The sequence below is a fragment of the Oncorhynchus masou genome, chromosome 25 (genome assembly GCF_036934945.1).
Source record: "Oncorhynchus masou masou isolate Uvic2021 chromosome 25, UVic_Omas_1.1, whole genome shotgun sequence".
NCBI classification, from domain to species: domain Eukaryota; kingdom Metazoa; phylum Chordata; class Actinopteri; order Salmoniformes; family Salmonidae; genus Oncorhynchus; species Oncorhynchus masou.
The window spans coordinates 19016357-19069956 of record NC_088236.1 but is presented as its reverse complement, the minus strand read 5'-3'; the positions used below and the strand labels follow the sequence as shown (position 1 = coordinate 19069956).

Below are 53600 nucleotides of genomic sequence, written 5' to 3'. Positions count from 1 at the left end.
ATCCTCTTCCGACGTTGTCAATGGAACAAAAAGAACGTAGTATAGTGCAGGATGCACCTGCCAGGCAGACTCCGACAGGATAGGACAAGGTGGAAGCAAACGAGACGACAGCTTGCTTCTGGCATGAAAAACACAAACAAGAATCTGACACCGAAAGTAGCAGGAACAGAGAGAGAAATAGAGACCTAATCAGAGGTGAAAGAGAGAGCAGGTGGGGAAAGGGTGAATGAGCTAGTTAGAGGGAGATGTGGAACAGCTGAAGAAGGAGAGACAGAGAAGGTAACCTAATAAGACCAGCAGAGAGAGACAGAGTGAAGAGAAAGGACAGGAACAGACATAATAAGACATGACAGTACCCCCCACTCACCGAGCGCTCCTGGCGCACTCGAGGAGGAAACCACAGCGGCAACTGGAGGAAATCATCGATCAGCGAACGGTCCAGCACGTCCCGAGAGGGAACCCAACTCCTCTCCTCAGGACCGTACCCCTCCCAATCCACTAGGTACTGATGACCACGGCCCCGAGGCGCATGTCCAAATCTTCGAACCCTGTAAGATAAGGTGCGCCTCGACAAGGATGGGGGGGAGGACGAGCGCGCGAAGAACGGGCTTAACACAGGAGACATGGAAGACCGGGGTGAACGCGACGAAGATAGCGCTGGAGAAGAAGTCGCACTGCGACAGGATTAAATGACTTGAGAAATACGAAACGGACCAATGAACCGCGGGGCCAACTTGCGAGAAGCTGTCTTAAGGGGAAGGTTCTGAGTGGAGAGCCATACTCTCTGACCGCAACAATATCTAGGACTCTTGGTCCTACGCTTATTAGCGGCCCTCACAGTCTGCGTCCTATTACGGCAGTGCCGACCTGACCCCTTCCAGGTGCGCTCGCAACGCTGGACAAAAGCCTGAGCGGAGGGGACGCAGGACTCGGCGAGCTGAGATGAGAACAGCGGAGGCTGGTACCCGGGCTACTCTGAAAAGGAGATAGACCGGTAGCAGACGAAGGAGAGCGAGTTGTGGGCGTACTCTGCCCAGGGAGCTGTTCTGACCAAGACGCAGGGTTACGAAAGAAAGACTGCGTAAATGCGACCAACAGTCTGATTGGCCCGTTCGCGACCGTTAGGACTGGGGATGAAAGCCGGACGAGAGACTGACGGAAGCCCCAATCAAAACGGCAAAACTCCTCCAAAATTGAGACGTGAACTGCGGGCCTCTGTCTGAAACGACGTCTGACGGAAGGCCATGAATTCGGAAAACATTCTCGATAATGATCTGAGCCGTCTCCTTAAGCAGAAGGGAGCTTAGCGAGAGGAATGAAATGAGCCGCCTTAGAGAATCTATCGACAACCGTAAGAATAACTGTCTTCCCGCTGATGAAGGCAGTCCGGTGATAAAATCTAAAGCGATGTGAGACCACGGTCGAGAGGGAATGGGAAGCGGTCTGAGACGGCCGGCAGGAGGAGAGTTCCCAGATTTAGTCTGCGCCGCAGACCGAACAAGCGACGACAAATCGACGCGCGTCACGTTCGAGTAGGCCACCAGAAACGCTGGCGAATGGAAGCGAGCGTACCCGAACGCCGGGGTGGCCGGCTAACTTGGCAGAGTGGGCCCACTGAAGAACGGCCGGACGAGTAGGAACGGGAACGAACAGAAGGTTCCTAGGACAAGCTCGCGGCGACGGAGTGTGAGCGAGTGCTTGCTTTACCTGCCTCTCAATTCCCCAGACAGTCAACCCGACAACACGCCCTCAGGGAGAATCCCCTCGGGGTCGGTGGAGACCTCAGAAGAACTGAAGAGACGAGATAAAGCATCAGGTTTGGTGTTTTTGAGCCCGGACGATAAAAATAACAAACTCGAAACGAGCGAAAAACAGAGCCCAACGAGCCTGACGCGCATTAAGTCGTTTGGCTGAACGGATGTACTCAAGGTTCCTATGGTCAGTCCAAACGACAAAAGGAACGGTCGCCCCCTCCAACCACTGTCGCCATTCGCCTAGGGCTAAGCGGATGGCGAGCAGTTCGCGATTACCAACATCATAATTACTTTCTGACGGCGATAAGCGATGAGAGAAAAACGCGCAAGGATGGACCTTGCCGTCAGAGAGCGCTGAGAAAAGAATGGCTCCCACGCCCACCTCTGACGCGTCAACCTCAACAACAAACTGTCTAGAGATGTCAGGTGTAACAAGAATAGGTGCGGATGTAAAACGATTCTTAAGAAGATCAAAAGCTCCCTGAGGCGGAAACGGACCACTTAAAGCACGTCTTAACATACCTTAAGGGCTGTGAGGGGAGCTGCCACCTGACCGAAATTACGGATGAAACGACGATAGAAATTCGAAGCCAAGAAAGCGCTGCAGCTCGACGCGTGACTTAGGAACGGGCCAATCAATGACAGCCTGGACCTTAGCGGGATCCATCTTAATGCCCTCAGCGGAAATAACGGAACCGAGAAAAGGAACAGAGGCGGCATGAAAAGTGCACTTCTCAGCCTTCACATAAAGACAGTTCTCCAAAGGCGCTGGAGGACGCGTCGCACGTGCTGAACATGAATCGGGAGACGGTGAAAAAATCAGGATATCGTCCATGTAAACGAAAACAAAAATGTTCAGCATGTCTCTCAGGACGTCGTTAACTAGTGCCTGAAAGACAGCTGAGCGTTAACGAGGCCGAAAAGGAAGAACCCGGTATTCAAAGTGCCTAACGGAGTGTTAAACGCCGTCTTCCACTCGTCCCCCCCTGATGCGCACGAGATGGTAGGCGTTACGAAGGTCCAATTTGGGGAAAAACCTGGCTCCCTGCAGGATCTCGAAGGCTGAAGACATAAGAGGAAGCGGATAACGATTCTTAACTGTTATGTCATTCAGCCCTCGATAATCCACGCATGGGCGCAGGGACCCGTCCTTCTTCTGAACAAAAAAACCCCGCTCCGGCGGGAGAGGAGGAGGAGACTATGGTACCGGCGTCGAGCGATACAGACAAATAATCCTCGAGAGCCTTACGTTCGGGAGCCGACAGAGAGTATAATCTACCCCTGGGGGAGTAGTTCCCGGAAGGAGATCAATACTACAGTCATACGACCGGTGTGGAGGGAGAGAAGTGGCCTTGGAACGACTGAACACCGTGCGCAGATCGTGATACTCCTCCGGCACCCCTGTCAAATCACCAGGCTCCTCCTGTGAAGAAGAGACAGAGGAAAACAGGAGGGATAGCAGACATTAAACAGGTCACATGACAAGAAACATTCCAGGATAGGATAGTATTACTAGACCAATTAATAGAAGGGTTATGGCGCACTAGCCAGGGATGACCCAAAACAACAGGTGTAAAAGGTGAACGAAAAATTAAAAAGAAATGGTTTCGCTATGATTACCAGAGACAGTGAGGGTTAAAGGCAGCGTCTCACGCTGAATCTTGGAGAGAACTACCATCTAAAGCGAACAAGGCCGTGGGCTCCCCTAACTGTCTGAGAGGAATGTCATGTTCCCGAGCCCAGGTCTCGTCCCATAAAACAGCCCTCCGCCCCAGAGTCTATCAAGGCACTGCAGGAAGCAGATGAACCGGGCCAGCGGAGATGGACCGGAAAGGTAGTGCAGGATCTTGAAGGAGAGACCTGAGTAGTTGCGCTCACCAGTAGCCCTCCTCTTACTGATGAGCTCTGGCTTTTACTGGGCATGAGGTGACAAAATGACCAGCGGAGCCGCAGTAGAGACAGAGGCGGTTGGTGATTCTCCGTCCCTTCTCCTTGGCCGAGATGCGGATACCCCCCAGCTGCATAGGCTCAGCATCCGAGCCGGCGGAGGAGGGTGGCAGTGATGCGGCAGGTGGCAGTGATGTGGAGAGGGGAGCAACGGAGAACGCGAACTCCTTTCCACGAGCTCGGCGACGAAGATCAAACCGTCGCTCTATGCGAATAGCGAGAGCTATTAAGGAGTCCAGACTGGAAGGAACCTCCCGGGAGAGGATCTCATCCTTAACCTCGGCGAGGAGACCCTCCAGAAAACGAGCGAGCAAAGCCGGCTCGTTCCAGTCACTAGAGGCAGCGAGAGTGCGAAACTCAATAGAATAATCCGTTATGGATCGATTCCCCTGACATAGGGAAGACAGGGCCCTGGAAGCCTCCTCCCCAAAAACAGAACGGTCAAAAACCCGTATCATCTCCTCCTTAAAGTCCTGATACTGGTTAATACACTCAGCCCTCGCCTCCCAGATTGCCGTGCCCCACTCACGCCTCCGTCCGGTAAGGAGAGAAATGACGTAGGCGATGCGGGCTGTGCTCTTTAATGAAAAAACAGGAACTGCATAGATCCTCCTCCGACGTTGACAATAGAACAAAAGAACGTAGTAGAGTGCAGGATGCACCTGCCAGGCAGACTCCGACAGGATAGGACAAGGTGGAAGCAAACGAGACGATGGCTTGCTTCTGGCATGAAAAACACAAACAAGAATCTGACACCGAAAGTAGCAGGAACAGAGAGAGAGGTGAAAGAGAGAGCAGGTGGGGAAAGGGTGAATGAGCTAGTTAGAGGAGATGTGGAACAGCTGAAGAAGGAGAGACAGAGAAGGTAACCTAATAAGACCAGCAGAGAGAGACAGAGTGAAGAGAAAGGACAGGAACAGACATAATAAGACATGACAAGAGCACACATATTTTTATTTATTTCACCTTTATTTAACCAGGTAGGCAAGTTGAGAACAAGTTCTCATTTACAATTGCGACCTGGCCAAGATAAAGCAAAGCAGTTCGACACATACAACGACACAGAGTTACACATGGAGTAAAACAAACATACAGTCAATAAGACAGTATAAACAAGTCTATATACGATGTGAGCAAATGAGGTGAGATAAGGGAGGTAAAGGCAAAAAAAGGCCATGGTGGCAAAGTAAATACAATATAGCAAGTAAAACACTGGAATGGTAGATTTGCAATGGAAGAATGTGCAAAGTAGAAATCAAAATAATGGGGTGCAAAGGAGCAAAATAATTTAATTAATTAAATACAGTAGGGAAAGAGGTAGTTGTTTGGGCTAAATTATAGGTGGGCTATGTACAGGTGCAGTAATCTGTGAGCTGCTCTGACAGTTGGTGCTTAAAGCTAGTGAGGGAGATAAGTGTTTCCAGTTTCAGAGATTTTTGTAGTTCGTTCCAGTCATTGGCAGCAGAGAACTGGAAGGAGAGGCGGCCAAAGAAAGAATTGGTTTTGGGAGTGACTAGAGAGATATACCTGCTGGAGCGTGTGCTACAGGTGGGAGATGCTATGGTGACCAGCGAGCTGAGATAAGGGGGGACTTTACCTAGCAGGGTCTTGTAGATGACATGGAGCCAGTGGGTTTGGTGACGAGTATGAAGCGAGGGCCAGCCAACGAGAGCGTACAGGTCGCAATGGTGGGTAGTATATGGGGCTTTGGTGACAACACGGATTGCACTGTGATAGACTGCATCCAATTTGTTGAGTAGGGTATTGGAGGCTATTTTGTAAATGACATCGCCAAAGTCGAGGATTGTTTGGCAGTATGAGTGAAGGATGCTTTGTTGCAAAATAGGAAGCCAATTCTAGATTTAACTTTGGATTGGAGATGTTTGATATGGGTCTGGAAGGAGAGTTTATAGTCTAACCAGACACCTAGGTATTTGTAGTTGTCCACGTATTCTAAGTCAGAGCCGTTCAGAGTAGTGATGTTGGACAGGCGTGTAGGTGCAGGTAGCGATCGGTTGAAGAACATGCATTTAGGCCACGGAAGGAGAGTTGTATGGCATTGAAGCTTGCCTGGAGGGTTGTTAACACAGTGTCCAAAGAAGGGCCAGAAGTATACAGAATGGTGTCGTCTGCGTAGAGGTGGATCAGAGACTCACCAGCAGCAAGAGTGACCCCATTGATGTATACAGAGAAGAGAGTCGGTCCAAGAATTGAACCCTGTGGCACCCCCATAGAGACTGCCAAAGGTCCGGACAGCAGACCCTCCGATTTGACACACTGAACTCTATCAGAGAAGTAGTTGGTGAACCAGGCGAGGCAATCATTTGAGAAACCAAGGCTGTCGAGTCTGCCGATGAGGATGTGGTGATTGACAGAGTCGAAAGCCTTGGCCAGATCAATGAATACGGCTGCACAGTAATGTTTCTTATCGATGCCGGTTAAGATATCATTTAGGACCTTGAGCGTGGCTGAGGTGCACCCATGACCAGCTCTGAAACCAGATTGCATAGCAGAGAAGGTATGGTGAGATTCGAAATGGTCGGTAATCTGTTTGTTGACTTGGCTTTCGAAGACCTTAGAAAGGCATGGTAGGATAGATATAGGTCTGTAGCAGTTTGGGTCAAGAGTGTCCCCCCCTTTGAAGAGGGGGATGACCGCAGCTGCTTTCCAATCTTTGGGAATCTCAGATGACATGAAAGAGAGGTTGAACAGGCTAGTAATAGGGGTGGCAACAATTTCGGCAGATAATTTTAGAAAGAAAGGGTCCAGATTGTCTAGCCCGGCTGATTTGTAGGGGTCCAGATTTTGCAGCTCTTTCAGAACATATGGCCTCAATGATGAGATTGTTATAGACAAAAGAGCAAGATTATTTTTAGTTGTCAAACGGCAACCACGCATTGATGATCAAGTCACCAGAATAAAACCCTCAATATTTATTGGAAAGGAGCATCAACTTCATCACCTTGCGCTTTCACCACCTTGATAAATTCATAATTATTTATTTAATCTGTAGCCTAATAAACTGCATGTTTTCTAGACGAGTCGTAGTGGGAGGCACAACATGTGATCGTGTGACTCTAAATTTAGTTCGATATGAGGGATATTATGTCAATATCTGCGCAAAAAAAACGTTTCCACTGACATTTCTCACATAATTAAATTTACCGACACATAAAGATCCCACTATGTCTAGAGTATTATGTTTTGTTGACATTTGGAAAGTTCACAGGAACATTTTCTGTTTCCATCAGGCCTGTCATTTTTATCTGAGGTGTACTTTAGGTTACTACTCCTACTGCTGGCACAATGTTATCAAAATGGTACATGTGCATTATTTAAAGTCATTAAGCTATCATATACACTGAATGGAATATTAATAAAGTGTTGGTCGCATGTTTCATGAGCTGAAATAAAACATCACAGAAATAATAAATTATGCACGAAAAGCTTATTTCTCTCAAATTGTGTGAGAAACAAGATAATCCATCCACTGACAGGTGTGGCATATCAAGAAGCTGATTAAAGAGCATGATCATTACACAGGTGCACCATGTGCTGGGGACAATAAAAGGCCACTCTAAAATTTGCAGTTTTTTCACACAACACAATGCCACAGATGTCTCATGTAGTTTTGAGGGAGTGTGCAATTGGCATGCTGAGTGCAGGAATGTCCACCAGAGCGATTGCCAGAGAATTTAATGTTAATTTCTCTACCATAAGCCGTGTCGTTTTACAGAATTTGGCAGTATGTCCAAACATACTCACAACCGCAGACCAAGTGTAACCACGCCAGCCCAGGACCTCCACATCTGGCTTCTTTACCTGCAGGATCCTCTGAGAACAGCCACCCGGACAGCTGATGACATTTTGGGTTTGCACAACCGAAGAATTTCTGCACAAACTGTCAGAAACTGTCTCAGGGAAGCTCATCTGCGTGCTCATCATCCTCACCAGGATCTTGAACAGTCTGTAACCAACTTTGGTGGGAAAACGCTTACCATCGATTGCCATTGGAACACTGGAGAAGTGTGCTCTTCGCAGATGAATCCCGGTTTCAACCTTCCCGGGCAGGTGGCAGACAGCGTGTATGGTGTCGTGAGGGAGAGCGGTTTGCTAATGTCAGCATTGTGAACAGAGTAGTGGTGGGGTTATGGTATGGGCAGGCATAAGCTACGGAAAAGGAACACAATTGCACTTTATCAATGGAAATTTGAATGCACAGAGATACCGTGATGAGATCTTGAGGCCCATATTGTCATGCCATTCATCTGCCGCCATCACCTCATATTTTAGCATGATAATGCACGGTCCCATGTCGCAAGGATCGGTACACAATTCCTGGAAGCTGAAAATGTTCCAGTTCTTCCATGGCCTGCCTACTCCCCATACTCCAATTCCCGCTAATATCCAGCAACTTCACACAGCCATTGAAGAAGAGTGGAACAACATTCCACAGGCCACTATCAACAGCCTGATCAACTGAGATTTAGATGGTCACACCAGATACTAACTTGTTTTCGTATCTGTGACCAACAGATGCATATCTGTATAGTCATGTAAATCCATAGATTAAGGCCTAGTGAATTTATTTCAATTGACTGATTTCCTTATATGAACTGTAACTCAGTAAAATCTTAGACATTTTTGCATGTTGCGTTTATATTTTTTGTTCACTATAAATTGATTTAGAATGAGAGATGTACCCAAATAAAAATATAGAAAAATAAAGTTCATTTTTTCCAAAATGTCCTGCCCAAATGCCACCGTAATTGAAGAATGACCCAGTGTGAATATCCTAATTAGCTAACCATGTTGGAAAAAGCATACCTCATGCTGTGCATTCTGTGTCCAATTTATAATGGTTATTCATTTCCCAAACTATTTCACTGAGACTGTTGCCCAACAGCTTGCATTAACAAGCCAAAAGTAATTTGTGTTTTCTAGACAGCTGGGTTTCAAATGAAATATTGTCAAGGTCTCTTACACAAATCAACTGGATGCCTGTGATGGCACGATGTTCTGCCTGGAATGACTCCCAAATGACTCAGAGAGAGAAAGGGAGAGAGAGAGAGAGAGAGAGAGAGAGAGAGAGAGAGAGAGAGAGAGAGAGAGAGAGAGAGAGAGAGAGAGAGAGAGAGTTCTCTGTGAGCTATAAAGAACAGATCATGTGTGTTGGTGCTGACTGATATTATCCTTTAGACCTAGATTAATGAGGAAGGTTCCGGTGTGCATGCGTGTGTGTGTGTTACTCTTCTTCATCCTATCGCCACCCATCCATATGTTTTCCTTTCATCTAAATATAATAAATCTTACCAAATCAATACAATCAAGAACCCATCTCATACACATGAGAACCCTGGGGCACTGAATACACTGACAATATACTGTACCCTTCATGCTGTAAAGACAGAGATACACTGTGACACATTGATGCCTACAGTCACAGCCAAACAACACTATCCAGGAGAAAAGTGAGCTACACTCCAGTCTGGATGAACACAGTCACACGTCAGTGTGCACTGCAGCAGATCAATGTTTAAGACGGTCACACCAACACCTGCACCATGAAAAATGGCAAACGTTGATTCACCGCCTATTGTTGCACAGCCAACGGGACTGCGGACTGAAAAGTAGAACAATTTAGCAAATGGCTACATTTGACCAAAGACTTATGGGTCATGATCAAAAGTAGCACACTACATAGGGAATATGGTGCCATTTGGGACAGCTGTACCGCTGTAGATGGGACCAGGAGCTGGGTTGGAGTTAGTGAGACTGACACTGTGCTACAATAGCCTTCCTCCTTTTTTCACCAGCCCATCCATGTCCAGACAGCAATCACAGCAAACCAGACACTCAAATTACTATTGACTTCTGGAGTCAATTGTCTGGCCCTTTTTGGTGACAGGCAAAGGTTTCCCTGATTTTTCAAAACCTGCATCTCCAATAATATTTTGTTCAGGGTAGACTTTAACATGGCCGCCTGTCAGCATGCTCCTTTGGAACGCTTGGAACATGTGTAATTTGAGGGTATTGTGAAAAATCCATAATCTGAAAAAGTTCAATATGATTTTATGATTTTCATGTCTCTGAGCTCACATGCTCGACATTGTACTGTTGAGAATGCAATCAGAACTCCATTTCACGTTTTACATTTGATCGAGCTATTTCAGTCAGGAAATATGCCAGGCCTGGGATTTTAAAGTAGTTTTCACAAAGTGTTGTATCATAAAGATCCTTAGAACAGTGAGAGGCTATTGAGACAAAGTTGGTCATTAGAGTTGGTCTGACGGGCTGTGTGTGTGTGTGTGTGTGTGTGTGTGTGTGTGTGTGTGTGTGTGTGTGTGTGTGTGTGTGTGTGTGTGTGTGTGTGTGTGTGTGTGTGTGTGTGTGTGTGTGTGTGTGTGTGTGTGTGTGTGTGTGTGTGTGCGTGCGTGCGTGTATGTCTGTCTCTGTTTATGTATGTCTGTGTCTCAGTGCAGGGGTTGTTGGGGCGTGGGGGGGGACGACAACACTACAGCACTACATACAGGTGCAGGACAGTCAGGTCAGACATGGACCATACCTCTCAGTCTCGGTTACTGGAGCGGTTGCCTCTTGTTCCCTTTTCCTCCTCTTTCTCTCAGCAATGCCCCGGAATGCCCTGCTGGGATGTCACAGTGTTAACGGGGTCAGAGGTGAGGGGCTGGGGTGTGAGTGCAGGGTTATAGAGCGTTAGTGAGACGGGATCCACGTCACAGAGGGTTAACCACTACAGTGTTGCAACAAGTCAGCGGCTAGTGGGTTACAGCCAGCAGAACAGGTAAGTGTTGTACACCACACACAAACATGGTGCACACTGCAGACTGACACACACTGCAGACTGACACACACTGCAGACTGACACACACTGCAGACTGACACACACTGCAAACTGACACACACTGCAAACTGACACACACTGCAAACTGACACACACTGCATATTGACACACACTGCAAACATACACACACTGCAAACTGACACACACTGCAAACTGACACACTCTGCAAACTGACACACACTGCAAACTGACACACACTGCAAACTGACACACACTGCATATTGACACACACTGCAAACATACACACACTGCAAACTGACACACACTGCAAACTGACACACTCTGCAAACTGACACACACTGCAAACTGACACACACTGCAAACTGACACACACTGCCATCTGACACACACTGCCATCTGACACACACTGCCATCTGACACACACTGCAAACTGACACACACAAGGATACTATCAAGCCACCAATCAGCCACCAAGAGGAGCAGAACTTAGACAGAAACAGGGCCACAAAGGTCAAGTACACAGGGAACTATCCATTGCACCAATTGTGTGTGTGCATGTGAGTGTTTGAGTGATTGAGTGATTGAGAGTGTGGGTGTTTCCCTCTGAAATGGATATATGCTGTGACAGGGTGCCAAAAGAAGTAACCATCATGCCTGACAGCATTTATCAGAGTCCTATCCATGTCCTATCCATGGCTCAAACATTATCAGTCAGACAGATGATGAGAGCTGCGTGTGTGTGTGTGTGTGTGTGTGTGTGTGTGTGTGTGTGTGTGTGTGTGTGTGTGTGTGTGTGTGTGTGTGTGTGTGTGTGTGTGTGTGTGTGTGTGTGTGTGTGTGTGTGTGTGTGTGTGTGTGTGTGTGTGTGTGTTTGTGTGTATAAGCTAGACTGTTGTATGCTGTGGTATAAAATAATAATCACTATTAAGACGATACAATAGATTACTTTACAACCAGGTCTAAACTAGATCTATGAATACTGAACAACTCCCATGTATAATCTATTCACTCTCAGTGCATCCCAAATGACACTCTATTCCATTTGTATTGCACTACCTTTGACCAGGGTAGTGCACTATAAAGGAAATAGGGTGCCATTTGGGATGAAGCCTTTTCTTCTATCTACACAGGGACCACTAAAATGATTAGTAGTATAATTACTTCATCTTGGAACTACCTACAATGTGGATTTTTGATTACACCTACTGTATGTATAATACAATATTGCGTAACTTACTGTACCTACAGTACATTACTGTAGGCAATTCACTGTTCCTTCTGAAAGGTCGTCCTTTTGTTGCACTGAATGAACTCAGATAGAAGAGAATGATGTGTGTGTGTGTGTGTGCGTATATATATATATATATAGTATATATATATATATATATATATATATATATATATATATATATATATATATATATATATATATATATATATAGAGGTATGACCCTGGCTGTGTCTGGTACAGAGCAAGAGAACACTATGCTACCATCCCATCTGACTCACTGTTCTATATAACTCTGTCTGTCATATATTCTGCCTTGTTGGATCGATATATTAATACAATATAAGACTGGCTATACTGTAAGACAAACCGGTTCAATTGAAAATCTTTATTAATGGACGATAAAGATGTTTTTTAAAGCCATCTAGTGATAAATCAATCTATGCTTATTTACAATTTAGACCCATTATGTTGAACATGTTTATTCATTGGAGATTTTGATACTCAGTAATGTTTTATTCATTGGAGATTTGGATACTCAGTAATGTTTTTCCATAACTTCAAACACTCAGCCAGGTAAGGGGGTTAATAGGGGTTAATGAGGACACTTGAGACAGGAGGTAGTAGCACAGGAAGAGATAGATTGCCAAGAGTCAAAAGGAGAGTAAATTGTCTGAGGCGCACAGGGAAGGAGAAAAAAATTGTCACTCACGATATTCTGTAGACGCAGGAGTTGGTGCAGGCAGGAGTTGGTGCAGGCCGTGTGGAGAGGGAAGGGAAGAGAGGACAAAAAAGTTAGACACTTCAGTAATAAATATTGGACTTGACAGACAGATATACTGTACACTTGGGAGGGTTAGCTGTTAATCATATGATATTCCAGTCAAGGACACTGTACGAATCCCAAATGGCGCCCTATTCCCTACATTGTACACTACTTTTTACCGGTCAACAGAGTACACTATATGTGGAATATAACACAGGAGGGCCTGTGACACCAGGTGTGGATCCAAGAGGAGTGAGTACTAAGTAAGAGGAGAGGTGACACAGAGGAACGGAGTGACAGAGACATATAGAGAGATAAGGAAACAAAGACATTGACAGATGTGCTCAAAGAGGGAGCGAGAGAGGGTGGGATCCTGAGAGATGTCTGGAGAGGAGAGGATAGATGAGTGGAGCGAGGGAGCAGAGAGAGAGAGAGAGAGCGTGGGATCCAGAGAGACGTCCGGAGAGGAGAAAATAGATGAGCGGAGCGAGGAAGCAGGGAGAACAACAGAGGCGCGCTGGGAGGGCAGAATGGGGGCCATAATTACTAGTTCAACCAGACATGTGATAATTAAGCAGTCAGCGGTGAAAGTGTGTGTGTGTGTGTGTGTGTGTGTGTGTGTGTGTGTGTGTGTGTGTGTGTGTGTGTGTGTGTGTGTGTGTGTGTGTGTGTGTGTGTGTGTGTGTGTGTGTGTGTGTGTGCGTTGAGAATGGGGTTGCAAAGCTACCTGAACTTACCAAAGTTACTAGAGTCTTTAGTACTAATTAACAGGTAATCTATTTTAACTTTAGTCATGTATACTCAAATAACTTAACTTAAAAAATATATTTTCATATATAGTACATTTGTTTTATATCTGTGTCATATTGTCCATGCGTTTCTAGTGGATAGACCATACGGTTCAAGAGAAAATATCTTATTTAATGAAAAAAGTATGTAATCAAAAATGGCATTATATACAATTAACTCTGCGACTGTTCCAACTATTTACTTTTTTCACAATTGCCACAAGTTTGGTGCCAAAACATTTTCAGGAAAAACATATTGACATAGTAAAATAAATAAAAGTGTTAAAAAATATATAAAGGATATTTAATGCTTGAAACCCTGTTAACCTCATATGGGGCAGCAGGTAGCCTAGTGGTTAAAGTGTCGAATCCCAGAGCTGACAAGGTGAAAATCTTATGTTCTACCACTGTTCCTAGGCCGTCAATTAGAGTTTTTTGACTTGCTTAGTTAAATAAAATATTGAACACCAATTGTATTCACTATGTTGACGGTCAATATTTAGGATAATGTTTTGCAGCTTTGTCATCTAATATATTACATAAAATGTGTCCCCTCTAAAACCACTGGCCTCCAACTGTCCCCTTTAAAACCACTGGCTTCCAACTGTGTTCTATAAATCACTGGCCTCCAACTGTCCCCTTTAAAACCACTGGTCTCCAACTGTGTTCTATAAAACCACTGGCCTCCAACTGTCCCCTTTAAAACGACTGGCCTCCAACTGTGTCCTATAAAACCACTGGCCTCCAACTGTCCACTTTAAAACCACTGGCCTCCAACTGTGTCCTATAAAACCACTGGCCTCCAACTGTGTCCTATAAAACCACTGGCCTCCAACTGTCCCCTATAAAACCACTGGCCTCCAACTGTCCCCTTTAAAACCACTGGCCTCCAACTGCGTCCTATAAAACCACTGGCCTCCAACTGTCCCCTTTAAAACCACTGGCCTCCAACTGTCCCCTTTAAAACCACTGGCCTCCAACTGTCCCCTTTAAAACCACTGGCCTCCAACTGTGTCCTATAAAACCACTGGCCTCCAACTGTCCCCTTTAAAACCACTGGCCTCCAACTGTCCCCTTTAAAACCACTGGCCTCCAACTGTCCCCTTTAAAACCACTGGCCTCCAACTGTCCCCTTTAAAACCACTGGCCTCCAACGGTGTCCTATAAAACCACTGGCCTCCAACTGTGTCCTATAAAACCACTGGCCTCCAACTGTCCCCTTTAAAACCACTGGCCTCCAACTGTCCCCTTTAAAACCACTGGCCTCCAACTGTCCCCTTTAAAACCACTGGCCTCCAACTGTCCCCTTTAAAACCACTGGCCTCCAACTGTCCCCTTTAAAACCACTGGCCTCCAACTGTCCCCTTTAAAACCACTGGCCGCCAACTGTGTCCTATAAAACCACTGGCCTCCAACTGTGTCCTATAAAACTGCTGGCCTCCAACTGTGTCCAGGGCACAGCCATGTGAAGGAGTCTAAGGCTACATCCCAAAAAGCACCCTATTCCCTTTACTGAGAACTACTGTGTATAGGGAATATTGTGCATATTTGGGAGGCACTCTAGAACTCATCCATCATTAGCACTGAACTCTTTGAGGCAGCCATGTTGAGTTCAGTAGGAGCAGAGTGGTGAGGTAATATCTGGTATCCCATACTCACGCCTGCATTGTTGTGGTAGCCGTCTGGAAGCTGAACATGTTCTCTTTGGGGAACCAGCTATTAGGGTTGTCCTCTACAAACAAAGGAGACAAAGCAGAAGTTTAGCCCACAACATTACACTTCAAAAGTTGTTGTCTGTCAGCTGTTACCCTTCTCCACACAATGTGCTTTGAGTTTGAGAAAAGCTTTATACCGCAAATGAGTCTTACCACAGGGAACAAGGTATGGGGATAAAGAAACACAAAGACACCTAAAAGCCCCACTCCCCTCCATCCTTCCATCCTCCATCATCATCATAATACTATAGAAATTGGATTTCAAACAGCTAAATGCTTTTTCAACTGTATTTTTGAAAAATGTCAATCTAGTTTTGTTTCCACCCCAGCACAGAGACAGCCTTTTTATTGTGTTTTTTTATTGTAAATTCAGCAAAATAAAAAATGTCCTCTCACTGTCAACTGCGTTTATTTTCAGAAAACTTAACGTGTAAATATTTGTATGAACATAACAAGATTCAACAACTGAGACAAACTGAACAAGTTCCAAAGACATGTGACTAACAGAAATGGAATAATGTGTCCCTGAACAAAGGGGGGGTCAAAATCAAAAGTAATAGTCAGTATCAGGTGTGGCCACCAGCTGCATTAACAAGTACTGCAGTGCATCTCCTCCTCATGGACGGCGCCAGATTTGCCAGTTCTTGCTGTAAGATGTTACCCCACTCTTCCACCAAGGCAATGGCCCTAGCCCTCACCCTCCGATCCAACAGGTCCCAGATGTGCTCAATGGGATTGAGATCCGGACTCTTCGCTGGCCATGGCAGAACACTGATATTCCTGTCTTGCAGGAAATCACGCACAGAACGAGCAGTATGGCTGGTGGCATTGTCATGCTGGAGGGTTACGTCAGGATGAGCATGCAGGAAGGGTACCACATGAGGGAGGAGGATGTTTTCCCTGTAACGCATAGCGTTGAGATTGCTTGCAATGACAACAAGCTCAGTCCGTTGATGCTGTGGCATATCGCCCCAGACCATGACGGACCCTCCACCTCCAAACCGATCCCGCTCCAGAGTACAGGCCTCGGTGTAATGCTCATTCCTTCAACTATCCTACCATCAACCCTGCTGAGACAAAACTGAGACTTGTCAGTGAAGAGCACATTTTGACAGTCCTGTCTGGTCCAGTGACGGTGGGTTTGTGCCCATAGGTGACATTGTTGCCGGTGATGTCTGGTGAGGACCTGCCTTACAACAGGCCTACAAGCCCTCAGTCCAGCCTCTCTCAGCCTATTGCGGACAGTCTGAGTACTGATGGAGGAATTGTGCATTCCTGGTGTAGCTCAGGCAGTTGCTGTTGCCATCCTGTACCTGTCCTGCAGGTGTGATGTTCGGATGGACCGATCCTGTGCAAGTGTTATAACAAGTGGTCTGCCACTGCGAGGATGACCAGCTGTCCGTCCTGTCTCCCTGGAGCGCTGCCTTAGGCATCTCACATTATTGCGATTTATTGCCCTGGCCACATCTGCAGTCCTCATGCCTCCTTGCAGCATCCCTAAGGCACATTCCTACAGATGAGCAGGGACCATGGGCATCTTTCTTTTGGTGTTTTTCAGAGTCAGTAGAAAGGCCTCTTTAGTGTCCTAAATTTATAGCTGTGATCTTAATTGCTTACCGTCTGTAAGCTGTTAGTGTCTTAACAACCGTTCCACAGGTGCACGTTTATTAATTGTTTATGGTTCATTGAACAAGCATGGGAAACAGTGTTTAAACCCTTTACAATGAATTGTGAAGTTATTTGGATTCTATGAATTCTCTTTGAAAGACAGGGTCCTGAAAAAGGGATGTTTCTTTTTTTTGCTGAGTTTACATCACATCTGGATAGATAGTACTTATACTGTACAATATTCCTTTGTGTTTTTAGTCATAACTATTCTAGAACATGAGCTTTTAAATCCACCCCTTAGCTACTCTCAGTCCATCCCACCTATCTCAGTAAACCACCATTTTATAATTTCCATGTGCCATATATTTTTAATCTGTGCTGTGATGTTTTACATACATTCTGAACCTGTCTAATCGCATGGTATCTACTGTTAAGGGAATTTTTATCAATGATGACTAATTATGTATACATTTCAATCAGGACTGACTAATCAGAATACTATTATGTTACTGTATATGTATGAATTTTCTTTTTAATCTCAGTACTGAAAATAATGTGTGCAAATATAATCAAGAATTAGAACAATGACTGTCTGTACCAAGGTAGAAATGAATGAACTTATAGCCAGACTGGCTAGAAGGCTTATCTACACCGGCTGTCCTAAGCTCAGTCATATATTATCTTAATAGGGAGTGACGATGTGAGAACCATACAGCCTTTGTACTAGAGCGGATCTGACACGGGTTGGTACTGAAACTAATAACGTTGTTTTAAGTTTATAACCTGTGGTAAAATGTGTAAGGAGCAGTACTCTCGTGAATAAAAGCTGCTGGTTGACTTTAATACTGGGCTCTGTCCATTTTTATAAAATAAGGGTCATACAAATCCTTATGAATTGACAGTGTTTAATTTTAATTGGGTGTTAAAACATAGAGGAATTTAATTCCTACAACATCTACAGATTGTGATTTAAGATAAAAGTATATTATATTGTTCATTGCTAGACTATGGCTTTCTAAATCTCCCAACAGTGCTATTCATAGGGTTCATTTTAGATAAATGTTGTGAGACAGCCTTACAGCTTTCTGTACGTTTGGATTTAAATGCTGCATTCAACACTGTTGACAATGATGTCCTTCTGGACAGACTGGAGAGTTGGGTTGGCCTCTCTGGTCCTGTTCTAAATTAGTTTAGGACCTATTTAAGCGGTCAAGCGTTATAGTATTTGTCACCCTTGGTAAACATAACTGAGAGAAAATAAATATCACATATGGCATTCCACACGGTTTGATTTTGGGTTTTATATACAGTACCAGTCAAAAGTTTGGACACACCAACTCATTCAATGTTTTTGCATTTATTTTTTACCATTTTCTACATTGTAGAATAATAGTGAAGACATCAAAACTATGAAAAAACACACACGGAATCATGCAGTAACCAAAAAAGTGTTAAACAAATCAAAATACATTTTAGATTTGAGATTCTTCAAAGTAGCAACCCTTTGCCTTGATGACAGCTTTGCCCACTCTTGGCATTCTCTCAACCAGCTTCATGAGGTAGTCACCTGGAATGCATTTCAATTAAAAGGTGTGAGCTGTTAAAAGTTAATTTGTGTAATTAATTTCCTTCTTACTGCGTTTGAGCCAATCAGTTGTGTTGTGACAAGGTAGGGGTGGTAAACAGAAGATAGTCCTATTTGGTAAAATACCAAGTCCATATTATGGCAAGAGCAGCTCAAATAAGAAAAGAGAAATGACAGTCCACCCTTACTTTAAGTCATGAAGGTCAGTCAATACGGAAAAGTGCAGTTGCAAAAACCAAGTGCTCTGATGAAACTGGCTCTCATTAGGACTGCCACAGGAAAGGAAGACCTAGAGTTAACTCTGCTGCAGAGGATAAGTTCACTAGAGTTACCAGCCTCAGAAATTGCAATTAACTGCACCTCAGATGGCAGCCCAAATAGATGCCTCACAGAGAGACACATCTCAACATCAACTGTTCAGAGGAGACTGAGTGAATCAGGCCTTCATGGTATAATTGCTGCAAAGAAACCATGACTAAAGAACATCAATAACAAGAAGACTTGCTTGGACCAAGAAACACGAGCAATACATGGACGGCTAACAACTTCCTTCAGCTAAATCAAGACCAGGCCGAGGTTCTTACTGTATTATTGGAGCCAAAGCAATAAAGATAAAACACCAGGTATAAAACCTAGGTGTCATTTTAGATTCTGAACTCAATTTCAAATCACACATTAGGAATGTGACCAAATGAGCATTTTTTACCACCTGACAAACATTACCAAGGTGCAGTCGTTTCTATCAGGCTGATACAGAGACTCATCCATGCTTTTCTTACAAGCAGGCTTGACTACTGTAATGCTCTCCTGTCTGGTCTACCCAAGAAACCCATTTGTCAACTGCAAAACATACAGAATGCTGTAGCACGGGTGCTGACCAAGACCAGATGAAGAGCACACATTGCACCGGTTTTGATGTCTTTGCACTGGCTGCCTGTGAGTTTTAAAATTAATTAGATTATTCTTCTATTGGTTTTTAAATCAATCCATGAATGTGCACCCCAATACATGTCAGACATACTTGTGTTTTGCACCCAGTAGGTTCCTCAGGTCCTCTGGCACTGGCCTTTTAAACTATGCCAAAGCCTAGGACCAAGAGGCATGGAGAGGCAGCCATTATTAATTATGCCCCCAGCCTCTGGAATAGCCTGCCAGAGAACTTGAGGAGGGCCGAAAATGTGGACATATTTAAAAGAGATCTTAAAACACACCTTTTTAATTTTGCTTTTCCTTAGGGTGCTTATTAGTCATTCAGTTTTTATTGTTATCCTTTTGTGTAGTAAAGATTTATTTTTCTTCATTGCATTGCATTCATGTCTGAAATGTGCTATATAAATAAAGCTGTATTTGATTTGGTCATCATCATCCTCCTCCTCCTCCATCCTCCTCCTCACCTCTCTCCTCAGCAGAGCCTCGTCTGTCTCTGCCTTGGTCTTGGCTGTACATCCTCTCTAGCTTCTTCCTCTGTTTTCCTCCCTCTCGCGGGGACGTCTCCAGATCCAGGGAGCGCTGGCTCGGACATGGAGCCCTAATGCAGGTGACACAGTCTGGGGTGCAGTCCTCCCGCGAGCCCCCCCTCCTCACCACCCAGTCCCGGATGTTATGGGCACTCCCTGAGCTCTGCAGGGGCTGAGACTTGGGCCTGTGGCCCTGTGGGCCATGGCTAATGTTGCCGCGGTGATGTTTGCTGCCTGGTGGTTGTTGGTTGGAAAAGGAGGTCTGGTTGGCAGAGGGAGGAGGGGACAGAGGCTGCTTCAGCACCTCCAGCTCCAGATTCTCCTCGCTGCCTTGCCCCCCTAGCATGCCTCCCTCCCTGGTGATGGTGTAGACCCGCTGGGCAGCTGGTTTCAGGCTGGTCAGGCTCCCCTCAGTTGACCTAAGAGGTGGCTGCTGCTCCTCGGAGGAGAAACTTCGCTCCGCTGAGAGCCCTGCTGAGAGCCTGTGCTTGGAGGGGCCTGTGGGCTGCAGACTGCTTGGCTGCAGGGTTCTGGGCTGGAGACTGCTGTGGTGGGGATGCAGTGTGCTGAGCTGGGACTGAAGACTGTGGGCCTGGGACTGGTCCTGGCTGGCCTTGGCCCCACAGTGGCTCTGAGGGTGTAGGTTGTTTTTGTGAAGATGACTGACGTCAGGGGAGTCTTTGTCTTGGCCAATGAAGGTATTAGATAGAAGCTGATCTGAAGAGAGCAAGCGCAAGAGCAAGAGAGAGAGGACAAAGAGATGAGCTGTTCATCTTGTGCTCTAAAGGCCTTGGCAACATTTGAGCAAACATCAGAGAGCAAACAAAGCTTTTCAGAGATGAGAGGAGGAATGAAATGTGAAGAGATGGATAATGGAGAACGGAAATGAGAGAAGGGAGGAAATTAGAAGGTATTTTGAGAGGATGAGTTGGATGATAGAAGGGGTTTGGCAGACTTACCCGGTCCTCTGCCTTGGGAAGATACACCCTCTCACAGTGAAATTTGCCAGATATAGTGTGGTAATGATTTCAGAGCATTTAGTGCTGCTATACAGTGGGATGAGAGGAAAGTCATGTGATGAGGAAAGTTATAGGAAAGGTGAAGCCATGTGAGAAGGAAAATTAATAGGAAATGGGAAGCCATGTGATGGAAATGTGAAGCCATGTGATGAGGAAAGTTATAGAAAATGTGAAGCCATATGATGGGGAAAGTTATAGGAAATGCGAAGCTATGTGATGGAAATGGGAAGCCATGTGATGAGGAAAGTTACAGGAAATGTGAAGCCATTTGAAGTGGAAGGTTATAGGACATGTGAAGCCATTTGTGACTTGTTTTTGGGAAATGAGGCATATGTTGTGCGTCGCTACTTCACAGCAGAGGCATTTGAACGTAAACTTTGTCAGAAATGCCTTCTGGAACATGTGAACTTTCATGTGCCTTAATAAAAAATGTGTATGCCATCTGAAAAGATGAATAAAATTGTTAAATTATGAGCCTAGTTGTTTTAGCTACGGAAAAATACTTTCCTGCTAGCCATGACTGGTTGAGATAATGGTTGGGCTGGACATGCTGAGAGATGAGTTCGGATTGGTATGCCATGTAGCACGCTTCTGTCTAGAACATGAGCGAGTCAGTAGGTGTCGGTAATCCTTTCTAACGCTGCTATTTTGAAAGATATCACGTAGTATTACTGCAAAAGTGTTGTTCTCCACTTTCTGGAGGATGGAGTTTTGAAATCAGTGGAATTCCCAGTAGAATTAGAAAATGATAACTAAGGAGATGGTGAAAATTCTGGTGTTTGATTGTAAATATTCAGAGGGAGTCGAAAAGAGAAAAAGAGAACACACTGTTGTAAACACCTGTCTCCGGATTACATCTTCAAACTAATGGCAACCATGGCATCCATGACAGAGAAGGAGAGGCGTCCATCCGTGTATACAGGTAAAATATTTTAGCTAGCTACATATTCTAGCTAGCTACATTTTCAGATGTTATACATTTCAAATTTTGCCAGAAAGTCTTTCATTTCAAGTGAAAGCATACTGTTGGCTAGCTAGCTAACGTTATCTGGCTTGCTAGCTAACGTTGCGTGTATGATCTGTGTAATAATATTATTTGTATCTCAGAGCCATTTGCATTGCTAGTTATAGCCTAATGTTAGCTAACTAGCTAACATTGAACCTGGTTGCCTGCAGATTCATGCAAGTAGTAACGTTATGAGTTTGGATTATGGTTCATTGTTTAGCTAGCTAGCTAGATAGCTACATGTCTTAACAAAACACTCTACTATGCAAGTAACCATTTCACTATATCTTCTGTATCCTGTGCATTTGACAAATTGAACTTCAATTTGATATAGTATGTGTTAACCAGAGACGGTAATGTGAAGAACATGACCTGCACCAAAGTCAAATTAGGATATAACGTTAGGCCAATGAGACAGTGTCCATGTTCTAAAATTCTCAGGTCGAAGGCCCTGCTTTTAGTTAATCACATTCACAATCAGTAGCTATTTTCTGTAATTGGTTCGCCATTAATTTCCTGTAATAATGAAGTCAAATGAGCTAAAGTGAAAATGTTGTCATCTATATGAGATGGTCATTATTTGAACTGGCTAACCGTCTAACTTAACATTAGCTAGTTAGCTAGAAAATAACCAAAACATTGTTTAGACAGTTGCTTTTAGTTGCCTGGTTTGATAGACTGTGTCACGTTCTGACCTTCATTCCGTTGTTTTGTCATTATTTAGTATGGTCAGGGCGTGAGTTGGGGTGGGCAGTCTATGTTTGTTTTTCTATGATTTGGATATTTCTATGTTTTGGCCTAGTATGGTTCTCAATCAGAGGCAGGTGTCATTAGTTGTCTCTGATTGAGAATCATACATAGGTAGCCTGGGTTTCACTGTGTGTTTGTTTCCGTGTCTGTGTTTTTCACCACACGGTACTGTTTTGGGTTTCGTTCATTCCACGTTTATTGTTTTTGTATTCAGTTGTTCATGTGTACTATTTCGTATTAAAAGAACCATGGACACTTACCACGCCGCATATTGGTCCTCCGATCCTTTTCGCCTCTCCTCTTTGGAAGAAGAGTGTGTGACAGTCCACCATCTCCTTCCTGTCTGCCACCACCTGTGGCCCATACACCACCACTAATCTAAATTTACAATCCCTTATCGTGACATCCACCCCTATAACCCTCCCCTGCATTACCACAAAAGATTCCTCCACTTTTACCTCCCTGTGCCCACACAAAATCCCTACCCCCGATGAGTGCACCCCCCCTACACCCCAAACCGACTCCCCCTTGTCCCATTCCCTCTTAAATCTACTAACATCCCCTCCATCCCTCAGGTGAACCTCCTGTAAAAAAACAAAAATCAAAACCCACACCCTCCAAATAACTAAAAACCACCCTCCTCTTAACAATATCTCTTAAACCCCTTACATTTAAACTAACAAAAGTAAAATTAGACTCCATGAAGAAAAAAATAAATAAAACATGTAATTCACTCAAATTCTAAACTCAGACAGAAAAAAAAAAACAGGAGACTCACCCGATGCTCCCCTGCTCCATATCTACTGGTGAGAACACCATCTGTAATCCTGACATCCCCCCCTCTTCCTCCATCACACCATCCCAGGATGCAGGAATAGTGTTTGGCTTCGGGGTGCCCTGCACCCTGGGTCTACCCCCACAATCCTCCCCCTCCCCAGTGTTGCAGCTGGTTTGGAAAAAAATTGGGGAGGCTGAGTCCCCAAACAAAAAACTCCCCACCTCCTCCTGTACCCAGTCCTGAGTCTTGTTAGGTGTGTCCCACCCAAAAGAAGTTGAGAGTCTTGGGAAACCAGCAGCAACCCAGAGGTTTCTCCCACCCCCATCACTCTTGGCCATCCCCTCCCCCTCACTGTCGGCCAATCGCACCCTCCTCTTCATTCTCTTCTTTGATGATGGCGGCAGTGGAGAGATACCACCCCCTCCCCCCGCCAGCTCCTCCACCATACCCCTCATCTCTTCCACCATGTCACTTTCCCCCCAGTCCACTTGCTCTTCCACCGTCTTCTTCTCCACCATTCCTCCCTCGCTTTCTACTCTCTCATTCTCCTCCACTCGGTTGCCTTCTTCCACCGCTTTTCCTGGTTCTCCTACTCCCGTGCCTTCTGTTTCCTTCTCTCTTCCATCCGCCGCTTCATGCTCCTCTTCCTTCCTTGTGGCCTTCCCCTCTGGACTTGTATTCTTGTCATGAGGCGTGTTTCCTTCCCCTCCTCTTCTTCCCCCATCCCCCGCTCTTGCTCCCCCCCCCCCCAGCCGCAGACGCATATGCCCTCTGGCGGGCCGGGCACCCCCGCCACAGGTGTGCTGATGATCCACACCCATGGCATGTCTTAGGCTTGTCACAATCCCTCGCCTCGTGATCCTCAGATCCACAAAATCTGCATTTTCTCATGCTGCACGAGGCAAAAATGTGTCCATAGGCCATACAGTGCCTGCAAAATGGAGGCTGACGTGCATAAAACAATGTCCCCCTGTCAGCCCCAAGGGAGAACATAGCAGGAGGATGAAGGTATCCACCATGTCCCTTTGGGTCCTCCCTGAGGAGGGCCTGGAAACCTCTCCTCCCATTCCAAAACCCAAGGGAGTCTTTGAGGTGCCTAGCTGAGGAAACGTTATCCATGTATCTCCCCAGAAAAGCCCTCACCTCTTCATCCTTAATGTAAGGGTTGTACATGTTAACAGTTACAACCCTAAAGTTATTCTTCGCCAGACTTGATATTTCATAGTAGCACATCGGCCTCTCACCTCCCACTGCTCTTGCCCTTCTAAGGATATCATCATGTTTTTCTTCCGTATATAGCGCGACGTCGTATGCTCCCTCCAACGAGTTGCCGTGGAAACAAAACACGTCCTTCACGGTCAGCTTTAGAATCCCCATCAATATAATTCTTCCAAAAGATTCTCGTCCTAACGGCTCCAACTCCTTTTCCTTCCAAGCAAAACGAATCGTGTTAGCCAGCCCAATCCCAGGGACCGACCGTGATGATGTATTTAGCACCATCTCCGCAAGGAGAATGGCGCTCGTACTCTTCTCTTCCAATACAAGAAAAAAGAAAATCCAAAAGTGACCGCAACTGTCCGGTGAAAACTAACACAGAGACAGGAACAATCACCCACGAAATACACAGTGAAACCCTGGCTACCTAAATACGGTTCCCAATCAGAGACAACGAGAATCACCTGACTCTGATTGAGAACCACCTCAGGCAGCCAAACCTATGTAACACCCCTACTCAGCCACAATCCCAATAACTAAAAAACCCCACTAAGAAATACAACAAACATAAACCCATGTCACACCCTGGCCTGACCAACTAATTAACTAAAACACAAAATACTAAGACCAAGGCGTGACAAGCCTAAGGGAGAGGTGCGCGTAGTAGGCACTAGATCTCCTGTGCAAACCCACAGCCCGGTTCAACCTGTGCCTGCACTCTGGAGGGTCCGGGCTAGAGTAGTTGTCCAGCCTGGGGAAGTGGTGCCAAGGCTGCGCACCAGAGCTCCAGTGCTCCCCCACAGCCCGGTCCTTCAAGTGCCTCCTCCTAACACCAAGCCTCCTGAAGGTCTCCCCAGCCTGGTGGTTCCTGTGGCAGCCCCACGCACCAGGCTGTCTCTCTGTCTCCTCTCTACAGGTGTTCCTGCCTGTCCGGCGCTGCCGGAATCTCCCACCTGTCCGGCGCTGCCGGAGTCTGAGGCGCCAGATTCCCTCAGCCCAGAGGCGCCAGAGCTCCTCAGCCCAGAGGCGCCAGAGCCCCTCAGCCCAGAGGCCCCTCTGTCCCGAGCTGCCCCTCTGTCCAGTGGGGTCATTGAGAAGGGTTGCCATTGTTAGAAACAATGGACAATAAGGCGGAATAAGACGATGGTAAAGTGGGGTCCGCGTCCCGTGCCAGAGCCGCCAACGCGGACAGACGCCCACCCAGACCCTCCCCTATAGGTTAAGGTTTTGCGGCCGGAGTCCGCACCTTTGGGGGGGGGTGTACTGTCACGTTCTGACCTTTATTTCCGTTGTTTTGTCATTATTTAGTATGGTCAGTGCGTGAGTTGGGGTGGGCAGTCTATGTTTGTTTTTCTATGATTTGGGTATTTCTATGTTTCGGCCTAGTATGGTTCTCAATCAGAGGCAGGTGTAATTAGTTGTCTCTGATTGAGAATCATACTTAGGTAGCCTGGGTTTCACTGTGTGTTTGTGGGTGTTTGTTTCCGTGTCTGTGTTTTTCACCACACGGTACTGTTTTAGGTTTCGTTCATTCCACATTTATTGTTTTTGTATTCAGTTGTTCATGTGTACTAGTTCATATTAAAAGAACCATGGACACTTACCACGCCACATATTGGTCCTCCGATCATTTTCGCCTCTCCTCTTCGGAAGAAGAGGAGGAAGTCCCTTACAGACTGACATACAGTACAAGTCAAAGGTTTGGACGCACCAACTCATTCAGGGTTTTTCTTTATTTTTTACTATTTTCTACATTGTAGAATAATAGTGAAGACATCAAAACTATGAAATAACACATATGGAATCATGTAGTAACCAAGAAAGTGTTAAACAAAACAAAATATATTTTAGATTTGAGATTCTTCAAAGTAGCAACCCTTTGCCTTGATGACAGCTTTGCACATTCTTAGCATTCTCTCAACCAGCTTCATGAGGTAGTCTCCAGGAATGCATTTCAATTAACAGGTGTGCCTTGTTAAAAGTTCATTTGTGGAATTTATTTCCTTCTTAATGCGTTTGAGCCAATCAGTTGTGTTGTGACAAGGTAAGGGTGGTATACAGACGATAGTCCCATTTGATAAAAGACCCAAGTCCATATTATGGCAAGAACAGCTCAAATAAGTAAAGAGAAGTGGCAGTCCATCATTATTTTAAAACATGAAGGTCAGTCATTCCGGAAAATTTCAAGAACTTTGAATGTTTCTTCATGTGCAGTCGCAAAAACCATCAAGCGCTATGATGAAACTGGCTCTCATGAGGAACGCCACAGGAAAGGAAGAACCAGAGTTACCTCTTCTGCAGAGGTTAAGTTCATTAGAGTTACCAGCCTCAAAAATTGCAGAACCAAAAAATGTTTCACAGAGTTCAAGTAACAGACACATCTCAACATCAATTGTTCAGAGGAGAGTGAATCAGGCCTTCATGATATAATTTCTGCAAATAAACCACTACTAAAGAACACAAATAATAAGAAGAGACTTTCTTGGGCCAAGGAACACTAGCAATGGACATTAGACAGTGGAAATCTATCTTTTGGTCTGATGAGTCCAAATTTGAGATTTTGGGTCCCAACCGCCATGTCTTTGTGAGATGCAGAGTAGGTGAATGGATTATCTCCTCATATGTAGTTCCCACCGTGAAGCATGGAGGAGGAGGTGTGATGGTGTGGGGATGCCTGTCTGTGATTTATTCAGAATTCAAGGCACACTTAACCAGCATGGCTACCACATCACTCTGCAGCGTAACGCCATCCCATCTGGTGTGCGTTTAGTGGGACTATCATTTGTTAATCAACAGGACAATGACCCAACATATCTCCAGGCTGTGTACGGACTATTTGACCAAGAGGGAAAGTGATGGAGTGCTGCATCAGATTACCTGGCCTCCACAATCACCCGACCTCAACTGAATTGAGATGGTTTAGGATAAGTTGGACCACAGAGTGAGGGAAGAGCCGCCAGCAAGTGCTCAGCATATATGGGAACTTCTTCAAGACGGTTGGAAAAGCATTCCAAGTGAAGCTGGTTGAGAGAATGCCAAGAGTGTGCAAAGCTGTCATCAAGGCAAAGGGTGGCTACATTGAAGAATCTCAAATAGAACATATATTTTGATTGTTTAACACTTTTTTGGTTAATACATGATTCCATGTGTATTATTTCATAGTTTTGATGATTTCACTATTATTCTACAATGTAGAAAATAGTACAAATAAAGAAAAACCCTGGAATGAGTTGGTGTGTCCAAACTTTTGACTGGTACTGTATACTAAATTCCCTTTTAAATGGGTGGATTTATTGATGTTAAAACAAAATACACTAGTTAAGCTACTTTGGACCACCAGGCTGATGTCAGACCACAATAGAATGCTAATGAAGACGCAGCCACAACTGTAGATAGGCCGAGTATCAACCAGCCTTTAGTCTTGAAATCTTTGGTTGTTTAGAGCATGGCCTCACATGTGAATCCTTGAAGAGATGTGTGGGACTAAAGCTTAAGAGGGTGTGAACGATGCTGAATGGGTGTAGACAAAGAAGAGCTCTCAAGTAAGGTTAACCAAAACTTTCAAGGGGAGTTTTCTCAAAAGTGAGGTTACAAGTTTATCAACATTCAAGGCAGAATAACTTTCCCGCTGTTCCTCAACTGTGGTTGTAGTGTATGATATTGTCACGACTTCCGCCGAAGTCGGTCCCTCTCCTTGTTCGGGCGGCGTTCCGCAGTCGACATCACCGGCTTTCTAGCTACCGCCGATCCACTTTTCATTTTCCATTTGTTTTGTCTTTGTTTCACACACCTGTTTTCAAACACCTGTTCATTATTTAACCCTCTGTTCCCCACATGGTTTTTGTGAGTGATTGTTTGTTGTATTGTGGTCCGTATATTGTGGCCGTGTATGTTACGTGTATAATTTTGATTTTTGAATAAAAGTGTTTTTATTACTCATATCTGCTGTCCTGCGCCTGACTCATCTCACCAGATACACGCAGACGACGTTACAGATATAACATTTTTTATCTCTGAGTCTCTACTTTTATTCAATGTAAAAAACACATTTTCAAATTTTGTCACATAAGACCAGATCGAGCCGGTCTGTTACATTTGAAGAGGAAAGCTCTAGGAAATGTGAAGCCATGTGAAAATGAAAGTTATAGGATATGTTAAGCCATGTGAAGAGGAAAGTTATAGGAAATGTGAAGAGGAAACTTCTAGGATATGTTAAGCCATGTGAAGAGGAAAGTTCTAGGATATGTGAAGAGGAAACCTCTAGGATATGTTAAGCCATGTGAAGAGGAAAGTTATAGGAAATGTGAAGAGGAAACTTCTAGGATATGTGAAGCCATGTGAAGAGGAAAGTTATAGGAAATGTGAAGGAATGTTATGGGATGTACTAGATGAGGCTGGACACTGAAGGTACCTGATCCGTTGCGGTTCTCAGGGTGTGTGTGAGACAGGTAATCTCCGAAAGCTCTGGCTGCTCTGCAAAGAGAAGCACAACACAACACTCTGATTAGCACTGGACAGCTGGCTGCCTGACTCTCACTGTGAGCCTGACTGGCTGCCTGTCTCTCTGCCACTCACTGTGAGCCTGCCTGCCTGCCTGACTGCCTGTCTGTTTGTCTGTTTGTCTGTCTGCCTCTCACTGTGAGGCTGCCTGCCTGTCTGTCTCTCACAGGGAGCTTGCTGACTCCAACTGAGTGACTCACCACTCACCAGACCAAGACATCTCCTACTCAATAACAGCATCCCAAATGGCACTCTATTCCCTATATAGTGTACTAGTTTTAACCAATAAGGTGCCATTCTGGAAGTAACCAGTGTTTTATGATTGTCCCACCCAATAATTGAATAACCTGATTTGTCTCATTAGCTTTCCATCCAATTGGCGACAAATTTTCATACAAATATTCTAAAATACACACGTTTTCCCAGAGACGTCTTTGAATCAAATTGACTTGTTGCAATTCAAACACGGTGCTGATGACGTAGGGCGAAACACCTTTTGCTATTAAAGTCCCATGTAGTGCTATAAATTCTCGTGCTATAAATTCTCAGACAACCCAAAGATTCCTTGATGCCCTTCCAGACTCTCTCTGCCTACCCAAGGACGTCAGAGGACAAATATCAGTTAACCACCTAACTAAGGAACTCAATTTAAACTTGCGCAATACCCTGGATGCAGTTGCACCCCTAAAAACTAAAAACATTTGTCATAAGAAACTAGCTCCCTGATATACAGAAAATACCCGAGCTCTGAAGCAAGCTTCCAGAAAATTGGAACAGAAATGGCGCCACACCAAACTGGAAGTCTTCCGACTAGCTTGGAAAGACAGTACCGTGCAGTATCGAAGAGCCCTTACTGCTGCTCGATCATCCTATTTTTTTAACTTAATTGAGGTAAATAAGAACAATCCAAAATGTATTTTGAAACTGTCGCAAAGCAAACTAAGAAGCAGCATTCAACCAAGAGAGGATGGCTTTCACTTCAGCAGTAATAAATTCATGAACGTCTTTGAGGAAAAGATCATGATCATTAGAAAGCAAATTACGGACTCCTCTTTAAATCTGCGTATTCCTCCAAAGCTCAGTTGTCCTAGGTCTGCACAACTCTGCCAGGACCTAGGATCAAGAGAGACACTCAAGTGTTTTAGTACTATATCTCTTGACACAATGATGAAAATAATCATGGCCTCTAAACCTTCAAGCTGCATACTGGACCCTATTCCAAATAAACTACTGAAAGAGCTGCTTCCTGTGCTTGGCCCTCCTATGTTGAACATAATAAACGGCTCTCTATCCACCGGATGTGTACCAAACTCACTAAAAGTGGCAGTAATAAAGCCTCTCTTGAAAAAGCCAAACCTTGACCCAGAAAATATAAAAAAACTATCGGCCTATATCGAATCTTCCATTCCTCTCAAAAACTTTAGAAAAAGCTGTTGCGCAGCAACTCACTGCCTTCCTGAAGACAAACAATGTATACGAAATGCTTCAGTCTGGTTTTAGACCCCATTATAGCACTGAGACTGCACTTGTGAAGGTGGTAAATTACCTTTTAATGGCGTCAGACCGAGGCTCTGCATCTGTCCTCGTGCTCCTACACCTTACTGCTGCTTTTGATACCATCGATTACCACAATCTTTTGGAGATTGGAAACCCAAATTGGTCAACACGGACAAGTTCTGGCCTGGTTTAGACCTTATCTGTCGGAAGGATATCAGTTTGTCTCTGTGAATGGTTTGTCCTCTGACAAATCAACTGTAAATTTCGGTGTTCCTCAAGGTTCCGTTTTAGGACCACTATTGTTTTCACTATATATTTTACCTCTTGGGGGTGTCATTAGAAAAAAATAATGTTAACTTTCACTGCTATGCGGATGACACACAGCTGTACATTTCAATGAAACATGGTGAAGCCCCAAAATTGCCTGTGCTAGAAGCCTGTGTTTCATACATAAGGAAGTGGATGGCTGTAAACGTTCTACTTTTAACCTCTGACAAAACAGAGATGCTTGTTCTAGGTCCCAAGAAACAAGAGATATTCTGTTGAATCTGACAATTAATCTTGATGGTTGTACAGTCGTCTCAAATAAAACTGTGAAGGACCTCTGCGTTACTATGGACCCTGATTTCTCTTTTGACGAACATATCAAGACTGTTTCAAGGACAGGTTTTTTCCATCTACGTAACATTGCAAAAATCAGAAACCTTCTGTCCAAAAATGATGCAGAAAAATGTATCCATGCTTTTGTTACTTCTAGGTTAGACTACTGCAATGCTCTACTTTCCGGCTACCCGGATAAAGCACAAAATAAACTTCAGTTAGTGCTAAATATGTATCATATTACTCCAGTGCTAGCCTCCCTACACTGGCTTCCTGTTTAGGCAAGTGCTGATTTCAAGGTTTTACTGCTAACCTACAAAGCATTACATGGGCTTGCTCCTAGCTATCTTTCCGATTTGGTCCTGCCGTACATACCTACACGTACACTACGGTCACAAGACGCAGACCTCCTAATTGTCCCTAGAATTTCTAAGCAAACAGCTGGAGGCAAGGCTTTCTCCTAGAGAGGAATGGAATGGTCTGCCTACCCATGTGAGAGACGCAGACTCGGTCTCAACCTTTAAGTCTTTACCGAAGACTCATCTCTTCAGTGGGTTACAAGATTGAGTGTAGTCTGGCCCAGGAGTGTGAAGGTGAACGGAAAAGCTCTGGAGCAACGAACCGCCCTTGCTGTCTCTGCCTGGCCGGTTCCCCTCTCTCAACTGGGATTCTCTGCCTCTAATCCTATTACAGAGTCACTGGCTTACTGCTGCTCTTCCAGGCCGTCCCTTGGAAGGGTGCGTCACTCGAGTGGGTTGAGTAACTGACGTGATCTTCCTGTCTGGGTTGGTGCCCACCTTGGGTTGTGCCGTGGGCGATACTTTGTGGACTATACTCGGCCTTGTGGGCTATTTGTGGGCTATACTCGGCCTTGTCTCAGGATGGTAAATTGGTGGTTGAAGATATCCCTCTACTGGTGTGGTGGCTGTGCTTTGGCAAAGTGGGTGGGGTTATATCCTGCCTGTTTCGCCCTGTCCGGGGGTATCATCGGATAGGGCCACAGAGTCTCCTGACCCCTCCTGTCTCAGCCTCCAGTATTTATGCTGTAGTAGTTTATCTGTTGGGGGGCTAGGGTCAGTCTGTTATGTTTGGAGTACTATATCTGGTGTCCTGTGTGAATTTAAGTATGATCTCTCTAATTCTCTCTTTCTTTCGCTCTCTCGGAGGACCTGAGCCCTTGGACCATGCCTCAGGACTTCCTGGCATGATGACTCCTTGCTGTCCACAGTTCACCTGGCCGTGCTGCTGCTCCAGTTTCAACTGTTCTGCCTGCGGCTATGGAACCCTAACCTGTTCACCGGACGAGCTACCTGTCCCAGACCTGCTGTTTTCAACTGTCTTGAGACAGCAGGAGCAGTAGAGATACTCTGAATGATCGGCTATGAAAAGTCAACTGACATTTACTCCTGAAGTTCTGACTTGCTGCACCCTCGACAACTACTGTGATTATTATTATTTGACCATGCTGGTCATGTAAGAACATTTGAACATCTTGGCCATGTTCTGTTATAATCTCCACCCGGCACAGCCAGAAGAGGACTGGCCACCCCTCATAGCCTGGTTCCTCTCTAGGTTTCTTCCTAGGTTTAGGCCTTTCTAGGGAGTTTTTCCTAGCCACCGTGCTTCTACACCTGCATTGCTTGCTGTTTGGGGCTTTAGGCTGGGTACAGCACTTTGAGATATCAGCTGATGTAAGAAGGGCTTTATTAATACATTTGATTTGATGTACCAGATAAGAAATATACGTTTAAATTGGTTTCCATCCAATTTTCAACTCTTACAAAAAACACTGCTGTTGGCTCGTGCGCTCCAGCCTACATGATGATGTTATTATTATGGGCAAAAAAGCTAGATGATTTATCAAACCGCAACCAAGCATCGATTATCATGTCAGAATAAGAATAAGACCCTCAATATTTATTGGAAAGGAGCATCAAGCTCATTACCTTGCACTTTCACCACCCTGTGAAGTTCATCATAATGTATTTCATCTGTCGCCTAATAAACTGCATGCTTTCCCGATTAGTCGTAGTGGTACGCATAAATGCGTCACAAAATGCGTATTTTGTCTAGAGTATTTAGTTTTGTTGACAATTGGAAATTAGGCCTGTCATTACATTTTTCATTCAACATGTACTTTACCCGCATAAAAAGGTTGAATGGAAACCTGGTTAGTACCTTGGTTTTACTCTTGGTTTTAGTTCCCTATGGAACTGTCTTCTTAAACCGAAACTACTCGAGGTCTCTTGACGCTGGTGTTCTATCTATACATTCCCGAACATGTTCATGACACGTGCCTAAAACCATTATTTTGAGTGTGAAATCCAATATGCAGGTGTGTTCCAGACCGGTTTGATATGATTCCTTGCTCTTGTACACGGCTCTAGGGCCACACATATGAGTGGCGATAGTACAGTAGGGGAGTAAACCCTTTCACATTTACACACACACACACACAGACAGCGGGAGGGGAGAATTGCACATGGAGAGTGTAAAGAGGGATATGGGAGGCTGAGTATGTACATGAGTTCAATCTATACCTTCATCAAACAAAAACACACTTATTTCCTGTGTCACAAATTCCATCTCCCCTGTGGTTCACTGAAGTGGGTCTGGGGATGGATTTGCAATATGAAACAAATATGAAACAGCTTTCATCCTACATTATATGGCCCAACATGTACTGTACCACACACATCATCAGGGTAATTTTGTGTTTGTTCTATTGTTCTTACTCTCTTAATTGGCAACAGAAAAGAACATGGTCAGCTGTACTATGTTGTTTAATAACTCTCCCACACAAACACATTTCTACAAACACATTTCTATAGCAAGTACTCCCACATAGCTACGCATACTGCACATAATGTAGGCTAGGAGAGGATATTGGCTAACACAAGCAATGCACGTGTGTACATACAGTATATATACACACAAAGACACGCATGCACACAAACACGCACGCATGCGCACACACACATGCGCACACACACACACACACACCTACAGCATTACACATTCAGCGAGTTGTGCTGGCTGGTGTTGGGCAGTCTGTACACATCTCTGTGTGGATGCTGCTCTGAAATGCCATGCCGCCCTCCCTTCTACAACACACTCTAACTAATTAAATATGAAGCAGCAAGTGCAGCAGCAGAGGAGAGAGAGAGAGAGAGAGATAGAGGGAGAGGGAGGGGGGGAGGAGGAGCGGAGATAGAGGGAGAGGGGGGGGAGGAGCGGAGCTAGAGGGAGAGGGGGAGGAGGAGCGGAGATAGAGGGGGGAGGAGGAGCGGAGATAGAATGAGAGGGGGGGGGAGAAGGAGCGGAGAGAGAGAGGGGGGAGGAGCGGAGATAGAGGGAGAGGGGAGGAGGAGGAGCGGAGATAGAGGGAGAGGAGAGGAATGCTTTCATCCCTTATCTCTCTGGCTCTCCACTCCTTCCTATAAACATTCTAAAGGGCTGTGTATAAAGGTAATGGGGAGGACCACACACATCCAAGACGACCACTTCCAGAGGACAAACTAGCTACTGTCATGGAGCCAATTGTGGAACTACTATGTGTAGCAGAGTTCCTTCCATCCCTATCCTCGCCCCAACCTCGGCTTGAACAAGGCGCCCTGTCACGTTCTGACCTTAGTTCCTTTGTGATGTCTTTGTTTTAGTATGGTCATGGCGTGAGTTGGGTGGGCAGTCTATGTTATTTTTTCTATGATTTGGTATTTCTGTGTTTGGCCTGGTATGGTTCTCAATCAGAGGCAGCTGTCAATCGTTGTCCCTGATTGAGAACCATACTTAGGCAGCCTGTTTTCACCCTTGAGTTGTGGGTGATTATATTTTCTGTTTAGTGTGGTTTGCACCTGACGGAGCTGGCGCAGTTGTGGTTTTTGTTTGATAGTGTTCAGTTTAAATAAATAACATGAACAAGTACCACGCTGCTCTTCCACCGACGACCGTTACAGGTCCTCTCAACACATCGACAACAGTCACTCTTTGAAGCATCATTACCTATCGCTCCACAAAAGCTGCAGCCCTTGCAGAGCAAGGGAAATAACTACTTCAAGTAAGTGATGTCAGCGATTGAAATGCTACTACCGCACACCGCTATCTAACTAGCCATTTCACACCGATTACATATGGTCCAATACAACAACTGACATTTCACTGATACTAGTCCAGCCTGATTGTTCAACTCACATCTGTGGCTTCCTTCCTTGTGCTCCGTAAATGTTAATGTCTCTGCTTCTCAAGGACAGTCCACAGAGAACCAGAGACAGTATGTGGATTGAAGCGTAAGCCAATTACACAGCCACCATATTAATGAATCACTTTTTTCCCCAGCACTTTGAACATTGATTAACAATCATAAAATAGAACTCAGTGGGGAAGTATTAAGACATTCATTAGAGAGAAGAGTGGCATAGTTAGATAGGAGAGGAGTGTACCACCCCCATGTATCTCTGTCTCCATCCCAAATGGCACCCTAGTCCCCTTACAGTGACTTGGTCAAAGCAGTGCACTATATATCGGACAGGTTGTCATTTGGGATGTATCGTCTGTGTGCCTTGCCTTGCTCTGCCCTCACGTTGTCTGCTCTACTGTTTGGCAGATTGTATTGTGCTTTTATGAGCAGAATCCTGAATCTTGCATGTTTTCAGCCATGTGATGAGGGGAGAGAAGGGAGGGGGGAGACGAGTGGGCCGGGGAAACAGGAAGACTGTGACAGGGGGGAGATGTGTTTAAACAGCATAAATAGAAAGCAGGAATGATAAGGATGAGAGGTTTATGAAAGAGAAAGTGGAGAAAAGAATTGAAGGAGATGTGCTGTACTGTGCAAACCCTAACTGCATGTTCTGTAAAAGCAGGGCAAATACAGTGCCTTGCAAAAGTATTAATCCCCCTTGGCATTGTTCCTATTTTGTTACATTACAAACTGTCATTTAAATGGATTTTTATTTGGATTTTATGTAATGGACATACATAAAATGTTCCAAATTGGTGAGGTGAAATTTAAAAAATATATTATTTTTTTTACGGAAAGGTGCGTGAATATGTATTCACCCCCTTTGCTATGAAGCCCCTAAATAAGATCTGGTGCAACCAATTACCTTCAGAAGTCACATAATTAGTTAGATTGCACACAGGTGGAGTTTATTTAAGTGTCACATGATCTCAGTATATATACACCTGTTCTGAAAGGCCCCAGAGTCTGCAACATCACTAAGAAAGGGGCACCACCAAGCAAGCAGCGCCATGAAGACCAAGGAGCTCTCCAAACAGGTCAGGGACAAAGTTGTGGAAAAGTACAGATCAGGGTCGGGTTATAAAAAAAATATCCGAAACTTTGAACATCCCACGGAGCACCATTAAATCAATGATTAAAAAATGGAAAGAATATGGCACCACAACAAACCTGCCAGGAGAGGGCCGCCCACCAATACTCATGGACCAGGCAAGGAGGGCATTAATCAGAGAGGCAACAAAGAGACCAAAGATAACCCTGAAAGAGCTGCAAAGCTCCACAGCGGAGATTGGAGTGTCTGTCCATAGGACCACTTTAAGCCCCCAGCTGTGCCCTGGACACCATATGTGAATTTATCTTCAGAGTTCGTACTGTTAGGTGACCTAAGCTGGGATATGCTTATCACCCCGGCCGTGCTGCAATCTAAGCTAGACGCCCTCAATCTCACACAAATTATCAAGGAACCTATCAGGTACAACCCTAAATCTGTAAACACAGGCACCCTCAGATATCATCCTGACCAACCTGCCCTCTAAATACACCTCTGTCTTCAACCAGGATCTCAGCAATCACTGCCACATTGCCTGCATCCGTAATGGGTCCGCGGTCAAACTATAACCCTTCATCACTGTCAAATACTCCCTAAAACACTTCAGCAAGTGGGCCTTTCTAATCGACCTGGCCCGGGTATCCTGGGAGGATATTGACCTCATCCCGTCAGTAGAGGATGCCTGGTTTCCTCACCATCTTAAATAGGCATGCCCCATTCAAAAAATGTAGAACTAAGAACAGATATAGCCCTTGGTTCACTCCAGACTTGACTGCCCTTGACCAGCACAAAAACATCCTGTGGTGTACTGCATTAGCATCAAATAGCCCCCGCGATATATAACTTTTCAGGGAACCAATATTCACAGTCAGTTAGGAAAGCAAAGGCCAGTTTTTTCAAACAGAAATTTGCATCCTGTTGCACAAACTCTCCAACCTCCTCCCAGCTGCCCACTGCAGTGAGGCTAAAAAACACTCACCACTGAAAAATCTACGATAATCATTGCAGTACGCATTGTTCCACGGCTGGCCATGCTTTCCACCTGGCTATCCCTACCTCGGCCAACAGCTCTGCACCCCCCACAGCAACCCCTCCCGCTTCTCCTTCACCCAAATCCAGATAGCTAATGTTCTGAAAGAGCTGCAAAATCTGGACCCCTACAAATCAGCTGGGCTGGACCAATCTGGATCTCTTTCTAAAATGATCTGCTGCAATTGTTGCAACTCCTATTACTAGCCTGTTCAACCTCTCCTTGGTATCGTCTGAGATCCCTATAGATTGGAAAGCTGCCGCCGTCATCCCCCTCTTCAAAGGGGGAGACACTCTAGACCCAAACTTTTACAGACTTATCCTGCCCTGCCTATCTAAAGTCTTCGAAAGCCAAGTCAACAAACAGATCACCAACCATTTCAAATCCCACCGTACCTTCTCCAATATGCAAACTTGTTTCCGGGCTGGTCATGGGTGCACCTCAGCCACGCTCAAGGTCCTAAATGATATCATAACCTCCATTGATAAGACAATACTGTGCAGCCGTCTTCATCAACCTGGTCAAGGTTTTCGACTGTCAATCACCGCATTCTTATCGGCAGACTCAACAGCCTTGGTTTCTCAAATGTCTCGTGTTTAAATAGTGGCCTGGTCAGACATGAATACTGTAGTCAACAGTGGAGGCTGCTGAGGGGAGGACGGCTCATAATAATGTCTGGAACATAACAAATAAAATGGCATCAAACACATAAAAAAACTTTGTTTGATACCATTCCATCTATTCCGCTCCAGCTATTGCCATGAGCCCGCCCTCCTCAATTAAGATGCCACCAACCTCCTGTGGTAGCCAAGCCTATACATCAAGCCGCTGTGGTAGCCAAGCCTATACATCATGGCGCTGTGCCTGGGGATATATACACTACATACAGTGGGGTGCAATGTAAAGGCATTACACTGATGTGTGCAGAGGGCTAGGACGACAAATACATGAGGGGCCCTAATCGAGAACATGAGTATGGTTACCTGACCTGGAAAAATTCCAGGCCCTAGTTAAAAGCTATAGGGTATATAGGCTAGAACTAGGGCCCAGAGTTGTTCCTCATCAGGTTGTCAAGAAGGAATACTGACCCTATACATGATATTAAAATAATCTTTGAAAGACAGAAACTCGTAGAGTTCAGCTCCATGAGATAGTGCCTGGATGTGTCTGTCTGAAGCGTCTCTCCTATCTGTGTCAAGGAGCAAGCCTTCTGTGTTCTGGCCCTGGGTGTCTCAGTGAATAACAAGTGTCTCAGGGACACCAAATGAGGCTCTTAGAGTAATTTGGAAAAAGAGGGGCAGTGTATTCCTCCTCACCCACTGAATCTCACCACTCAGATCATCTCTTTGAGAGGATGATCTATTTCTGAGACACCACAAATATCTCCCGTATCCATCTCCCTCACTGTCTCTTTCTGAGACAGCCCATCTTCCTCATTCCCGCTCTTACCTTCCTCTCTCCATCTTCCTCAGTTTCTCTCTCTTGTCTTCTCCTCTGAACTGTTCTCTCTCCAATACAAGTACACCAAATCGAGTGAAATGGAGTTGAAACAACAAACATCAAGTTGACCACTTAGCGCCTTAGTTTCTTGTCCTCACTTGTTCACTGTCTCGGAGTCAAATGGAAATCTCAGATTTGGCAGGCCTCCCAAGTCCCTGCTGGCTGTTTTCTCAGTCTCACTCTCTACACTGTGGTTGTTAGGTGATTAAATGAATGTTTGTCAGAGTCCGTAAGAAATATTGCTTTGTAATTTGATTAAACCACAGACACCAGATGTAGGAAATCACTGGGTAGTTAAAGCCTAGTGGAGTTCATGTGTATTTTGTGTGTGCAGATAGTCTGTCTGCATCCCAGATGGCTCCTGACTCCCTACATACTGTACTACTTTTGATCAAGGCCTGTATAGGGAAAAGGGTGCCATGGGGACGCAGGCTCAGCCCGGCTAAGCATAACATGAGAATCATGAGCGCCGTAGCTGCCCAGACAATGAGTATTCGGTGTTAGTTCCTGACCCGCTGTATCCTGCGTTCCATCCAGCTTTTCCGCCTGCCGTCGGAGCAACGGTGACATGGGTGTAATTACTCAGATCAATGAGGTCAGGCAGCCTCCCTTGTATCACTGCATGTATTATTACAGTTCAGCCTCGCTCTACAGGCTGTAATCAGAGTAATTACAGCAGCCAGAACGCAGATACCTCTCCTCTGCACTGTAATCCCTGCCATACAGAGAGAGAGAGGTTTGGGTGAAAAGGCTGGTGGCTTAATTAAGAAACATTAGTACTGAGATTTGCTGAGATTCAGACAATAAACACTAGGTGTCAGGCAGACAATTACCCCTCTGTCAGACGTGGCTGTAGGTTCAGCCCTAGGGCACTGTGACTGAGTGATACCAATGTGGCGGGCCAAATGGCACCCTATACCACTATATAGGGTGCAAGTTCGGATGCAGCCATCCGAAGACTAATGTACTGTATCCTATGGGAATACAACTATAGGGTGTTGAACCAGCTATTCCTCATATTTATACCATGGCAGCAGAAGCATGTCAGGCTTGCAATGTGGATGTAGAATCCTAGAAGTGCAGTAACAACCAAACTGGGCTAATGGTGACTGTGATGGAGTGAACTCCACTGTGCTGTTCCTGCTGTGGTTAGTATTGCACGCTGCCTGGTATGATGGGTGAAGCCATGAAATGACATTGTACCACAGATTCAACAGTTATGTCAACACTTCAGGAATTCTATTGAGTGCTATACCCAACTGTTTAAGACATAGGATTCCAAAAGTAGAAGGCCGCTGAAAACATTAAAGTGAATGTCAGATGGTGTCAACACGTATTTGTATCATAGTTTCCTTACAAATCAAATCTCTAAACATTTGTCATGACAATTAATGTTTAATATGGGATGTAAACTTGAATGAATGCTTAATAAGTATGTGCACAAATCAAAACAGACTGATTTTTTAAAAAGAAATGATGCTGATGTCAACTTGATGAAGAGGCAGCAGAGCAGTGGTCCCATCAGGGAGTGATTTAGGCGGGCATTTAGAAAAACTAATCTCTACCCTATGTACCCTAAACTCAAACTACACTGGGAGATATTAAACAAACAAATTGGGTCTTATGAGACAAGCCGGGAGGATTCAGAATACACAGCAGGTTAAATAGATTTTGGGAGAAAAGATAAATCAATTCACCTTTTGCAATAATATTCCTCCGAATTCTACTAAAAGACCTAGTGTAGTCAAGTGTACACGTATTCCAATGTTACCGGGCCGCACACATTAATATTTTGTTGCACAGATCAGTCCATTACCTTGGGTGTATGGGTGGGCCTCTGGGCTGAAACCACCCTGTGTCTGCTCTGCGCTGCAACACTCCTGTCAAACCCATTCTACTGATGAAACCTGCCTTAGTCTAGCCAAGGAAGATTAACAATAGAAAATAACAGAATAGAGGAGACTGTGTCCTGTCTGTCCTTAATGTTTTACCGTCATTCTAGCAGTACATACAGTGGGGTGAACAAGTATTTGAAACACTACCGATTTTTGCAGGTTTTCCTATGTACAAAGCATGTAGAGGTCAGTAATTTTTATCATAGCTACACTTCAACTGTGAGAGACTGAATCTAAAACAAAAATCCAGAAAATCACATTGTATGATTTTTAAGTAATTCATTTGCATTTTATTGCACCTTCCGGAGACAACAGAAACCCCACCTCTTCAAGGAATACCTAGGATAGGATAAGTAATTCTTCTCACCCCCCCCCCCCTTAAATGATTTAGATGCACTATTGTAAAGTGGCTGTTCCACTGGATGTCAGAAGGTGAATTCACCAATTTGTAAGTCGCTCTGGATAAGAGCATCTGCTAAATGACTTAAATGTAAATGTAATTGCATGATATAAGTATTTGATACATCAGAAAAGCAGAACCTAATATTTGGTACAGAAACATTTGTTTGCAATTACAGAGCTCATACTTTTCCTGTAGTTCTTGACCAGGTTTTCACACACTGCAGCAGGGATTTTGGCCCACTCCTCCATACAGACCTTATCCAGATCCTTCAGTTGTTGGGGCTATCGCTGAGCAATACGGACTCCCTCCAAAGATTTTCTATTGGGTTCAGGTCTGGAGACTGGCTAGCCACTCCTTAGTTTCCCTGGCTGTGTGTTTCGGGTCGTTGTCATGCTGGAAGACCCAGCCACGACCCATCATCAATGCTCTTACTGAGGGAAGGAAATTGTTGGCCAAGATCTTGCGATACATGGCCCCATCCATCCTCCCCTCAATACGGTGCAGTCGTCCTGTCCCCTTTGCAGAAAAGCATCCCCAAAGAATGTTTCCACCTCCATGCGTCACGGTTGGGATGGTGTTCTTGGGGTTGTACTCATTCTTCTTCCTCCAAACACGTCGAGTGGAGTTTAGACCAAAAAGCTCTATTTTTGTCTCATCAGACCACATTACCTTCTCCCATTACTCCTCTGGATCATCCAGATGGTCATTGGCAAACTTCAGATGGGCCTGGACATGTGCTGGGCAGGGGACCTTGCGTGCTCTGCAGGATTTTAATCCATGACGGAGTAATGTTACTAATGGTTTTCTTGAGACTGTGGTCCCAGCTCTCTTCAGGTCATTGACCAGGTCCTGCCGTGTAGTTCTGGGCTGATCCCTCACCTTCCTCATGATCATTGATGCCCCACGAGGTGAGATCTTGCATGGAGCCCCAGACCGAGGGTGATTGACCGTCATCTTGAAATTCTTCCATTTTCTAATAATTGTGCCAACAGTTGTTGCCTTCTCACCAAGCTGCTTGCCTATTGTCCTGTAGCCCATCCCAGCCTTGTGCAGGTCTACAATTTTATCCCTGATGTCCTTACACAGCTCTCTGGTCTTGGCCATTGTGGAGAGGTTGGAGTCTGAGTGTGTGAACAGGTGACTTTTATACAGGTAACAAGTTCAAACAGGTGCAGTTAATACAGGTAATGAGTGGAGAACAGGAGGGCTTCTTAAAGAAAAAGTAAAAGGTCTGTGAGAGATGGAATTCTTACTGGTTGGTAGGTGATCAAATACTTATGTCATGCAATAAAATGCAAATTAATGACTTAAAAATCGTACAATGTGATTTTCTGGATTTTTGTTTTAGATTCCGTCTCTCACAGTTGAAGTGTACCTATGATAAAAATTACAGACCGCTACATGCTTTGTAAGTAGGAAACACTGCCGATTTTGCAGGTTATCAAATACTTGTTCTCCCCACTGTACATAATATGTGTGGTAAGATATGTCCTGAGTAACATGGGTTAGTTGTCAGAACTACTTCTCTGTATACATCAATGATGTCGCTCTTGCTGCTGGTGAGTCTCTGATCCACCTCTATTCAGACGACACCATTCTGTATACCCCTGGCCCTCTTTGGACACTGTAATAACTAACCTCCAGATGTGCTTCAATGCCATACAACTCTCCTTCCGTGGCCTCCAACTGCTCATATATGCAAGTAAAACTAAATGCATGCTCCTCAACCGATCACTGCCCGCACCTGCCCGCAGCATCACTACTCTGGACGGTTCTGACTTAGAATATGTGGACAACTACACATACCTAGGTGTCTGGTTACTGTAAACTCTCCTTCCAGACTCCCATTAAGCATCTCCAATCCAAAATTAAATCTAGAATTGGCTTCCAATTTCACAACAAAGCATCCTTCACTCATGCTGCCAAACACACTCAAAACCGACCATCCTACCGATCCTCGACTTTGGCGACGTCATTTACAAATTAGCCTCCAACACTCTACTCAACCAATTGGATGCAGTCTATCACAGTGCCATCCGTTACCCACCACTGCGACCTGTACACTCTCGTTGGCTGGCCCTCGCTTCATACTCGTCACCAAACCCACTGGCTCCAGGTCATCTACAAGTCTCTGCTAGGTAAAGCCCCACCTTATCTCAGCTTACTGGTCACCATAGCAGCACCCACCTGTAGCACGCGCTCCAGCAGTTATATCTCACTGGTCACCCCCAAAACCAATTCTTCCTTTGGGCCTGTTTCCTTCCAGTTCTCTGCTGCCAATGACTGGAATGAACTTTAAAAATCAATGAAGCTGGAGACTCATATTTCCCTCACTAGCTTTATGCACCTTTGTCAAAGCAGCTCACAGATCACTGCACCTGTACATAGCCCATCTGTAAATAGCCCATCCAACTACTGTCACGTTCTGACCTTAGTTCCTTTATTATGTCTTTGTTTTAGTTTGGTCAGGGCGGGAGTTGGGGTGGGTAGTCTGTTGTGGTTTTGTTTGGCCTGGTATGGTTCTCAATCAGAGGCAGGTGTCGTTTGTTGTCTCAGACTCATACTTAGGTAGCCTTTTCCCACCTGGGTTTTGTGGGTGACTATTTCCTGTTTTAGTGTTTTTTCATTCACCCTCCTTTACCTTACCTTACCTTATTTTATAAAAAATCTGAACATTTACCACGCTGCACTTTGGTCCTCACCTTCCACCATAGATGATCGTTACAACTACCTCATCCCCATACTGTATTTATTTATCTTTCTCCTTTTGCATCCCAGTATCTTCACTTGCACATTCATCTTCTGCACATCTACCATTCCAGTGTTTAATTGCTATATTGTAATTACTTCGCCACCATGGTCTATTTATTGCCTTACATCCCTTATCCTACCTCATTGGCACATGCTGTATATAGACTTTTTCTACTGTATTATTGACTGTATGTTTGTTTATTCTGTGTAACTGTTGTTTTGTGTCGAACTGCTTTGCTTTATCTTGGCCAGGTCGCAGTTGCAAATGAGAACTTGATTAAATAAAGGTAAAATAAAAATGTTACAGGGAAACGGTGACCTTCAGCATTCAGTCACTGCAGATATTCAGAGCTGCAATAGGGTCCGTGGCATTTCTCTCCATAGGTGGCTAAAGTACATATAGTACTTGGCTAAATTAGAACAGCGTTACCAGACATTTACTTTTGCTTGGTCAGCTTTGTGACTTATGTAGATGTTCCAAATATCTAATCCCTGTCCAGAAGCACATACAGTAGGCTAGTCAGGTCAATTAGGAAAGACTTACCAGGGTCAATTTACGGTAGTCAAATCCAGTTAAAGTGTATTGGTCGCTACACACATTTGCAGATGTTATTGCAGGTGCAGCGAGAAGCTTGTGTTTCTAGCTCCAACAGTGCAGTGATAATACTTAGTAATACAAAACAATACACACAATCTCAAAAGTAAAAAGAAAGAAATTAAGATATCAGTTTAATAAAGTTTGGGCAGCTTTAAGGGAATCCATTCTTCTAAGCAGATGTGACTTGTCCATTCATTGGCTAGATTCAGTGGTCAAAAGTAGGACTCAACAGTTAAGCCAGCCATTCAGACTCCCAGACAAATACACAACGCAGAAGAGATTGGGGCTGTTTGTCAGTCAGAGGGATGAAATGGTTTTACACTCGAGGTCCAAACTCATCTGACAACCAATCAGTCAGTGATTCTGAGGCAAAAGTGATGTGATGCCACACCACCATTACATCAGTGGGTTGTCTAGGCTATCTACGGGTAAAACGGTACACTAAAGCTCTGGGGGATTGCTTCCTGAAGAGCCATTAACATGTCTCGACATCTGTCATAGAGTAGAAAACATGGCTCTTGGGCCTCAGTCCAATAATATGTATTTGACACTGATCAATTTGATTTATGCTGTGTGTTAAAGAGACCATATGACTGAAAATGGAAAGAGTGGGGAGAGGAGAGGGTGAGAAACAAAAAGAAATCTAGTCTGTCTGAGGTTGAGGTGTAAGAGAGCGCTCAATGCCTGCACAGTGAGATCAGTCTGTGGGTGACATGACAAGCTGAAAAGCTCAATCTTGCAATGTTACATATTACAATATTCAGCCCACAGGATTAAGTGACAGCGCTCTGACACATCTGGCACTGTGAAAGGTGTGAGGGCATGACTCATGGTTCTTCAAGGAATATAATCACCAAATCTGATGTGTTAGAGATGAGTCATAAACGTTGTGTCATCCCTAATTATAGATCTTACAACAACAAAAAAATGGACCTAATTCAGGCACGCTTCATGCTGTTTTGGTGTTTATTGGTCACATACACATATTTAGCAGATGTTATAGCAAAATGCTTGTGTTCCTAGCTCCACAGTGTATCACGCCCAATTATAGGTATTTCAAAACTACAATTTGACCAAACTCAGGCACGTTTCTTGCTGTTTTGGTGTTTAAATAATAGTGTAGAATACATTTTCTGGCACACTGTTAGATCCCAGAGCCTGTTCGTTGGAAAGCTTAACAGTTGAAACATTTAAAAAAATGTGTTGTTGCCAACCATGCTACATGCCATTTACAATCAAGGGTTTAGGATTCAATGTTGTGTGCAGTTAATTGGTGGCATTTCATATGCCTTTGCATGTCAGATCAAACACTCCTAAGTAACTTATCTAAAAAGTATAAAATACTAATAACCCCCTCTAGGCTACTTGGCTTCAAGAAGCTTGGTAGTAGGAGGTGTAACGCTCAAAGAAAAATACAGTAGTCTACAGTACATAAGGAGTGTACAATTAAACCGCTTATTTTACTAACTCTTATTGCTCAAACCATGATGCCAAAAAATCCATAACAGCATGTTCTGTTGCCAAAAAAAGCTGTTACAAATTCCCAATGCTGTCCAAGGACTTGGAAAGATGCATTATCATTGTTGCCTAATACAAATAAAATACAGTAGAGGAATATAAATTACAGGAAGGTAGCTATGACAACAGATTTACCCTATCAATGAAATTAAAGAAATAATTGCAATGTAAATACTTTTGTAAAGCAGATATTTGATCACAACTCCACAGCAGTAAACTGGGAAACACATATTATAGGCTAGCATTTGTTTATAATTCTAACTTTAGTTTCAGCTAGTTTGCGATTACTGCTCGAACAATTCAGCGGAGTCGCTACTTCGCCCGGTAAACGCGTCTACATCAGTACCGTGACATGCACCATGCATCCCTCCAGTTATTATACCAGAGAGCTACCGAGGAGCTCTGGCCCCTGGGCACTCACCTAACTTTTGCGGCCACAGAAGATATTGCATCGGTCCTTAAAGTCTTCCTTTTGGACCCGGCAGTTCCCATGCTGAAGTGGAAACGACACAAGATAAAAGCCAGATCATTCCACTGATGGGCGATCAGATATGAAGGAAGAAACGTCCGTAGAAAAAACGGAGGAAAAGCGGAACAATCACACCTGGAGGAAAAACACCCCTTTCCCCTGAGTATTTTAACCAGTTTTGTTATTTCATACTCATTAAATTTCAATCTATAAAGCTCACGTTAAAGATGGAAAGCCTGTAGTGTGTGACTGCGAGCGCATCAACAGCAGATGCGCGCGGTTGACTGCCTGCCTCTGCGCTCAATTCCTCATTGATTCAACTGAAGCGGAGAGGAATGGGCGGACAGGAAGGAAACGACAGCCATAAAAGGACTACACCCACCCCCAAAAAAATAAAATAAATAAAACACACACACAAGTAACAGAATGATATGACTGTAGCAGGTGAGGGCTGGGTCATTCAGAGCCGTCTATGGAACATACATAAGTGTGCTGTTTGAATAGAACAGCCCTAAATATTGTCAAAGACCCCAGCCACCCCAGTCATAGACTGTTCTCTCTACTACCGCATGGCAAGCGGTACCGGGCTATCTGCGTTGTGTCCCACCCACCACCCGCAAACCCCTCTTTTACGCTACTGCTACTCCGTGTTCATCATACATACATAGTCACTTTAACCATATCTACATGTGCATACTACCTCAATCAGCCTGACTAACCAGTGTCTGTATGTGGCCTCGCTACTTTTACAGCCTCGCTACTGTGTATATAGCCTGTTTTTGTACTGTTTTTCTTTACTGACCGATTGTTCACCTAATCTTTTTTGCACTATTGGTTAGAGCCTGTAAGTAAGCATTTCACTGTAAGGTTGTATTCGTTGCAGGTGACAACTAAACTTTGATTTGATTTTATATGATTTGGAATAGTGGCATTTTGGTTAGCTAACTGATTGCCATGAACTGTTCATTTATTATGAAACCAGTTGCAAGGACAGTGAGAATAAAGACTGACTGGAAGAAAACATTATCACATTATATACTCTAGATTGAGTAGCCTACTTTCATTTCCACTTTTGCTAAGAGGTACTCAATAGGCATGACTCATATCCCATTGAATTGTGCATCCTATGGCACAAGTATTATTTATGAAGAGGAAGTAAGTCAGCCCTTGCCTCAAAACAAAGCCTGAATCATCATCTATCTTGGTGACTTTGACATCAACACATTATATACCGAGATGACATCATCGACCAACCATACCAACAGCTCTTTCAGCACCATGGACAGTATCTATGATGGAAAGGCAGCATGTGACAACAATGTAAAAAAATAAATACAAAAAAAAAGGCACCCTATTCCCAATATAGTGTACTACTTTTGACCAGAGCCCGTCAAAAGTAATGCACTATATAGGGGGATGTGCCATTTGGGATGTGTCATGTGTCTTTGGATCCACAGGACTGACGGGTTGCTACTGAGGACAGCAGAGACTCCCAGACAGAGACTAAGGGATGGGTAGAGAAGTGGAGAAAGTATGGTTCAGTTACACACACTTGACACTGAGACATCAGTGTGAATTTTTCCCATGCCTGCTGAAAAGCAAGAAGGAAATTAATTTATTGAAAATGAGATTCATTTCTGTTTTGTCTATTTTTGTGTGCGAACCACCCTTCAGTTTTTGAAAGATTGTAGAGGAAGAAAGTAGCGTGAATGTTTTTCCCATTTTTGTAGAAAGATTAGAAAGAGTTTCATGTGGACATCATAGAGAACACTAATGCTAGAGCACATTTGGACATCTGACCGTGCAGATGTACTTACTAGCGAGTCCTCTTCAGATTTGCAGACAAAAGAGGAAGAGTTCAGACAGTTTCCTGGGGGTGTGTTTATTAGTACAATGGGCAGATAGTGGGAGAGAAATTCAGACCACAACATTAGCGAGGGATGGGGTTGGCTTGAGGAGAGAAGTTTCGTTGTTTTTTTTGAGCTTTTGGGCCATGTTAAATAATCAAAATGATTGTGAGACACTCTTCTCTGACTATCTGCCTATTTCTCTACTTAAAGGTGCCTTCTGGCAAGCATGGTGGGTACTTGTCTGCCTGGCCAGACCTATGGTTGGCCCTGCCCCAGTCTTAGAGGTGGATGGAATATAGGATTCAACTAGGACAAACGCAAATGAATAGGCATGGGGTGCAGGCAGCATACACACAGACAAGCAGTAGTAATGGGCACCCAACCTCCAAATAACATTCTAGTCTGATTAAAAGCCTTGGCTTTGAGTGTATGGATACAAACAAAGCCTGTCTCATAAATATATTATACTAACAATTATATTTACAGGCAATTTAAATGTACTTTTTGTGCAAATAGTTTTTCTTGTTGGGTCTCCAGGGTTTTTGTTTACATGAGCGTCAGCCAGTATTGAGCATCAAAAAATGTCCGTCACATGGTCACTAAGATGACCGCCAACGTGTGTCTTCCCTCCCAGAGAATCCAGTTCAACAGCACCTCACATACCCTCCCCTGTGTACAGGGAAGCTTGACATTCTCTCTCTCTCTCACAGTGAGATGCTGGGAGTTTTTTGGCGTTTGAGTGTTTGGTGTGGAGGGCTCTGTCCTAACTTTTTTCTTGATTCTGTCCTTGGTCTTTTCTTTCAATTTTTTGTTTTAGCGGTATCCAGTTTTTTTTCAAAGTTATGGTGGAAGAGGACAGAGTTTTAGTTTCCTGGGGTTTGGAAGGTGTGGCTTCTCAGCCTAGCGTGGAGGAGACGCCGTCGTTACGGCGTGGATTCAGTTGTGTCCCTGAGAATGGAGTTAAGGCTGAATTTAAACATTCCGCTTCCAGAAGGAACAAAGCGATGGCTGTGTTCATGAAAAGAGCTCATTTGGTCGGTAGGCTCATTGCTAATGGAATATTTGTAAGGGGTGTGTTGGTGCCAATTTCACCTCTTTCTACCCGTTTGACCAGGGTGGTATTCACAAATTAGCCTCTGTTTTAATACGGATGATCAAATCAGGAAAGAGCGGAGTTGTTTTGGTAAGTTTGCTAGCGGTTTTCGTGTACTGTCAGCAGGGGGCCCAACTAGAGAGAAAGGGCAGGTGGACAGGATGAGAGATAGAGATGAGGAGGTGGAAGGTGAGTCTGAGGATGATGAGGGCTTTTTTCCCCAGACTCCTCAATGGGTCCAGAGCTGACAGCCAGTCAAGCAGAGGGGTCAAAGTACACGGTGAGGGGACTGACAAGGTTCCTGAAAAGTGGATAAAAGTGTTTTTTTCTTGTCTGAGAAAGTTTGTAAGATCAGCACAACATCCTATGAAAAATGAGGGGCATGGTGTCATCTCACCCAGGAAATGGTTGAGGTTGAGGAAGTGGGTCACAATAGTGCGTAAAGTTCTACCTTCAGACGCTGTTCAGATGAATAGTTTCTTTCTGGCACTGGGGCTTTTTGAGCGTTGCTATTGGTCTCTTTCTCTTATGGAGACTCTTTAGGTAAGCTCGCTTAATATAAATGGTGCCAGAGATCCGGGAAAGAGGAGTGTGTAAAACAGCAAAGTACAGTTGTTGTTTCTGCAGGAGACACATAGTGATGTGGTGAATGAAGTCTGTTGGGCTCTGGTGGAAGGGGGCAAGTGTGTTGTGCCAAATTTTAGTGCAGGGGTGGCAGTCCTTTTTGTATGGGATCTATCTGTAAAGATGCACTCCTAAAAGGAGGTGTGTAGGGTTAGGCTGCTTGTTGTAAAAGCAGAAATTAACAACATGGGGTTTTGTCTTTATAAATGTGTATGTGCCTAACACAGGGAGAGAGGGGGGGGGGCTTCTGGGTGTCTTAGACAGGAACTAACAGGAGGCACTAGAGTGGACGCTGGTGGTCGGTGGGGACTGGAACTGCACAATGGATTTCACGAAAGACAGAAATGGGGAAGAGCCTCATTCAGGGTCAGTGGGAGTGTTAAGGGACATGATTAATCAGTTAGACCTAGTGGATGTTTGAAGAACTAAACATCCTGACACAAGACAGTATACATGAGTGAAGGTCTTTGTGGCTAGGGTGAGTGCAGCCCGACTTGATCATTTTTACATGTCCAGGAATCAGAGCAATAGGCTGTTGGGCGCTACCATTCTCCCTGTGGGTTTTTCGGATCACCACATAACCGTGGCTCGGCTGTCTATTTCACCAGGGTCTCGGCATGCATCCAATTGGAGGTTTAATGTAAAGCTCTTACAGATGCTACTTTTTGCTCAGATTTCTAGATTTTTGGGGGGAAAGATGAGGGCAGAAAAGAGGAGTATGAGTCAATGGTGGGATGTGGGGAAAGTCAAAATCCGTCTTTTCAGTCAACAGTATACAGCTCTCTCATCCTCAGAGGCTAGGAGAGTATTGGAGGTACTCAAGCATAGTATTAGTGAGATGGAGGTAGAGATGGTGGGGCAAGGCAATGTAGGCCTCCAGGCTAATTTAGCTGAATTATGTAGGGACCTGGGCAGTTTTTTTTCTCTAGGTTAAAGCAAAGGGAGCACTTGTAAGTGCAGGTTCTTAATGCTCAAGGAGATGGATGCTCCCAGCTCTTTCTTCTTTGGTTTGGAAAGACAGAGCGGTGAAGCCAAGGGTATGCGTTGTCTACGGCTGTCTGATGGGAGGGTGACCTCTGTGGTAGGGGAGATGCGGACTGTGGAATTTTATACTGAGTTGTATAGGGCAGAACAGTGTGATCCTGCAAACAAGACTTGAGCACACACAGAACTCACTATGCTCTCTCTGGCATAGAGGGATGAAATGGACATTCATCCGTAGTCCCATGAACTGGCAGTGGCTGTAACCCAGATGTCCCATGGCCGTGCACCGGGGGTCGGACTCCCAGTGGAGTTGTATTAAAAAAATTGGGGGAATAAATGGACTGGACTTTTTTTGCATGTTGTGTGAATGCATCTGGGTAGGTGAGTTGCCGATGAGCTGTCGTCGGACGGCTCTGACTATCCTGCCCAAAAAAGGAGACTTGTGTGAACTAAAGAACTGGATGCCTGTGGAATTGCTCTGTGCAGACCACAATATTTTTGCCAAGGTCCTCTCTAACAGACTGAAGTCTCATCTGGACTCTATAATACACAATGACCAAACCTATTGTGTACCAGGATGCTCAATCACGGACAACATGTTCTTAATCAGAGACATGTTGGACTTGTCGAGAGGTTCTAATGTGAACTTTGGACTGGTCTCTTCAGATCAAGAGAAGGCTTTTGATAGTGCACCATGAGTATTTTTTTTAATGTGATGTCTGTTTTTGGGTTTGGGGAAAGGTTTTTGACCTGTGTGAAACTGTTGTATGCTGGGGCGTCATGTATGCTCAATGTGGGAGGGGGGCTCAGTAGGCCAGTCTGGATGAGATGGGGCATTAGACAAGGATACCTTCCATCAGGGCAGTTATCTACACTAGACTTGGAGACATTTTTGGGGGGGACCTGCTATGCAGGAGACTACAAGGAGTGTGCTGGACAGGCATGGGGTGTGTTGGCAGGCATAGCAGTGTCAGCGTATGCAGATGACATTTCTGTGATGGTTAGGGATGGTCAGGATATGCAGGCACAAGAGACTAGTCTGAAGGCGTTTGGGGGAGCTTCGTCAGCTAAGGTAAACTGGAGCAAGAGCAGAGCTCTGTTATGGGGGGATAGGGCCCCTCTGCTTCCAGGGGGTTTGCAGTGGGGTTGTGAATGGCTTAAAATGTTGGGTGGATGCCTGGGCTCGGAAAGGTGGGTCAGGAAGAACTGGGAGGGGCTGTCACAGGCAGTGATGTCAAGACTGGCCAGGTGGAGGTGGCTCCTGTTCCAAGTGTCATGTAGGGTGCTGATAATCAACCACCTGGTGGCATCTTCCCTGTGGCATACACTGGCTGTCCACAAAACCCCACCTGCTCGCAGACCTGCAACACAAGCTGGTGGATTTTTTTTCTTCTTCTGGTTGGGCCATCACTGGCTGAGGGCGGCAGTGTTGTACATGACCGTCCACGAAGGAGGACAAGGCCTGGTGGAACTGGAGAGCACGGTGGCTGCTTTCCGACTAACGGTGGTGCAGGGCCTGCTGTATCATACTGATGTCGGCTGGAGGGAACCAACATGAGCGCTGCTGAGGATAGCTGTCGGCTTATGGTTGGACCGGTAGCTGTTCCTCATGAAGCTGAGTACAGCAAATCTCTGATTTTTACTCTGCAGTGCTGAGGGCCTGGCAGCTGCTAAGGCCCACACGAGAAGGAGGTGTGGAGCCTGAGCTGTGGGTGTGGGAGGAGTATATCTTCCACAATCCAGCCATCCCTTTGAGGTCGGATCAGTCGGCCACCCTGCAGAGGCAACTGATGGCAGCGGGTTTACTAAGGCTGGGTGACCTGCAACTGCTGGGAGAGGAGGAGTGGAAAACCCCGGATGTCCTGGCACAATAAACAGGAGTAACGTCTCTTATGCTGCTGGAGAGATTCATGAAAGAGGGTCCAGGAGGCACTGTGAGTCGGTAAGTGGGAGGGTCCACCAATGTTTCTGCAGTCACCTGCAGTGGTGGAGACTGGGGACTGGCAAGGGGGTCTGGAGGACTCGTTTGATTTTAACACTCCGAGCCTGGGGGAGTTTGAGGGGGTGGGAGGTAAAGCCCTCTACAACCTCTGCAGTAAGGTAAGGAACATTAGGAGCCTTGCAGGAGTGAAGGCACATCATTAATTAAATAAGTGTTTCATTAAAGGAAGACAAAGTGTCTCTCACTCTCTCTCAAGCAGCACTAGCTCCAACACACATAGCTGACAAATGGACTCCCATGAATATTTAAGAAGCCATCTGTGTTCTCCTCCTGCTGTGGTCTAACTCTGCTCGTGTCCCGCTGCCCATCTAAAGTAACAGTAGGTTTAACACTACACACTCACAGTTACTGGAATGTTGTAACCCTACACCGAGAGAAAGGCTGAGTAGAGAAGTGGAGACAAAGCGATGTGTAAGACAGGACGGAGCAGCTCTCAAAGTGTGAATAAATACTGAAATCATACACACGATGAATAAATACGGCCCTACTGAAATCATACACACGGTGAATAAATACGGCCCTACTGAAATCATACACACGGTGAATAAATACGGCCCTACTG

General features: G+C 44.8%; 1 protein-coding gene across 1 annotated transcript; it reads right to left on the bottom strand.

Annotated features, from left to right (window-relative positions):
• Positions 1-10244: 10244 nt before the first annotated feature.
• Positions 10245-46791, bottom strand: LOC135513598 (NMDA receptor synaptonuclear signaling and neuronal migration factor-like). Its single transcript, XM_064936481.1, has 6 exons — positions 46438-46791; positions 28851-28912; positions 19609-20388; positions 14966-15038; positions 12465-12470; positions 10245-10344 (listed from the first exon to the last, which is right to left on the bottom strand). Exons 1-6 carry the CDS (start codon positions 46506-46508, stop codon positions 10245-10247), a joined length of 1092 nt encoding a protein of 363 aa, XP_064792553.1. The 5' UTR covers positions 46509-46791.
• Between the last annotated feature and the right edge of the window lie 6809 nt (positions 46792-53600).

What these genes read in the sequence shown, in the direction of transcription:
- LOC135513598 (XM_064936481.1), bottom strand. Translation starts at nt 46,508, where the DNA reads ATGGGAACTGCCGGGTCCAAAAGGAAGACTTTAAGGACCGATGCAATA. An exon ending in TCTGTGGCCGCAAAAGTTAG is followed by an intron (nt 28,913 to 46,437) that starts GTGAGTGCCCAG and finishes TTCTCTTTGCAG; the next exon opens with AGCAGCCAGAGCTTTCGGAG. An exon ending in AGGCTCTGCTGAGGAGAGAG is followed by an intron (nt 15,039 to 19,608) that starts GTGAGGAGGAGG and finishes CTTTGTTTGTAG; the next exon opens with AGGACAACCCTAATAGCTGG.